Source organism: Quercus suber, unplaced genomic scaffold, assembly GCF_002906115.3.
Source record: "Quercus suber isolate HL8 unplaced genomic scaffold, Cork oak 2.0 scaffold_228, whole genome shotgun sequence".
In the NCBI taxonomy this organism is placed as follows: domain Eukaryota; kingdom Viridiplantae; phylum Streptophyta; class Magnoliopsida; order Fagales; family Fagaceae; genus Quercus; species Quercus suber.
The window spans coordinates 996,577-1,061,317 of record NW_027069686.1 but is presented as its reverse complement, the minus strand read 5'-3'; the positions used below and the strand labels follow the sequence as shown (position 1 = coordinate 1,061,317).

General features: G+C 36.4%; 4 protein-coding genes, 1 long non-coding RNA gene and 1 pseudogene across 9 annotated transcripts; 3 read left to right on the top strand and 3 right to left on the bottom strand.

Moving 5' to 3' along the window:
* Nucleotides 1-8,357: 8,357 nt before the first annotated feature.
* Nucleotides 8,358-11,744, bottom strand: LOC112009973 (uncharacterized). Its single transcript, XR_010631625.1, has 2 exons — nucleotides 11,013-11,744; nucleotides 8,358-8,645 (listed from the first exon to the last, which is right to left on the bottom strand). It is a non-coding gene; the product is annotated as an uncharacterized LOC112009973 (long non-coding RNA).
* Nucleotides 11,745-21,672: 9,928 nt separating this feature from the next.
* LOC112012332 (uncharacterized) lies at nucleotides 21,673-22,485 on the top strand. The gene has a single exon (XM_024044725.1). It carries the CDS (start codon nucleotides 21,673-21,675, stop codon nucleotides 22,483-22,485), a length of 813 nt encoding a protein of 270 aa, XP_023900493.1.
* Nucleotides 22,486-27,145: 4,660 nt separating this feature from the next.
* LOC112012333 (uncharacterized) lies at nucleotides 27,146-27,895 on the top strand. The gene has a single exon (XM_024044726.1). It carries the CDS (start codon nucleotides 27,146-27,148, stop codon nucleotides 27,893-27,895), a length of 750 nt encoding a protein of 249 aa, XP_023900494.1.
* A 14,674-nt stretch (nucleotides 27,896-42,569) lies between these two features.
* LOC136070368 (cytochrome P450 94A1-like) lies at nucleotides 42,570-43,224 on the bottom strand (annotated as a pseudogene).
* Nucleotides 43,225-43,839: 615 nt separating this feature from the next.
* LOC112012299 (probable myosin-binding protein 4) lies at nucleotides 43,840-49,298 on the bottom strand. The gene is made up of 4 exons (XM_024044685.2): nucleotides 49,193-49,298; nucleotides 46,969-48,321; nucleotides 45,353-46,873; nucleotides 43,840-44,489 (listed from the first exon to the last, which is right to left on the bottom strand). Exons 2-3 carry the CDS (start codon nucleotides 48,176-48,178, stop codon nucleotides 45,381-45,383), a joined length of 2,703 nt encoding a protein of 900 aa, XP_023900453.1. The 5' UTR covers nucleotides 48,179-48,321; nucleotides 49,193-49,298; the 3' UTR covers nucleotides 43,840-44,489; nucleotides 45,353-45,380.
* A 5,705-nt stretch (nucleotides 49,299-55,003) lies between these two features.
* LOC112012388 (iron-sulfur protein required for NADH dehydrogenase, mitochondrial) lies at nucleotides 55,004-61,382 on the top strand (the record flags this gene model as incomplete). 5 transcript variants are annotated; one of them, XM_065780232.1, is given in 5 exon segments in its annotated part: nucleotides 55,004-55,246; nucleotides 56,587-56,627; nucleotides 56,718-56,826; nucleotides 58,840-58,962; nucleotides 61,257-61,382. In XM_065780232.1, coding segments are annotated over 4 exon segments (385 nt in total), but the record flags the coding sequence as incomplete, so codon positions are not given.
* Between the last annotated feature and the right edge of the window lie 3,359 nt (nucleotides 61,383-64,741).

The following is a 64,741-nucleotide window of genomic DNA, read 5'->3' as shown; positions in this document are numbered from 1 at the left end:
TGATCCAAATGCTGTGAGACCACTTCCATTAAAACCATATGTGTCTTAACATTCATAAGAACTACTCCTAGCATCCTAACTCACTGTATAAAATTTAATACATAATTTATCATGCATAAACACAGAATCTGTCACAAAGGCAACTTTGAAACATTTTCTTGTAAAATCATAAAATAATTGCAAATAGTCTTATTATCATATGGGAATTTTTATACACTCATTAGACATGTTAGAAAACACTTATATACAGTCATTTAATCATTTAGAGCAAAATTAGATACAACAAAAATCCCAGTAGTAATATAAAAATTACTCATCCTAACTTTTTCTTACTTACTTGATCATGTACAATCATTAATTAGTAAAAACCCTAATCTACCTTCAACAAACCATCAACACAGTTTCAAAGCTTCTTAAAACACTATATATATATATATATGGACTTACAAGTTTCCTAATTTTACAATCCACAAATACCATTATTAAAAATTCCTTGAAGAAATCATGGATTCTAAGATGAGAGTAGCTAAAACCCTTACCAAGTTTCTAGTTCTTGAGGGGAAGATAGAAATAGAATCACTCTTGCATGAAAGGACTTCCCTTTCCTAGTGGCTGAACCTGAAAGTATGAGAGGCAGAGAGCTTGAGAGAGTGTTTGAGTTTCCTAGTTTCTTTGAAAGAGTATGAAGAAGAAATTATGTGGAGCTTTATTTTCCTTTTGAGGTGTTGACCCTTGGGTTTGAGAGAAAAGACTCAAGAGAGCTTCTAGCTCTTTCCTTAAGAGAAAAGAGAGCAAAGTGAGGTGAGAATTCTGATTTATGTGGACCCGTGGGAAATAGAGAGGTAAAAAGCTTCTTGGATGTTCTAGTTGCTTGAGAAAGTCAAAGAAGAGATGAGGTGGAGCTTGTTCATTGCATGTTTGGCCAAGTCTTGGTCTTTGGGTTTGTCAACATGCATGAAACTTTGGCATTATGTGTTGAATTTCCTTTGGTTGCATGTATGGATGGAATTTCCACTATAACAACTCATGCATCACACCTAATTAAAACACCAACTATCTATGTAATAACTTAAACTAATTAATTAGTATATATATTCATAATACAACTAGCCATTCTATTATTTATAATCTTTACAATTCTTATTCAAAGGCATTATAAAATAATTTGTTTATTAAATACTCTTCTATTAATTATAGAAAGAAATTGGCTTAAAATAATAATTAACCACTCAAACACATAGTTTAACTATAAAGTTGGGTCGAGGTGTTACAGTGTCATGAATTGACATGAGCTCCAAAAAGAAAGAATGCTAGTGACATAATTAGCACCCGAAAACAGCAAGTTTACTTCATAAAAAATTTTAAGAAATTTCAAAAAGTTCCTAATCGTTTCCCAATCCACTTCATCCATTCCCCAAGCAACCTCATGTCTATTATTTCCTTCTTCCTTTGCCTCCTCTCTAATTATCCTAAGATAATTTGGATCTTCTTCCTCCAATCTCTCAAAAGCCTTTTGATACTTCTTGGCCTTCTCCAACATAATATAGGTGTAGTTCCACCTAGTGGGCACATCTAAGCACAATTGAATTTTAAAGTCAACTTTCTCCTTCTCCGCACATAACTTAAATGTTCTTTGTCTTTGTGGAGATGATCTCACATATCGCACAGATTTCCTCACCTACACTATTGTCTCATCCATTTCAATTAACCCTTCACGAACAATTAAGTTCAAGATATGAGCACTACACCTCACATGCAATTATTTATGCCCTAAAATTGTTTCCTTCCTCTGCCTAGTCTTTTTTTGAATAAAATAAACCAGCTCACTATTAGAGGCTGCATTATTAACTGTAATAGTTAGAATCTTGTCTATCCCCCAATCAAGTAAACATATCTCAACTGCCTTCCCAAGTGTTTCGCCCTTGTGATTTTCCACTAAACGAAAACTAAGAATCCTCTTGTGTATTTTCCAATCACTATCTATAAAATGGGCAGTGAGACACATGTAGTTCAAATTTTGAACGGAAGTCCATGTATCTATGGTAAGGTAGACCTGTTGCTCTCTTAGGGCTTCTTTCAAATTTTGCTTCTCATCTAAAAACACCCTAAAGCAAGTTTTGGCAATTGTTGTGCGGCAAGGGATTGCATTGAATCTAGGTTGGGTAACAAACATAAACTTCCTAAAACCAAAACCCTCCACAAACCTAAAAGATAGCTCATCTAGAATAATTATCTCTGCCAATGCTTTCTTACATTCCTCAAAATTAAACACCCAAGACACAAGTTTACCACTACTTTCTCCCTCTTCTTTAGGTTTGAATGCTAGTGTTGATTGGTTTTTATTGTCTTCCCTATAAGGATATTTCAAACACTGTGATTGTATGTGAGTTCTCATGGTTGTAGTGCCATTCAACTTAGTATCACAAGCATAGGTTGTGCCACAATAGTTACAAGCTGCCCTAGGTTCCCCCCCTCCCCCCTCGCCCGCCTATTCAATAACAATGAAATGACCCTAAACAATAGATCTTTTTTTACCGGTATTACCAGCATTTGGTGGGAGTGGGGGTTTGCCTTTGTCTTTATGCACATTGGTTGCCCCTTGACCCATTTCATTGTCTTCACCTTCTGGGATTTCTCTTTTCTCATTCATCTACAATATAAAATAAAACAACAATAAACACAATAATTCAGCAACCATAAAAAGTAAAAAATAAAAAATAAAAATTTTACGCCAAAATGAGTCTAGTCTACAATAATAATAAAAAATACAGTAACAATAAAACAATAAGTCAGCAACAACAACAACAACAACAAAAAAGAGATAAGGACTCTTCACTCTTCTCTAGTACACAATAACACAACAAGTCAACAAGAAAGAAACCAAAAAAAAAAAAAAAGGAATGAGAAGGACTCTAGTATACAGCAACAAGTCGACAATAAACACGTAAATAAGATAATAATAAACACATCAATATCAAGGCAATAATAAACAAATACCCCAACATCACAGTTAACTATTAACAAATACACCAATAAGAAAATAACTACTCAACATCACAGTCACAGATTCACAGCATGTCAACAACAATAAACAAAAATATATCAACAATAAATAAATAAAAAAGCAGCTAACTTTATATATTAGAACTCAAAGGCAATTAGCTAACTTTAATTAAGAAACCAACCAGCACAAGCAGCCAAGCACATGGATTATCGATTTTTTCAAAACCCAAACTTTATTTGGATATAAAACTTGAAAAAAAAAAAAATCTTGATCTTATGTTGTTACTACAAAACAAAGATTCAGTATTTTAAAAACCCTAACTTTATTGATTCAGTATTAAACAAAACCCAAAATACAAAACGAGAAAGGGTTATCAAGATTTTCAAAGAGCACATGAGACAAAGGCAATCAACTAACTTTAATAAAGAAACCAACCAGCAAAAGCAGCCAAGCACATGGGTTATTAATTTTTTCAAAACCCTAACTTTATTTGCATGTATAACTTTAAAAAATATACATCTTGATCTTATGTTGTTACTAAAAAATAGAGATTCACTATTTTCAAAACCCTAACTTTATTGATTCAGTATTAAACAAATCCCAAAACACAAAACAAAGAGAGGGTATCGAGATTTTCAAAAGAGACTCACCATGAGATCAGAGATGAGAAGCTGATGATGAAGCTAGCGTGGGGAGGGTGGCGTGTGGAGGTTACGGCAGAGGTAGATTTAGTGTGAGAGGGAGTGTGGAGTGTGGAGTGGAGTGTGAGAGTGAAAAGTGTGAGGTATGTAGGGTAGGGTTTCTAACTTTTGCTTTTATAGTCTAATAAGTTTTAGTTTAATTAGTTTTTTTTTTTTTTTTTTTTTGAGAAAGAAACCATATTCATTTAATTATAATAATAACGAATCCTGATACAAGGCTTCCAAAGTAGGTGGGGGAGAATCCTCTAACCAATACAAGTCAGATTCTAAATTTCTAGCATGCTACGCAAGAACATGCGCGCTACCCTATTACCACCCCTCCTAATCTTGCTAGTTTTAACCCACTGTAAACCAGCCATTAAATGGTGGATATCATCAACCACATTTCCTAGGAATGAATAGTTAGCCACATTTGAAGAATAGCTTGCATTACATTGGTGTTATCTCCCTCAATCATTATGCTAGTGAAACCAGCATCCACAACAAATTCAAGAGATTTTCTACACGCCAAAAGTTTAGCCTCCTCACTTGTTTCAACCCTCGGCCCAATAGCAAACATACCGGCCATAACTTCACCCCTTTCATTTCGAATTATTGCTCCTATACCAAATTTCTCCATTCCTGAAAAAACTGCTACATCAAGGTTTAGCTTATATACCATTGATGGAGGTGGCTGCCATACTTCACCACTTGGTTGCTCCATTGGACTCACTGCTAATTGCACTTGAGCTTGCTTAAATTCCTGCAAAAACTCCTCAACTCTCTTGTTCAGACTGGTTGGGTTTTTCAGCTGTCCCCCAAACAATACACAGTTACGTTGGTTCCATATGAACCAACTTTGCACCCAAACACAGCTCTAATTCTTCAGTTGAGAGCCAATCCATCAGATATTCCACCAGCGGTAGGACATCTCGGAAAATTGAATTTCCTTTCTGCAGTTTCGGTATACTCCCAGCCCACACATCAGCTACAGCAGCACAGCCCCATAACACATGAATAGCTGTCTCCACCTCCCTTGTACAGATAGGACATTTGTCTTCAGTGGTAATCTATTGGGTTTTAAAATGCTATATTTAAAAAGATAAAATGAAAAGGTAGGAAAGCCTTTAAGTTAGGGCTGGATTAATTGGATGACTGATGTTTGATCATATAAACAAAAAAAAGGCCCAATTGTTTTAAAATAAGATGGAGGCCCAAAGTATATATAAACCAAGGGAGGCCCAACGCAAAGCATATATAATAAGTCAAAGGCCCAAAGCTCAAATATTTACAAACTTTCTATTATATATTTAATATAATAATATAATATAATATAATAATATATTTCAGCTCGGTTCTGTCGGTTCGGTGCATTCCAACCTACCATAAAAAACAGAACCGAAATTTTCGGTTTTTTATATAATAAAACCAAAACCGAACCGAAACGAAACTAAACCGAAATTTTTGCAATAGTTCGGTAGGTTTGAAGCGGTTTTTTTTAGTTCCTCGGTTTTTTGCACACCCCTAGAGATGACGGACAAAAAGTCTTGAGCTTTAGATTTAATAGATTAAATATTCTTGCTGAAATCTAAAATATTGAGTTTCAGCAAATGTGGACTTGAGTTCTTATATTTTATATTGTTGATATGTAGTTTTCATCCTTCATATGGTTGGGTCTTTGGCTGATTTCATAAGCTTTTTCATTGCAATTATCACATTACTGGAATGTGTTGAATTTCTGAATTCATCATCTACGCCATTATGCTTCAATTGATTCGTATCTCCGATTATTTTGTTCTCTACTTCTTCCAACCAGTTATTTTTCGGTGCATTTATTACAACTCAAGTACAGATTTTCCATAGATGCAAATGTGTTTACTTTCTAATGATTTTATATAGATGGAATGTTGCTAACATATTTACATGTGTACTGTGTATACACAGTGTTTCTCCATCGGACATTGTGTCTAAATGGATGGGAGAGAGTGAAAAGAGAGTCTCAGATCTTTTCCAAAAGGCTCGTAAAAAAGCTCCGTCCATTATTTTTATTGACGAAATTGATTCCTTATGTGGCCGAAGAGGCGAAATCCATGAAAATGAACCATCTCGACGAATCAAATCAGAATTTCTTGTACATATGCAGGTATTTTGTTTTCCCTGGAAATAGATTTAGAGTGATTTGTTGCCAGCTTCATTTTTATATATTATAATTGATATGCTTCGCCTAACATCGGGGTCAAGTAGTTTGTCAATAACTTTATTTTAGTTTATTACTATCCTGTTCTGAGTTGCACGGTATCTCATTGAACATTTTATACTTTTAAAATGGAATTTAGGGGTTTGATGAAAATTTTGAACCGATTTGTTTAATATGGGTGAGCTAACTTTAAGGTATTTAAACTTAAGTAACTTGAAATCATGTATGTTGTCCAAAGAAGGCTGTATTTTCTTTTGAATTTTAGGTTTCAATTTTTCTTTTTGGTTTTTACTCTTGCATTTGCCTAATGAGTGGAGAAGAATTACTTTAATACCTATTGCAAGAACAACGATAATATTTAAAACTATTCAAATTGCTGTGAAATTAAACTTATGAGTCACACCCTAAAACTTTGGAAAAGAGTGATTGAACATAGGTTAAGACATTAAACAACAATATCAGAGATTTGGTTTTATACTAGGACAGTCTACCATGATAGTTAGTTTCTTACTTAGATGTCTAATGAAAAAATATAGAGGTTGTAAAGATCTTCATACGGTCTTTATTGACCTAGAGAAAACATATAATTAATACTGTCCCTAGATAGGTTATGCAATGGGTTTTGGAAAAAAAAAAAAAAGACTTTCTTCTAAAGTATATTAAGTTGATTAAGTGTTTGATAAAGCTATAACTAGTATGAGAACAAGTGGAAATATCACAAGTGAGATTCTATCGCTACATATTTGCATCAAGGATCAATATTTAGTCCATACCTCTTTGCACTAATGAATGATGAGCTCACTAAATCAATAGCCAACCCTGGCTAATTAATTTACTGAGAATCTATAGTTGACTGCAAAAAGAATTAGGACTAAGGTCTTTTTGTTGTCTTTGTCGTTTTTATATTCCTGTTGTATACATCCCATGTACTAGGGTTGTGCTATTATTTGTGATTTTTTTATTAATTTTTTATTTTATTTTAAAGGGAATCATTAACATACAATAAATGAGAAGATGACCAGCCATTTCCTTGTTGTTCATAAAATGGCAGGCTAGTTTGCAATGCTGATCATAATAACTTTATATTTTATTAAGAATAATGTTAGAGATACAAATTATTTTACAAAAAGTTTTACAAACTTCTGATGTAGTGAGTGATTATTGGTAAATGAAAAAGTAATATTAATGGTGGATCTAGATGAAAACCAATAAGAGATTGGTCACATCAACATTTTGTAAAAATGTTGTAAAATAGTTTGTGCTTGTAGTATTACTCTTTTATTAAATAGTAAATACATGGCATTATCATTAATTGTTTCCTTACACTTATCAACATGTAATCTTGAAATTGAAATTTTCTTCAATACATTTCCGGGTGTATGTGACGGTGTGGAAAATGTTCTGATTCTAGCAGCCACAAATACTCCTTATGCTTTGGTTCAGGTGAGAAAAAAATACCATCCTTTTAACCTATGGCCATGGAAGTAAAGAATCATGTTTATTGGACCAAAAAACATGATTAGAAACTTTTATTAAACACAAAAAATCTTTGAAAATTGGAATCGTGATTTTTGATCCTAAACATGCTAACTTTAAACTTAACTGCCACGTAACAATCTCACTAATGATGCGTAACCTTAAGGGTGACAATCTAAAAAATTTTAATTTTGAAAGATGGAAAATCAAAATTTCCAAAATTTTAAGATGTAGTCTATTAATTTTGAGAATATGTCAGTTGCAAAATGTTAACTAGTCTAACTTGGAGGTTTAGAAACTCGTAAAGTATCCCATGAAGCACCCAATACAAAATTGGGTCCTATTACATAATCATTTTGTTAAATTTTGTTAAACCAATACCGTTAACCCCCCATTATAAGCTAATTTTTCATTTAAAAATTCACAAAAAAAAAAAAAAAACCCAGGCTATCAACCAAATCCCAAATCAAATGATAGACCCAAAAATAATTAGGGCTTAGTTGAGTTCGGTACGTGGTAGTTACCATTGGTTGGCAATCTTGGGTTGCATGCTTAGAAAGAAAGGCGACTTCAAAATAAAGTTGTCCATGTAATTGGTTTTTTATTTTTATTTTTATTTTTTATGTACAATTTCTAATAACTCATAAAAATGAAAAGAAAATTATTAATTTACATTATACTATTAATGTAGAACAATAATTGTTTAAAAGGAAAAGCCAACATTTTATCTAGAAAGAGATAAAAAAAATGTTGATTTTTGCAACAACTTATTCATTTACAACACAAACTAACTTTAATTCCCAAATGCCGAAAAGATATCTCATGCACCGAAAGCATACAAGAGTTTTGCCGATCCTATATTCAATACAATCCATTTTATTCAATGAGAGAGTCACTTTTCAAATATAGCTAAGGATATGGCCAAGCACAACAAACTACCTTGTTAAAAGCATATATTTTTCAGGCAAACAAGCACATTTTACAATGAAATCCAAGCACGAAACAAAAATAATCCCAGAAACGCGAATCATTTGCAAATACTAACCTCCAAACTTCCACAAATACCACTAACCTTATTTAAAAGCCAAAATATTACAATTCCAAATTAAAACAACTATTCCAAACCACACAAGTACATCACATCAAAACCAATGTTCAAAGCTCACAGCAAACCCACGATCAAATATAACATTTGCAATATTCAATTCAAAACTTTGACATCAGTCTTCGTTATTAGATGATGGCTGATTCCACAATATTCGCACATGCGCATCAGTTATCAAGGCCACTGTTAATGTAAAAATAAATTCAAATAGAAAGTCAGTGGTTAAATAGTTATTTGGGGGGAAAAAAGAACAGTACACAGAAGAATAAAATCTTGATGAAAAAGAAAAAAAAAAATTGCTCTACAACTTTGTCAAGAATTTTTCAGTGATGTTTGTGGAGTGGAAGTAGGAAACAAATCTAGAGTTTTGAGAGAAAAAGACCTCTATGGAGAGACTTAAGGTCACTAAAACTAAATACAAACTGATGAGATTGAACTTTTGGATTTCAAATTTATTTCAAGTTTTTGAATCTTGCCTATATATAAATTAAATTTATTTGTTTTTTTCCAATTAATTTTTTTTTTTTTTTAACTAGAGTTAAATTTATGTGGTTTTGTTTCATTTTTTCATTTGGGAAGTTGAATCAGAGTTGTTTTAAATGTGTGGCCTTTTATTATTGGTTGGGACTACTTGAGACCTAGGTCTACAGCATATACAAATTGAATAGAAATTCTTAAGAAAGAACTTACTTAATGACACAAAAGATCATCCAACTTCTACACACCTTATCAAACCCATCTAATGGTTTTGAAATCCAGGCCATTCGAAAAATCGGAGAATGAAGGGGTTTAAAATTTTTAAAGTTGGACTGAGGTTGAATTGTGATGATGTCATAATTAATTTAAAAATTATTTGAAATATAAATAAATATAATAAATAAGTATAAATAGAAAAAATGACTAAAATAGATCAAAAAAAAAAAAAACTCTTTCAAATGTATTTTTATATCAATGGAATATTATTAATTGTTAAAAAAACAATAATAAAAAATTATTAATTTACATTATACTATCAAGATAAGATAGAATTATATTATAGACAAAACAAATGTTTACAACATTATATATTTTTATGCAAATGTGTATAATATTTGCACTTGTTTAATCTATAATATAAATTTTAATTTACAATAACACACAAATTTAACATATGAATCAAGGGAGTCAATTTCGTCTTGGAGGCCATATCAGTTTGGCCAGGTGAACGATATATTTCGATACCGATTAATACTAATGTATCGTTTCAAAATTAACGCTAATTCTAATAATAATAATAATATCAATAAAAAGTATACAATAATTTTTAAAAAGTTAATACTATTTAACTAATGTACCGTATATATAATTTATTATAATATATATATATATATTTTTGATAACCAGTTTATTATGATATAATATATATATATATATAACATGTATTTAAGGAGACAAATAGAATGTTGATGCACATGCTAAAATGGGCTGTAATGTGCAAGATGTTTTTGTATTTTTTTATTATCCCGCTTGATGTAATTGCTGCTTAGTGAGTGCAGACAAAAACAGGAAACATTTTGTAGGCATGTTGCCAACTTAGCCATCTTACTGTTTATATATATATATATATATATATATACCCACACTAGTGTATTTTTTTTTTTTTTTAAGGGTTTAAAGACTAGTACTATAACACAGTTAAAGGAATAAAAAATACACCATATATAGGCCACGTGAGTGACATAACCATTTAGGTGGGTAAAAAGTGAACTTGAAGACTTGTCTTTTTCACTCATATCATTGACACAAGTTTCAAAATTTTGCATTGAGATTCACAGCCGGACAAAATGAAGAAAAAGAAAAGGTGGGGAAGAAGAAACTTGCTAGAAGGAGAAGAAGTTCACGAGGTAGCATCAGAGAAATGAGAAGAAGCAGCAGCTTGATCGATTGCAACGACAGGTGAAGAAATTTTCAAAGATATACAAAAGTCTCAACTGCTTCTTCTATTTTTATTCTTCTTCATTTCTTAGAAATTTACAACAAAACAATGGAGATTTTTATTCCGGCCGGGATTCATTTACCGGCTGAAATCCAGTATTCACTCCGGTATTGTCGGAATGACTCTGGTACGGCTGTATTTAAATTGGAATGAAATACTAGCATTCCTGCACCGGCCAAGGTTTCGGTACGGTACGAAATCAACTCTATTGATTCGTGGGTTTGTAGTACCAGTAAAATGCGATTAGATATTTGACTGTCTTATAAAAAATGCAATTAAATGAAAATGGTTCAAAAAAATCTAAAAGCAAATGAATGGTGGAAACATGGCTACATGTCCAACCTTTTCATGGGGAAGGGGTAGTGTCTGCCATATTGGTAGACAACTTTATTTGAAAAAAAAAAAAAAAAAATCTAAGACTTTTGATTTCTTTTGGTTTTGCCTTTTTGGGTACCAGTGATAGAGGAAGAAAGGAAACCCCCAAAGAAGCAAGAAAAATAATCGCAGGAAGAAAACACAGAAGATCGGGAAAAAAAAAATTATAAAAATCCAAACAAATAGGAAAAAAAAATTACTGTTATCTTTTCCTAGCAATAATTGCACTGGCAGGGCTGGGGGCACTGGCAGCAGGTCTTGGGGCACTGGCAGGGCTGGGGGCACTGGCAGGTCTTGGGGCACTGGCAGGCTGGCGGCCCTGGCGGCCCTGGCTGCCCATCCTTCCCGTCCTTCCCTGGCGGCCCTGGCTTCCCATCCTTCCCATCCTTCCCTGGCGGCCCTTTCTCCCCTTGCGGCCCTTTCTCCCCTTGCCGCCCTCTTTTTATGTAAATCACCACTCCGATTATGGTAAGTAATATTATTAAAGCCAAGACACACCCCAGCACGAACCGCACGGATACTAATTCTGGTTGAGTTGGTGCAGGCCATATGTTGTCATCTGGTAGTGATGGAGTGAAAGGGGGAGATGGGGGAAAACGTTGGATTGGAGTAAACCGAAATGCTGGCGCTGTCGGTGGTGGAGGCGGAATAAGGGAGGGTTGTGGTGCTGGTGGTTGTGAAGAGAGGGTTGGAACTAGTGGTGGTGGTGGTGGTGGTTGTGAAGAGAGGGTTGGAATTAGTGGTGCAATGAGGGTGGTAAACAGCATGAACAACAGGGCAAACATGGTTGAAATATTTGAAGATCCGTCTGCTCTGAAATAGCCACAAAGCCATGCTTTTTATAGTTGCTTGGATCACCATCGCTATCTACAGGCAGTCTCAGACTTCACCATCGTTTGGTTGATAGTCTCAGTCTCAGTCTCAGTTTCAGACTTCACCATCGTTTGCTGCTAAAATACTCCTAAAAACAAGAAATAACCCAAAGAAAAAAAGAGAGAGCTTGGTTTAAGCCCACATGGGCCTTGGGCCCATGCGACATGGACCTTTCTATTTTCATTAATAGCAAAGTGGGTGCATGTACAATAATACATGCACTCGCTTTCCTGTTGAATTTTCTAGACCGTACGTAATGGTTGTTAACTTCTCAGTTGTGGCTAGTTTGGCAGTCCTGATAGTGTGGTGTTTCAGGTAGTTGATTTCCAGTTGGGTTGTATTTTGTGTGCATATGTTATGTAAACTCTTTTCTTTTAATAAAATCCGCTCGCTCATACAAGTTCACTTAGTGTAACTTGAAAAAAATTACACCTTTTTAAGACCATAGTCATAGTAGCAGCTCCATGATATTTTTCTAGGGAGTCAGCAAAAAGATGAATCTCGAGTAAGAGATAAATACTGTAATCTATGAGCTTATTTCAAATTTTGTCCATAGGATGGACTATCATGAAAATAAAAAATGAACTATAAGTTTATTAGACATATTGGGTCCGTTTGGATAGCACTTATTGTTGCTGAAAGTTGATAAAAACTGATTGTTGCTGAAAACACTATAGCAAAATAATTTTTAAATGTGTGAATAGTACTGTGGGACCCACTTTTAATATTAAATATTGCGTGAACAGTACATGAACAGTGTGTGAACAGTGCACGCACAGTACACGCACAGTGATTTTTTCTCTCAAAAGTCAACAAAACCGGCAAAAAAAAAACTTGCGTTTTCAGACCTGCGTTTCCTCTCCAGCTAGTGCGCGTGGGTCCCCCAGTGCAAAACGTGGAACGCTGAATTTATAAGTAACTAACCGTGCTATCCAAACCGGGTCATTGTTTCTTTATATAATGAACATACTAATTATTGTTGTTAAAATTAAATCTTGAAAATCATTTATCGTTTCTAAATACAATGAACATATAACTTATTGTTGTTTTTGAATAAACTTATTGTTGTTAAGTAACTTTAATTAATACTACCTAGAATACTTTTATTTATTAGTTTAGGACAATTATATGTTTATATTGTACCATCAATATAAGATTTATATTGTAGATTAAATACTATCAATGTAAGATTTGCAAAAGTGTATAATATCACTTTTGCATAAAAATGTAAAATGTTCTACATATTTGTTTAGAGACAATGTAATTTTTATACTAAAATTTGTTAAGATCTAAACGAGCATTTTTTGAGGTTTAAGATGAACAAATATTGCTATTATTGTTGGACTTACTATTTTTTATTCCCCCATATTTTAGATAAAATTGTTTTGTTGTTGGGATTTTTTTTTTTTTTTTGTGTATTTTAAAAAGACCAAAATATTGTTAAGAGAATCACATTTAAACTTATTTCAGCTAGGCTTAAAAATAAATTTAAGGTCAAGGTGTTCAAATTTTTATTAAAGGAGTTAAATAAAAAACATTAAAAAATATATTATATATATAAAAAATATGTTAGGTTTTTAGACCCTTTAACACAATACAAGTTTGTTATTCAAGTTTAGGTTAAACAATTATGAGCAAAACAGATATAATGCGAAAAGTAAAGAATACAAAGATCTGATGACCTAGGAAAACTAAATCGGTAAAAAACCTGGGGAGAATTTGACCTAATTATTCTCAAGGTAAAAACTGATCCATTACAAAAGAATTGAAATTTTAGAAAAGGACTAAGATTACTAACATCCTAATGCTACCTTGAGTAAAAAACTTACTATCACGACCACATAACAGTTCCAAGTCCATAGACTACTTCTTTCCTTAAATCTGCACCAAACACAAGTTCTCCAACTTCTGACTTTGAGACTCTACTCAAAGGTTTTGTACTTTGAAGGATCTTTGTGCAGCAACTGAATCACCACCAAAACTTGATTTTAGATCTAGACTTTGGTAGAGCTTTCCTTGTGTTTTAAGTTAAACACTTCTCAATTCTCACACGAGAGAAAACACAAAGCTCTTTAGAGATTTTTTAAAAACGTGGTTAGGGTTTTTTCTTTTATACTAGGAGTAAAACACTAAGCCCTACACGTCATATGGGCTTGGGTTGCGTTTGAAATTTCTAATCTGCGACTCTTGATCGATGAAGTCTTATTTTCAATCGATTGAGCCTTATAGTTTTACACAGTAAATTCCTGCAAAACACTCGATTCAAATTTACACTTAGACAAACTTTGAGCAAGCCTAAACCTAAACTCATTGTTTTGATCATGGTTTGCTAATATATACAAAATGAAGTTCTAATAAATTTAGTTCCTAAAGCCCTCCCACCCCCCCAACTAAACCGACAGATCTTTTTGCTTTCCCATTTGACCCTTATGCTTCGTTCCTTTTCCAGTCAAGTCATAAATTTTTAGTGGTGCTTTTTAAGTTCATAAAAAAATATATACTTTACCTGCATGTCTTCTTCGCCATGCGCACCGGTCTTCATAAAAATCAACGAAACTAATTTAAATTCCATTTCATTGCCATTGGCCAATTGTACAGGCTCACTACTAATTTTAATTAATGGAGCCAGCTTTCAAATATTAAAATATTTCCCATTTATTTTTAAAATTGAGAATAGGTCTATTTTACGGTTAATATATTTTTTTAAATTAAATATATACATGGTATCACGTTTTTATTTTGACATATTTATCTTTAATTTTATGAAAGTTCCCTATAAAATAAAATAAAACCCGTCGATTTAAAAAAAGGGGAAAAAAAATCCTAGTCTAGGTATTTAAATCTTTTATCTCACCTTCCTTCTCTTACATCATACTACACCATTCATCTTATGACACGCATCCCATTTAATTTATTTCTTTTCTTACTGCAACTGACCTTCATTAAATTTATTTACTAACAAACAAATATCATCACTTCTAAAAAGATTCACATGTTCTTAAAAATTCAAAATTGAGATAAAAATAAGCAACTCTACTATGTCCGTGGCAGCTCTACATATAAGTTAGGGTGGTAACAAAATCATCTTAATTTGCAAAAAAAAAATATATATATATATATATATATATATATACTTACTAAAAAAATGTTATATGCTAAACTAACTTATTGTGACTATTTTAATAAAAATTTTAAACACTCTGACTTGAGAAGGATAAAAATTTGGGTTTAAACAAAAATTAGAGTAGTACTACTATATTCATAATATTTTCACAATAATTTCACAACAAACTTAATGTGATAAGCTGTTATTGATTCTAATTTAAGCCAAATATTAATATTATTTTTTTACCCACCAATAACAATTTTTTACATAAAATTAATTGTAAAAATGTTTTAGACGTAACTTTACTTCAAAATTAATTCTGCCTCCAACATAGTTCTTAATCCATTTTTTTTAAAAGCTTAAGTAACAACAATAAATATTAGCTCAAATTAATAACAACAAACATAAATCAAACAAAAACAATACAAGACCAAACAACAAGTGACAAAATTATTCAACAAAAAACCTATTATAAAACAAAAAGATAAAATTTGTAACTCATTCAACCTATTCAATAAAAATAATTTCTAATTTCATTTTTCCTTAAAAAATAATACTAAGAAAAATATTATGATAATTTAAATTTCTTAATAACTACCTTAAATAAAATTTCTAGAGCCACCACGGTACTATATGATCACTAAACTGATGATCCAATTCTTGTAATTGAAAATTCATTGCAATAATAAAAATATATAATCGACAATGATGTTCCGTTGTAAAGTCATCTTGCTAATAAAGACAAAAAACAAAAGAAGACACTTGAATAATCCCTTTAGTGGAGTTCGACGGTATGGAAGCATAAAATCTCGAAGTCGCAAAGTTTTAATTTTTGGTTCCAAATTAATAGATTATATATATATATATATATATATATATGCCATTTATATTTTTTACAGAGCGAAGATTTTATTATAAGGATTTTGCTTTTATTTTGTTAGTAAGAAATGACCTTTATTTTTGTTTTGGAAGGAGCCATGAGTCACATGTACGAATTAGGTGATCATCACTTTAAATTTTTAGGATTTTAATTAGGAGGCTGATTTTCAATTTATCATTTTTTTTTTAATTATCATCATTTTTAAAATTTAACTATATCTATATGGGTCATGCTACCATACCCCCACTTTTTTTGGGGTATGGTACCCACCTATATCTAAACCGTTAAATGAATAAAAATTTGATCCGGACCATTCATTTAATTTAGTGTAACTGAATTCCATTAGAGATGGAAGGTTCAACATCTAAGGATTTGTATTATATATTTTTAATTCTCTAAAACTTCCCGGCCACTACCGATCGAGAAGTTGGATAGAAACTTCCCTTGGAAGTTGGAAGCAACATCTGTAATTTGCAACATAGTATTTTATTTCCTGATATATTCTCCTTCATATACAAAATGTGGAAGCCTACGAGGCTTGAAAAAGTATCACTAGCACACAAATTGTGAAACCTAGAATATTCTTCTGTCCTTTTAACGAATTCTGCAAAACTATGTGATCCAAATCATTTGGTCTTTTTTACTCGAAAATCATTTGGTCTCTTTTTGATACAGCCATTCAGAATTTGCATATGTTAATTAATTAACCTAAGAAGAAAGAACTAGCCACGCGTACTATTGTTTGTTGCTTTATCACATTCCTATACGGTACCAGCATGGTAATTCCTTAGGGATTAAACAGAACTTTCTTGAAATGTAAAAGTAGTTTAATTATTGAATTAATTACACTTCACTCACACGAGATTTGGTCAAATTATAAGTCTCAATATAGGAGAAATATTGTATTAACCTCTTATAAGATTTTCAGTTATTACACATTTTTCTTAAAATACAAACTATTTACACAGACCTCATCTGGATAATTGAAAAAATACTTTAAAAATCCTAAAATCAAAATAATAATAATAACAACAACAACAACAATAAAACTTTACCAAACATTAATATCTCAAACTTCTCACTCAAACCAGCCACTTAATGGAAACTAGACTGACTACTAGGGAGATTGGTGTGTTACTCCATTTAATCTGTTGCTTGCTACTCCCGTATTTACGTCACGCCTAGAATTTAGAAAAGAAAAACATCTGAAAGAGAAAAGATCAAATTCATAATCTTTAAATATTTGATTAAACACACGTTGTAGATTTTGATGGACAACACAAGTCTAGAAAATGTGGAAGAGGAAGAAAAAAACAATTACACCAGTAACGCAAGAACTTGAAGCCCCAAATTATCGTATTTTATATTAGCACATGCACAGACTATTGCATTAAACCATTTCACAAACCGTAATAGAGACACCAATATACACAAGCTAATTAAATCACAGTGTTATTCTTTGAGTTACATAATATATATATATATATATATATATAAAACCACAGACGATGTCGTACCATATTTAGGGACTAGTAATGTTTCCCTGCCTTTTGCACATGATACATGAGCATATATATGCAGCAAATGAAAATTCACGGATGAATCGGGCAATTGTCATGGTGGCCACTCATGGTGTATCCTATGTAAGTGCAAGGAGAAGGACCAGAAGGTGGGACAGGATTTCTTTCAAGTGAAACTTTTGTTTCATTCCTTTCAAACCCCAGCGCTGCCTTCACTTCTTTAAATGGCCTGTATGCTAAGAGAGGTTTAGGTTTGGTCGTCGTGATCATGAGAATTATTAACAAGAAAATTATTTTGCAAATTTTGTAGGTATAGCTATAAACATCTCCTCGACTAACTGCCATCTTTGGAATAAAAAGGGACAGGCTAGGGTGGATAAATGTAAAAAAAGTAAGTTTACTATCTTATATAATGGAGCCTCTCTCTCTGGAACCAATCCTATTGATGGGTTTCACAATGAAGAACTCCCCTATAGCCTATAGGACCCCTTTTATAGACGAAAGTCCTCAAAGGCTGGATATGTACAATAAAATATATTATCATGTGTTTCTATATCCCTGGTCCCTCGATCTCTTTTGTTTTTCCTCTTGAATTAAACTTTCTTCCTTATTATTACTTTTTTAAGCAAAAGAAAATATTACAATGTCTAAACGTACTCCCTTATTGTAGACTTGTTGCTGCCAGTATGGCATCTGTTGCTGTGTAGCTTTTCCTTTTGTTATTAATAATATTCCCTTTAACCCCAAAAAAAAATTAAGGTACTTCAGGGTAAAGACTTAGAAGGCCTTAATTAGTACAATGAAATCTCGTGGTCAGAGAAAGCTCTAAGAGGCTACAACGATGAGAAAAATGTAATTGTCCGGGGTTAATCCACAGCTACTTGTTTCTGAGCAATAATTTTAAACATTTTGTCGAGCACTCGAATTAAAATAATTTCTTAATTAGAGACAATGGTTTCTAGACAAGTGGCTGCCCCTCATCAGGAATGCACTAAAGAGAGCTCAGAAAAATAGTATTAAATCTTTTAAGCTTAAAAAAACCTTTCCCAAGGTTGGCAGTGGAGGATAGTATAGGAATATTTCTCTTTTTTGCTTGATGTATATAACAGGAATATACTAAGTATGAGTAGAAGGTGATCTATGATATATGCAACTAGTTACACGTCTACAAAGGTTCCAAGTTTTTTACAAGAAGAGCCGTGGATTTGGAGAGCGAATTATATAAGATTTGGTTTGGGATGATTGGACATGTCATCGTCACAATTTTGGGTTCAATGCATTGGATTTGGAGTTTTAGGGTCAATTTGTGTCCAATTTTTATATAAATCTCATAGAGTTCAAGGGAGATTTGAAGCCTTGAAGTTCTAATTCATTTACTATTTATCTTATAGTTTGAAAATTATTGCATTCCAAACCCTTAATTACATAGTTATTATTGACTAACACTAATGAAAACCTTCAAATAAAATATGGAAAATGCTAACAAGTGTTCTTAGGGTACTGGTTAATAATCCATTTAAAGAAAGTTTTTATAGGAAATGAAAAAAAAAAAAAAAAGTAATTAATATTTTGACAGCTTTTTTTATTTCCCATAAAAGTGGTATCAAAACATTCCTAAAATTGATTATTAACTAGTGCCCTAAGGGCACTTGTTAGCATTTCCCATAAAATATATTCCAGACTTATCTAGATACGTAAAGATGTTTCATGAGAATGCTAATTAAAAGACTGCCAACAAACGTACAAAACATAAGTGCCTTTATTCTATTTATTTATTTCTTGATATTTTTTTGGTAAATTTAATAGCAAATTGTCTATTACTATGATTCGACAAAAAATTAACTAATCCTTTTATCAAAATCAGTAAAATCAGGTTATCTTACTTTTAAGCTTATTTAATTTATTGACTGAGTAATTAATCTAACCTAGAAATCTCCCAACTTGTCTCCCACTAATTAAATTTATGGTGAGACACACAATTCATATGAGAAGAGAGAGTACGCATTTATGGTACTTCTAGAATATTCAATAATTTTTCTGACTCAAATATGAGAACCTATATATGGTTACCTGCCCATAATCTCAGATGTAATGGAGGTATTAAACCCCTCATTACGGATCCATTATGATCATGAGGACAAAAATGGCTGAAATCAAGAGAAACATTCCTTGAACATGTCTGTATTAGAAAAATATTATGGAGTGAATAAGAAATTAACTCCTAATGTATCACTCAAAATCCATGCTAGACTAATTCCTCTTGTGGAAGATTCCTTTGGGGAATTCTTCCAGTTTGCAGACTCTCCACAGAGCTAGTAAAAAGGTTTTCTCTCTCCTCTGCAGAGTGCCATTTGTGTAAAGATATATGCAGAAGAAACCTCAAAGCATATGTTTCTACTCTGAACTTAGATGACACAGATTTGGCTAATTGCACATTGGCCTTTAAACCTCTCTAGACTATCTAATATTGACATCACAAAGCGGATTAAGATAATCATTGAACCAAAGGCATCCCTAGGCTTAGAGAAAGATGAAACACAAAATTTTCAACTGTACGCGCCTCCAATCTATGTGACCAGATTTGGATGTTGGCTGGGAACAAGACTAGAATGGTGATGAAATTAAAAATGCGGAAGACCTTGCAAGGAAAATCCTCAATGTCTTCTTTGAACACAAGAATGCATGGGAAAGGTTGAGCAAGAATGTTATGAAAGAAATGGGTTGGTCTCCCCCACCGAGAGAGAGAGAGAGAGAGAGAGAGAGAGAGAGAGAGAGAGAGAGAGAGAGAGAGAGAGAGAGAGAGAGAGAGAGAGAGAGAGAGAGAGAGAGAGAGAGAGAGAGAGAGAGAGTGATGATTAATATTCTCAAGAAGTTTAAGGAAGAAGAATCAATTTTATTCCTTAAAATACAGACTGAATTCATCAATATTGCGTTTAATTTAAGAAGATAGACGCTCATTAATTGTGAGGCACTGTCTATCTCTATATTGTTGTGGAATTTAATCAAAATTTCAACCTGTGAGAAACAAAAAATAGAGAAAACACAAGTCAAAGAAAACAATCACATGCACAAGACAATATTTACGTGGTTCGGCAATTTGCCTACGTCCACGGAGTTGCAGGGATTTCACTATTATCAAGAAAGAAATACAAAATGTGGCTACAGTGTTTTTTTTCTTTCTCTCTCTAAAAACACAACAATAGTAGTCACAAACCCTAATTATAAAAGCATCTTTTATATCCTGTTTACAGGGTTAGAATGGGCTACAAAACGGGCCAAAAATAAACTAGGCTCCACAAAGCCCAACAAATCTCCCACTTGGACACTAGTTCAATCATCAACATCAGCCGCTATCCTCCAAAAGCAATCCCTCATCCCTGCAACTCATCCTCCTGTCCTCAAGAAAAAAGACCAATTGAAACTGCACACAGCTTCAACTTCTCAATAGTGACACCCTTAGTCAACATGTCTGCTGGGTTCTTAGATCCACATATCTTCTTAAGTGTTACCAACTTATCTTCAACAATGTACCAGATAAAGTGGTATTTTGTCTGTATATGTTTCGACTTTGAATGAAAAGCCGAATTTTTGGCAAGAAAGATTGCACTCTGACTGTCACTGTGTAGAATGTCCATCTCCTGCTTCTTACCCAATTCATCTATGAAACCATGTAGCCAAATCATCTCTTTTCCAGTTTCAGTTGCTGCAACATACTCAGCTTCTGTAGTAGACAAAGTAACAATCTTTTGTAAATTTGAAGCCCATGATATAGCTGTACCACCCAGAGTAAATACAAACCCAGTAGTACTCTTTCTACTATCAACATCACCAACAAAATCAGCATCTACATAACATTGCAGCTTCAAACTTACACCTGTGAAGCAAAGACATGTATCTGATGAACCCTTCAGATATCTCAGAATCCACTTAACTGCCTCCCAATGTTGCTTTCCAGATTAGCACATTACAACGGGCTGGAGATACTCGTTGGGGTTCTCACTTAAGATCGATTTCTAGCTTGGTAAATATATTTAGTCCAACATGTGAAATTTTACTTAACATCATCAAGGAAGGAAATACTACTTCCCAACGAGAAGCAGCATACTCATGNCCAAAAAAGTTAGTACCCCCCCCCCCCCCCAAAAAAAAAAAGATACTATAATAAATTTTCGTCCGAATAGCCCTTCCTCCCAATTAAAAAAAAAATGAAAATCTGGAAAAAATCATCGACAAACTCTCATTAAAAAAAAAAAAAAAAAAAGAGACAAAATTATGAGTTATCAATTACAAATTAAGATTTTCTTTAATTGGACAAAAAAAATAATGAGTTATTAGCTCATAAAAATCACCGACAAACTCTCATAAAAAAAAAATAACAAAATAAAAATAAATATGCTTCCCAACGAGAAGCAGCATACTCATGTTATCATGCTATGATTTCTTTTGAATTTGTGTTCATTTTGCATCTCATGAAAGAAATTATGAAGATCACTGATGCACTTTGTCAAGCTTTGCAGTGTCAGTCTCAAGACATTTTAAATGCGATGAATTTTGTTTCATCCACTAAAGCACTTATTCAAAAATTCAGAGATGAAGAGTGGGATAATTTACTTACCACTGTGAAATCATTTTGTGAGGCACGTGACATAGATGTCCCAGATATGAATGCTCGTTATGTTGAGAGAGGAGGTCTAGCTCGTTTTCAACAAGATAACTTCACAATTGAGCATCATTATCGGGTAGATATTTTTTATGCCGCAATAGATTCTACATTACAAGAATTAAATCATCGATTTAGTATGCATGCGGTGGAATTGCTTAATCTTAGTTCAGCTCTTGATCCTAAAGAGGCAAGTGAGTCCTTTAGAAGTATAGACATTTTGTTGTTAGTAAACAAGTTTTATCCGAAAAACTTCACAAATCAAGAAATGACACTTTTAAAGGCAGAAGTTGATCATTATGAGCACAATGTAGTTCAGCATCCGGACTTCAAGAAGCTATCAAGTATTTCTGAGTTGTGCCAATGGTTGGTAAAAACCGAAAAATCATTATTTTACCCATATATTTATAGATTGATTACACTTGTGCTTACTCTTCCAGTTTCTACTGCAACTACAGAGCGAGCATTTTCAGCCATGAATATTATCAAGAATAGGCTTCGTAACAAGATGGAAGATGATTTTCTAATGGACTCTATGATTTTGTACATTGAGAAGGAGATTGCTGCAAAATTTGGTACAGAATCAATCATAGATGACTTTCGAGACTTAAAAGAGCGTCGAGTTCCATTTTGATAAATGTGTTGAAATGTTTAAAAAATACTTATTTTGTATGTTATATTTTGTCGATATTTTTATAATATCAAATGTTTAAGAAACACTTATTTTATATGTAGTATTTTGTTAAATATGAAATAGGTGTTAGTTTTTATTTTCATAAAAAAAAAAAATTTTGTTTTAAGCTTTGCCCCCCTCAAGTTCAAATCCTGGTTCCGTCCGTATGGGAAGGTAAGCCAATGTGGGGTGTCTTTTTAGCTTTTTCTTCCAAAATTGGTCTTATATATTAGGGAAACCAATGTGATTGCTATAGGCTATACAAAATACACAAACCTCTCTCTCTCTGTGAGAACATTTTTGCACCAGGGACAAGCATGCACCATCTAAGAGCCAATTCAAGCATTTGAGTCTCAATACCTCTCCGATGACTGGCAACTCTCGATCATTAGACTAAAAATCAAGATCTCAAGACTCGCTGACAATCTAAAGGACATATCCACCACCCCGCCGCAACCAATATATTTCTAATCTTTTATAATTTTTTTTTAATAAAAAAATTGTAATGCTTCAAGCAAGATTAATTAACTATAACATCTTCGTAATAAAAAAGATTCAATCATAAGATTCAAATCACATTCCTTTAATTTTTCTCTTTTTTCGCTTGTTAATTAGCCAAACAAGTTTTGTGTGTGTGTGTTTTTAATCTTATTTTTATTTTAAATTTTTATTAAATTTTAACAAAAATGAATCTTTTATAATATAATCAAGTGTGACCGTGGCCACTTTTCGTCAGTTATAGATGACAAAATTTTAAGAGAATGATCAATTTAGACAAAGAATGTTATGTAACTATTTAGGATAATGACTTTATTCAATGTTCAACAAATTCAAATTCAACAAATTTATGGAAAGCACAAAGGGTTCCCTACTCGAAAGGACATCACTTGTATGGATTTCTTGATAGGTCAACTAGTCATCACCGTTCAGGCAAGTTGTGAAGCTCAAGTCATTCTAAATCCAGAGTTTAATCAAAAACTAACATTTACAATATCAAATAATTCTTAGCGCCATCATCTTCTCTCTTTCTGAAACAATTCTTGCACATGTGGTGAAATGTGAAACCTCTCTTGATGTATGGCTGTCCTTCACTGTTTAAAGTTTGAAACATGCAAATTCACTGCCAACTTTCTACCTTAAAAAACAAGGGCAACTCCTCCATCTCAGATTATTTCACAATTTCACAAGTTTTGGCTGACACTCTTACAACAATCGATCAACAACCCAACGAATTTTATTAATTAGTAGACCTTTGTTCAGAAAACGACTCCTTTGTCAATTCAATCATCATCATCACTTGTATTGATCCTTTCTCACTTCATGACTTACATGGGAATCTATACGCTCATGAATCCCGCCTTTGAACAAAATCAACATGTTGTTGATATTTCTCCCTTGTTGGTGCCAATAAAACTTATACTACTACAAGTGATGGACGCGATGACCACCACACAAATTCATTTCAAGCTGGCTGAGGTTTCTATCACCAAATCAGAAGAACAATTGAGGGAAAGGGCGTGGTCGTGGAAATCCTTCATCCACCAATGGCCTGGTATGCAATAGATCATCGGTGAGGTCACATAGCTAGTTCTCAACTGCTACCACCATTTTGATAACTCCTACCGAAGTGAATTCGCCTGCAACATGCAAGCTCTTCTTGCATCTACCCACGTTCCCACATATTACATATATCATTTTGTATCTTGACTTTGGTGTCACTCATCAACAGACTTCTGATTTAGCAAATTTGAATGTGCGAGCAGAATAATATCAAGGCTCAGAACAAATCCGCATTGGTAATGGTCCTCTCTTACATAATGTTTTACATGCTCCTCATATATTACCAAAAATTAAATTTCAATTCATAAATTTACCGAAGATACCAATACTTACCTTCAATTTTTCTATTAAAATGTGTAAATCATGGTGTCAACACCAAAAAAAGAAAAAAAAAAAAAAGAAAAAAAAAAAAGAAGGGAAAATGTGATATTAAATCTTGATTTTCAAATGCTTATGACATGATCATAGAAAAAGTACAATAAAGATAAGATTTTGATCCGGAGGTAATGTGATTTCAGTTCAATCTTATCTATTTTATAAGGCCGAGTCTATACTATATTTAGTTAATTAATCAATTTAGGAATTCAGGAGAAAAAAAAAAAAAAGCCAAATCAATTTAGGAATGAATAGCCATAAATTTAGGAATTCAGGAGAAAAAAAAAAAAAAAGCCAAATCAATTTAGGAATGAATAGCCATTCCTCTCATTCCCTCTCTAATAAATGAGTTGTTCTTTGTATATGGTATGGGAGAATTAGACATGACAAAACGGGTTAAAATTTACTGACTCAACCCGAATCCGACCAATTTTTGAAAACTGTTTTTGGTAAAAATATATATATATATATAATTAAGATATTATTGGTTTAATTGTTTGTTGTGACTTGTGAGCTTTATAGTACACAAGTCAAATTCAATTAGCAATATATATTGGACATTATTATTATTATTATTATTATTGTAGGGACAAGGCCCAAAATTGTATATTTGGCATTGGGCCTTATCCGAGGACGTTGGCATGTCCGAGGGGAGACAAATAGTTGAGAGATTCCAACTCAGTACCTCATGAGTGAGAAAGGAGTAAAAGGCAGTCCGAGGAGGAATACCTCCTTGGCCATGACAAACATTGCTTCGATACATATTCCAGCGATGAAAATGACCTCAATAGAGGCACCAATGTCGGAAGCATGTCTCATAAACACATGAGAAGGAAGGAAACCCAAAAATATCTAAGGAAAAGATGCTACCTTTGCATTAAATACACTGCAACTACTTTTCTGACCGCATTTATGTGGAGAAGACCCTTAAACAATGTTTCCTTGGCCACCACAACTCATAAAGAGCCAAAAGGGGTGTCTGATGGGACGGGTACTCGAGTAGTGGCTTGGACGGTTGACAAATGGAGGGCTAAGATCACCAGGAATGATATATATAATGTGAGAGACCCCTGAAGGAAAGAGGATCGAAAAATCAAGAAAGAAACACTATAGTAGTCTAGAACCAAACTTGTAATCAAATCTCGGAAGCAATATACTAGAATCAGTCTCCTCGGATTTGGCCAAGGACGTGTTTTCTTTAGTAAACATCTATTATCCTTTTTTATTCATCACTAAAATCTATTAGCTCATTGCCTAATTCACTAAAGCCCAGTTCTTTAACATGCTCTCTACAAATTTATTGTTTTGGGCTATTTAGGCTTAAGTCCATACTCCTTTTGGGCCAGGAGTTCAAATTAGGTCCTTACAATTGGTGCCATCTATAGGAAGAACTTGTGTAATAGTGAGTGCAATGGCTAACGATGGTAGGTTTAGGTCCACAACAGGCAGAATCCATAGGGTCCCAACGTGAAAATCCTTTTGTCAACCTCGAACGTAGAAGGGACCGGGAGGGAAGCGTGCACACTGTCCAATCTCATAAGAGTCACTCACGGGGTAAGAGCCATCTCTCCTATGAGGAAGGTACCAGAGCCCTACAACTGGAAGTTAACCAACTAAAGAGAAAGTTGTGCCATGCATAGCGAAAACAAACCCCCTCTAGCTTCGACGTTTCCTTTGATGATAGAAAGAATGCCAGTTATAGGCGAAGGTCGAGGACCCCACCTAGCGAGTCTTTCTCCTACTAGGAAGAGTGCTACCATAAATGTAGGTGTAGGAGTCCACCTCACAAAGGTCTAGGAAATGACGCTATGAGCAGGGTGTTGAACCAGATTTCCAAATCGCCCTTCATGTGCAAGATTGAAGTAGCGACGCTTCCTCGGTGTTTCCATCGGCCAACATTCACCATCTATAATGGTTGAGCAGGCCCTATGGAGCATGTGAGCCACTTCAACCAAAGGATGACAGTGCACGCCAAAAACGAGGCCCTGATGTGTAAAGTTTTCCCTTCCAGCTTGGGACCTATGGCGATAAGGTGGTTTGACAGCTTAAGGGCAGATTCCACTGATTCCTTCAAGGAGCTCACCCAAGCGTTTGGGGCCCGCTTTATAACATGCAGCAGGGTCCCTTGGCCTCTAGCCTCCCTACTGTCTCTGTCCATGAAGGAAGGAGAAACTCTGAAAACACATTCAGACAGATATTGGGAGATGTTCAATGAGATAGATGGCGACTTTGATGATGTCGCCATCAGCACTTTCAAGCTCGAACTGCCTACCAAACATGGCCTAAGGAAATCATTGACTGGGAAACCTAATACTAGTATACGCTAGCTCATGGATCGAATTGACAAGTATAAAAGGGTCAAGGAAGACCAGCTACAAGGGAAAGGAAAGGAGAAAGTTGTCCCCCAAGAAAGAAGGGATTTCAGGTCAGACCGATACAGTAACAACCGACCACGAAGAGATTTTGCTTGGCAGTCAGTATCTACTAATACTCCGGCAGTCAATGCTGTGTTTCGAGAACCGATACAACAAGTTCTAGAGAAGATTAAGCACAAGCCATTCTTCAAATGGCCAAATAAGATGGCAGGAAATCCCACAAGGCGTAACTAAAACCTTTACTGCTAGTACCACCAAGAGCCCAGACAAACCACCGAAGACTATAGAAACTTATAGACCACTTGGACCAGATGGTCCGAGAAGGGAAATTGAAGAACCTCTTACACCATTCCAATGGCCAAGGGAACCAGACTAGCCAAGAACCATGGAGAGATGCTCCTACGAGACCTCCTTTGGGCACTATAAATGTTATCTTTGCCACTCTAGGGAGGATTGAGTCCTGCCCCTCCAGGATAATGATTGTTGCTCGGCTACCCACCGAGGACTTAAATTCTAAGCCAAATAGGGCTAAAGTAAACGCCCGACCAGGGTTGAGCTTTGTCGAGGAAGATAAGGTTGGAACCATACAGCCCCACAATGATGCTCTAGTGGTCACGCTCAGGATTGAGGGCTATGATGTGAAGAAGGTAATGATGGATCAGGGCAGTGGCACTAAGATCATATACCCCGATTTGTACATGGGGTTGAACCTGAGACCCGAGGACCTAATGACCTATAGTTCTCCTCTAGTAAGTTTTGACGGGAAGGTTGTCATTCCGAGGGGTTATATCAAGCTACCCATACAGACTAGCTCAGGAGTAGTGGAAGTGGACTTCATCGTGGTGGACACATATTCCCCCTACACCGCCATTGTGGGCAGGCCCTGGCTTCATGCTCTAAGGGCTGTCTCCTCTACCTTGCACCAGAATGTGAAATACCCATCAAAGGATCAGATTGAGGAGATTTTTGGGAGTCAATCCATGGCTAGACAATGCCTGGCGGCCGCCATCCGGCATCGGCCCGAGGCCGAGTCCTTGGCCCGTACCAAAGAAGGCTTATAGCAATTAAGAGCTCCGACGTTGCCTATCAATGGGCCAGCTGAGGAGGCAAAATGCGAGGATTTGGTAAAGGTTGTAATAACCCGGAGAAGTTCTTTCAGATCGGGCTCAACTGCCCACTCCAGAGAAGGAAGAGCTATTGGAGTTTCTTAGAAGAAACGTTGACGTGTTCGCCTAGAATCCTTACGAGGCCCTAAGGGTGGACCCAAGCTTCATCTGTCAGCATTTAAACATTAATCCCACTGTCACTCCTAAGAAGCAACCTCATCAGCGCTCGTCCAGGGACCACTCTGAAGCTGTCAGAGATGAGGTGAAGAAGCTCAAGCAGGCAGGGGCTATCAAAGGGGTATTCTACCCTGAATGGTTAGCTAATACTGTGATGGTAAAGAAGAAGAGCGGGAAGTGGCGAGTGTATGTGGACTTCACAGATCTGAACAAGGCTTTCCTAAAGGATCCCTTCCCTATGCCCAAGATAAACCAGCTGGTGGATGCAACTGTAGGCCATCCTTGAATAAGCTTCCTAGACGCCTTTCAAGGATACCACTAAATACCGTTTACCCTAGAAGATCAGGAAAAGACTGCTTTCATCACTCCTACCGAAAACTAACACTGCAAAGTGATGCCATTCGGTTTGAAGAATGCGGAGGCCACTTATCAAAGGATGATGACTAGGATGTTTGAACCGCAGTTGGGCAAGAGCATTGAGATCTATATAGACAACATGGTGGTAAAAAGTAAGGTAGTGTCTGAGCACTTGAGAGACCTCGGGAGCATTTTTGAAGTTCTAAGGAAACACAAGTTGCGCCTCAACGCTTCAAAGTGTTCCTTTGGTGTGGGATCAGGCAAATTCTTGGGCTACATGGTAACCCATAGGGGAATTAAAGTTAACCCCGACTAAATTAAAGCAATCAACAGTTTACAACCACCTCGAAATCCCAAGGAAGTCTAGAAACTGACCGAAATGATTGCTGCCCTAAACCGATTTATCTCTCGGTCAGCGAATAGGTGCCGACCCTATTTCTTACAAATGAATAAGTGGAAGGGGTTTGAGTGGACCAAGGAGTGTGCCTTAGCCTTCCAGCAGCTTAAAGATTATCTCTCACCGCCTTCTATCATGTCTAGCCCAGAGGTTGACGAAGTCCTATTCGCTTATATTGCTGTGGCCTTTCATGCTATAAGCTTGGTCCTGATACAAGTTGATGGCAGCACACAAAGGCCAATTTATTCTGTGAGCAAGTCACTACATGAAGCTGAAATTCATTATCTACCGTTGGAAAAAGCTATTCTGATAGTGGTACATGCCACACGCAAACTCCCCCATTACTTTCAAGCACACACAGTTATTGTCCTAACTCAGCTCCCACTCAGAGCTCTACTCCGAAGCGCTGATTACACGAAGAAAATTGCTAAATAGGCCACGATCCTAGGGGCTTTCAACATAAATACATGCCTCGCACCTCTATCAAAGGACAAGTCCTCACAGATCTGGTAGTCGAGTTTGCTAAATCCCTGTTAGAAGAAGAAACAGAAACACAATTCGTGGATGAAAAATCGGTTGGTATGATCTCCAATAGGGCCCCCTATCCTGGGAAGTGTACGTTGATGGCGCAGCAAATCAGAAAGGTTCCAAAGTGGGATTAGTACTAGTATCCCCTAAAAGGATCACCATTAAGAAATTGTTAAGATTGGGATTCTCGGCCACCAATAATGAAGCGAAGTATAAGGTACTGCTGATGGGAATGGCCATGGTTCGAAGAATCGGTGGAAAAGTAATAAAGATATTCTCAAACTCCAAATTGGTCATTGGCCAAGTGAAAGGGGAGCTTAAAGTAAGGGATGAGAGAATGGAAGGGTACTTAAGCCAGGTTAGACACCTGCAGTCAGGCTTCAAATCCTTCAATCTGTTACATATTCCCAGGAATGGAAATACCCATGCTGATTCCCTAGCCACACTTGCAACCTCCTCGACACAAAGCCTACCCCTTGTCATCCTTGTAGAAGACTTATGCAAGTCTGCAGAGATGTACAAAGAAGCGGTTCATGTCCACCAAGTCAGAATAGGGCCTAGCTAGATAGACCCCATTGTATTGTTCTTAAAAGAGGATATCATGCCCGAAGAAAAGTCTAAGGCTAATAAAGTACGAAGAAAAGCTCCTCGGTTCTGGCTGTCCGAGGATCAGAAATTGTACAAACGGTCCTTTTTCGGGCCATACCTACTATGTATACACCCCGAGACAACAAAATTACTCCTCGAAGAATTACACGAAGGAATTTGTGAAAGCCACACTAGATGTAGATCTTTGGCACACAGAGCCATCATTCAAGGCTATTGGTGGCCGAACATGCAAAAGGAAGCACAGAAATATGTAAAGAAGTGCGACCAATGTCAAAGGCTCGTGCCAAACATACACCAACTAGGAGGAGTCCTTAACCCCCTATCCAGCCCTTGGCCATTCGCGCAATGGGGCTTAGACATTATAGGCTCTTTCCCCAAAGCAGCAAAAAAACAAAGATATCTGCTAATCGGCCCAGACTACTTCACCAAGTAGGTGGAGGCCGAGCCCCTGGCAAATGTCAAGGACGTGGATGCCAAGAAGTCTGTTTGGAAAACCATTGTTACCCAGTTCGGCCTCCCTTATGCTCTCATCTCGAACAACGGCCTTCAATTTGATAGCAAATTTTTCAAGAGATATTTTTGTGAGTTAGGAACTACGAATAGGTATTCTACCCCAACTTATCCCCAAGGGAATGGACAAGCCAAGGCTGTTAACAAGGTTATAGTGAATGGACTCAAGAAGAGGTTGGATGATGCGAAGGAAAAATGGGTGAAAGAGCTGCTGCACGTCCTCTGGACATACCGAACCACGCCTCGTAGATCCATCGAAAAAACCCCCTTCTCGATGACTTATGGAGCTGAGACTGTTATCCCTCTGGAGATTGGCTTCCTAACATTAAGGACCAACTTATTCAATCCGAGCGGTAACAATAGGCTACTAGAGAAGAGCTTAGACTTGATTAAAGAGAAAAGGGAAAATGCAATGGTTCAATTGGCATACTACCAATACAAACTCAAGCAGGGTTGTGATGCCAACGTGAAGCTAAGACCATTAGCACCTAGTGATCTGGTGTTGAGAAAGGTTCTGGGTACTACAAAAAACCCAACGTGGGGAAAGTTAAAACCCAATTGGGAAGGACCATATCACATCACCTCGGTGGCTGGTATAAGAGCATATTTTCTAGAAGATTTAGATGAACATGTAATGCCACGCCCGTGGAATGTAAACAACCTGAAAAAGTATTATTATTAATGAAAGTCTCTTATGTCAATATGTTCATTTATTAAAGGCATTATATTTCTCATTGTTCAATCTTTATAAATGTTTAAACAGAACCATAGTTATGCCTAAAGTCCTTGGACCAGATGCAATGGGAAAATTGACATGCAATGACAACTTTTATAAGTGTTTAAATTGAAACTCAATTATGCCTGAAATCCTCGAACCAGATGATGTAGGGAGGTTAACACATGACAAATTTATAAGTGTTTAAACTGAAACTCAATCATGTCTGAAGTCCTCAGACCAAATGATGTGGGGAGATTAACATAATGACAACTTTTATAAATGTTTAAACTGAAACTCAATCATGCCTGAAGTCCTCGGACCAGATGATGTGGGGAGGTTAACACAATGACAACTTTTATAAGTGTTTAAACTAAAACTCAATCATGCCTGAAGTCTTCGAATCACATACTTTGATAAAATTAACACTGTGTTATCTGTTTGATTCTCATTAAATGTCAACACAGATCTAAAGGTTACAGCCAACTCCTCGGATTGGTAGTCCAAGGTAAGCTAAAATCCATAATTATTCATCCAAGTATAAGTTTATTACTTGTCTTTATTTGGTTCGACCCTCATTACAGAAAAAGCAACTCACAGTGTAAATGTAGAGTAAATAATTAATTATTGATACTTAGTCAAATTACTTACACTAGTGGCAAGGTATTGTTGTTAGTGTTTGTTAAAACTAAAGTGGCAACAGGTCAAATTTATTCATAATAATAATAAGCTCGAAAGTATGAAAAGCAAAGACACAAGAGATGAGAGAAAAGCCCATTCATTAGTCAAAAGTAGTTACATTACATACGGTGGCAGAAACCACAACAAAAAAGTAACAATGCGAACACAATGAAAAAGAAAGATCCTACAACTACTTTTGTGCGGATTGAGAGCCTTTCTTGGGATCAATGTCCTTGAGCTTGGCATCCCCAATATCAAACTTTGACTCAACTATCTTGGCTTGGGAGACCATATCCTTGATGGAAAGGGTATCCTCGGAGGGAATATCTTTGGTCGAGGGTAGGACCTCCTTACCCTTCCCAACTACTCCTAAGGGGATTTCAACATCCACAGCAAGGTATTGGGTGTTGGAGACCGGCTCAGAAGGAAGGAGGGATAAAAAAGTAGTCAGAGGGAGGTCAGCTAGAACTTCTCGGATGTGTTCAGGAAAGAATACACTCTCAGCCTTCCTCAGCTCGGAGTCAGCAAGGACCCCCACACTGTTAAGCGCCTCCATCCAGGACTCAGTGCAATAGTCCCTGCACACTTCGACTACCTCTTCGGCCAGCCTTTTTTCCGTTTCCTCCACCCCACGCTCGTAGGACGTGATCACTGCAACCTCAGTAGCTTCTTTGGCCACCCAAGCTACCTCTTTTGCTGCATCATTGACCATCTGCAACTTGGCCCTAAGGTCAAGAACTAACTGTTTCTGGATGACCAAGTTTATCTTTGTGGTGTAGAGCTGCTTACGCTGATCCTCGGCTTAGGCTTCAGCACGCTTCAGACTGGCCAGGGCACTCTTGTGATCATTTTCCACCTTTTTCAACTTATTACCCAACGCCATGTGCTCCTCCTTCAGGGCTCCGAGGGCCTTCTCCACCTCGCGTCAAGAATGGCTCTCAGCTTCAACTTTATTTTGGGCATTTCGAACCCATTCCTTAACAACATAAACTTGCTGAGTGACCTACATAAAAATGATAAATGAATCAAAAAAAATGAAAATGAGGAAAATGAAAATGAAAATGAAAATGGCGATGATGATGACGAAGGGAAGAGACTCTTAGCATTTGAAGGGGGAAAGATAGTTTACCAGGCGAGATCTCTTTTCACCGACATGAACAGATCAGGCTTCCTTGTGCACCGAAGAGCCTCCATATCCTTGGGAAGGAGAAAGAGTTACTCTAAGGCTTAAGCAAGGTGATTGGCATGCCCTCACTGGGATTCCTAGATGGAAGCATCCCAAGGGATGGGAGCCCCCTCTAGCTCGATCCGAGAAGCCCAGGTGCGTTGCTACCGACGTACCTCAGCCTTGTCCCTACTATCCATCGAGGAAGCCCTCTTGTCCTTAGGGTCCTTGGTTGTCTTCTATTGTTTGGAACCCTTCTGAGGGGCCACCTCACCTTCCTCTAAGTCCTGACTTGGTCTCTTTTTCTTTAAATTGGGATTAGCTGGCAATCCAAGGTTAGTAGAAGGAGGAGGAGGAGGAGGAGGAGAAAGGGGAAGATTGGCAAGAGTCAGGGTCTGGGGTACGTCTTTCAGGGTTACCGTTTTATTCCTGTTGGCTATCAAACCTCTCAGGCTAGGTCTTTTCTTCAAATCCATTCCTTCCTCTTCCTCTGAGCTTGAATCAATCCGGGTGACAACTAACTTTAGTGGGCGAGCAGAGGAAAGTTTGTCAAACTCAATTTCGGAATCCAAGAGCTCCATAGGCTTCTCTGGTACTCCCTCATCCCCTTCAAAACAAAATTGGTCTATCTCTTCTTCCAAAGATAAGCGTGAGGAGGCAATTTCCTCTTCTGCTGCAGCTGTTGCTCTGAGAGGGACTTGTTGTAATGGTATTACGAGCGGATGAAGGATTTGATGAGCTGGTAGTATGACTAGGGGAAAGTCCTCTCGGGCCAGGAAATTTGGCCTTAACACGTCAATACGATTTATCCAAGGATCACCAACTCTGATAGCGTGGCCGACCTCTTGACAAATCTTCGAAATAGGATCAAAATCTAGGATCAAGTGGATAGCCCACAATTGTTAGCCCTCGCTCACAAAAATTTCTGACCTGAGCAGGTAGTTGAAAGCCGCAACGCTGGTAAGGCTGAGCCGAGGAGCAACTTGATTCTTATCAGCAAACATAGCCGAGAAGCAAAACATTGTTAGAAAATCAAATTCTTTCATCAAAAGATAGTAGAATTATAGAGAGATAATGATATGGTTGGGGCTACAGAATCTAAGTCTCATGCTAGGAAACCTAACTCTAAGGTATCCCACCTGGCACTCCCTCTCGGACCGGGCAATGGAGACCTTCATGCCACGCCCCTAAAGGAATGAGGTAATTGTCCTTCATTCCCTTGTTAGATTTGGGGAGGCATGAGATAAGCCTGACGATGGGCAACCTGGACTTGGGGTAATACCCTCCGTCGACTTGTGAGTGGCATTCGTATAGGTGGACCACATCGTGCTAGGTAAGTCCTAATCTGAGATGCTCGTTAAGAGCATCAACACAGCCCAGGATCTTGAACATGTTAAGTGCACATTGATGTGGGCATAACCTATGGTTAAGGAGGTAATCCCGTGTTATCCTACCCATAGGAAGAGTCATCCCTCCCTCTATGAAAGCTATGATGGGGATAATTACCTCCCCTTCCTCTCTGTTTGACACGATTTGTTCTATGGAACAATACCGTAGGCCAACTTCCTAGAATATGTGGTACCTATCTTTAAAAGCTTCCATTTTGGCAGGGGAGTCTACTAGGCTCGCAAATCTACCCATTTGGACAACTCTAGAAAAAGCGACTGGAATTTGCAAGTGAAGAAATAACAACTAAAAGGGCCGAAGAGATTGGCCGAGAAGGGAGAGAGAGTTTAGAGAGACAGAAACTTACAAAAGTAAGTATGCTAATCCTGATCCTATAGAAATGGTCCTTAGAAAATTTCTTAAGGAAAGAGCTATGAAGGCTTAGGAATTGAGAGTATTTTGTGAGTTGGAGCGCTAGGATTCTCTGGAGTATTTGAAAATTTGTGAAGTAAAGAGGAAAATGAGTTCCCTCAAGGCTTTATATAGAGGGAGAAAAGGAGCGGGAATAATCCCGCTCAGAATTCTAAAAGAAATATCCACTGTAGGATGTGCGCCTCACCATTGGATGGGGGAAACAAGGTGCCGCTTGGAGCAATAAATGAAGATTCGCGGACCCCGAAGCATCAGAAGTGACTATAAAGCATGAAAAATGGCACTCCCACACATGTAAGCCAGAGAAATAAATGGTCTTATCTCTTAAAGATCAAAACCCCACTTGTTCTCCTCGAATGAGAGGGAAAAACTGGAATTTTGAGAGCCTATTGTAAGGACAACGCCCAAAATGGTATATTGGGCCTTGAGCCTTATCCGAGGACGTTGGCATGTCCGAGGGGAGACAAATTGTTAAGGGGTTTTAGTTCAGTGCCTCATGAGTAAGAAAGGAGTAGAAGGCAGTCCGAGGAGGAAGACCTCATCGACCATGACAAACATTGCTCCGATACGTATTCCAGCGACGAAAATGACCTTAATAGAGGCACCAATGTTAAAAGCATGTCTCATAAACACACGAGAAGGAAGAAAACCCAAAAATATTTAAGGAAAAGTCGCTACCTCCGCATTAAATGCATTGCAGCTACTTTTCTGACCGCATTTATGTGGAGAAGACCCCTGGACATTGTTTCCTTGGCCACTACAACTCACAAAGAGCCAAAAATGGTGTCTGATGGGACGAGTACTCAAGTAGTGACTTGGACGGTTGACAAATGGAGGGCTAAGATCACCAAGTAGGAGATATATAATGTGAGAGACCCCTGAAGGAAGGGGATCGAAAAATCAAGAGAGAAACACTATAGTAGTCTAGAACCAAACTTGTAATCAAATCTCGAAAGCAATATACTAGAATCAATCTCCTCGAATTTGGCCGAGGACGTGTTTTCTTTAGTAAATGTCTATTATCATTTTTTCTTCATCACTAAAATCTATTAGCTCGTTGCCTAATTCACTAAAGCCTAGTTCTTCAACCCGCTCTCTACAAATTTATTACTTTGGGCTATTTGGGCTTAAGTCCATACTCCTTTTGGGCCAGGAGTTCAAATTGGGTTCTTACAATTATTATTATTAATTTTTATTAAAATATAAAAATTTTAACATATTTTGGATAATGCCATTCAAAAATATATATTTAACATCATTTAAATACAATGGCTTTAAGGAATAAATTGAGACCTTTACATAATTGCATGCAAATAAATTAAAAAATGAATGCTTGAGGCATTTTGTAATGAGTAAAGATTTTTAAATATCAAATAACAAAATATATGCCAAGATAATCTAGTTACACTAGAGTTAAAAACATATATTTAAAACTATAGACATGTATGAGAAACAGTTATAAGTGTGAAAATAGAGAAGCCAAAATATATCAATGGAATTAGCATTAATTATGGATGCTTAGTTCTATTTTTAACTATTCATGTCCAAAATAAACGACTTTTCAAAATAAATTATGTTATTTCCTAAATTGTGTGTTGCTTAATAATAACGTGATATTCATAAAAGAGACCATGTATAAATAAGCAAACAATAAAACTTTAATGTATATTCTCAAATTGACATATAGAGTGACAACCATAATTGATACTAGATTATAAAATTAGTTTTCAAGATTGTAAATTTCTTATATATTTTTATCATTTGTCAAATTAGTTATCTAATAAGGAAATTGTAATTTTATTTTATGTTTTGGGATGTTGATATTGTGTAGAAATGAAACTTGCGTGTTTGTTTTAATTATTTTTGCTGCTATTTTTTTTTGGTTAGTAATGGTGGAATTTGTATAATTTTAAAATTATTAAACAAGTATTAATTTTTTGTTTAGCTAAGCTTATTCTTGATATGAGTAGTGAATTCAAAGTAATATATTTTACTTTAAATAATTTGCTACATTACTTTCCAAATGGCAAATACTTTTTTTCTTAAAAAAGAAATTCAAGTGAAAATATTGGTGGACCCAATCCGTTCTTAACCTGCTTAAAATGTACCCTTTTTATCCAAATCCGTTTTGATGGTTTCAACTTTCAAGTCCCTTTCTATTTACATTAATGAATGAGGATGGAGGAAAAAGAAGTCTGTAGTAGCTAAGTCCCAGTCCATCTTTAAATGCTAACGTTGAACCAACACTGATCAATGCTTACTTTCATTGCAGTGTTTTGTAGTTTGAGCCTAATTTGTCATGGCTCCCAAGAGTTATCCATTTTATTTGTCTATGATTAATACATTTACTTTCCACTCTAAATCAGAGGCTATAGTTTTAGGGCAAGGATTTTATGCAACTTAGGTTGTATAAATTCCTACAAACACTATGAGGGGGCACACTAAAAAATTGGCAATTGTCCTTGGTCATGTTAGAAGCACATGACCAATTAAATGATTTTCCAAACCCAAACAAACCCTTCTCCTCCCACCCTTCTCTCGCTCTCTCTACCGTTTCAACCCCAACCCACTTCTCTCTCCACCGGTTTCCAATCCTATCTTCCTACATGGGCGCCACCATCCCGATCTTACTAGCACCACCATCCTTGATCTCCAATTCCCATAACCCAATTCCAAACACAGAGCCAAACACACCAAAACCCAAATATTTACACAAGAACCATACCCGAAATATATTTTTCCAAATCTAAACCCCAAACCATCAAAAGATTAAACCAATTAAAGGAACTTCCAGCCACATAGAAAATAAAATCAAACAGAAAAAAGAGACTAAAAATTAAAATTAAGGCAGAGAACTTATCAAAAAATAATAATAATTTGGGGGCAAAAAGGATGTCAACCATGTCCCATCAATGGTGGCATCGCTGGCAACCACTTAGTCGGTGGTGGTGCTAACAACTCAAGTCTTGTTGTGGCTGGGCTTAAGACCAAGAAAACCAAGATAGGAGGGAGAGAAGGATAAGTAGATGACTATGGAGGGGTTGTGTGGCAGCTGGGAGGATAGACTAGTGGTGACTGATAATCTCTGCCGTGGAGGTCGGCCATGAGATTCTCTATTGCGAAGGAGGATGATGGTGGCATCGGTGGATGGAGTTTGATTTGGAACCAGTGGAAAGAGAACTGGGTTAAGGTTGAAAGGGTAGAGAGTTCGAGAGAGAGAAAGGTGGGAGGAGAAGGGTTTGTTTGTGTGTGAAAACTCATTTAATTGAGGGCCCTCTCAACAAGATGGAGAATAACATGACCATGGCAGATATGATGCAAGGAAATGAATAGAATTGGGATGGTATTTCCTTTGAGTTTCCAACAGACATTTTGGATAGGATCAAAGCCACTCTCATTCAGATGTTTAGGAGTAAGGAAGACATATTAAGCTGGAAATTTTCAAAATATGGAGAGTTCAACTGGGCATCAGCATATCTTTTAGCAATCTTGGATGATAATCAGAGCAATCCCTTCCCAGGAGAATGGATTTGGAAGATGGATACCTTGCCAAGAATATGCTCATTCCTATGGCTTTGCCATCACAACAGTGTCCCAGTGAGAGAGGTTATTGCTAGTAGTGGAATTGAATGTGAAACTATCTGCTCTCTCTATAGGAACTGCAATAAGTCAATCCTACACCTTCTTAGAGAATGCCCTTATGCCATGCAAATCTAGAGAAAGATTGGAATTCCTGTTCCAATGGAAGACTCATTCAAATTGGATGTGCTTCAATGGTTGAAAGCAAACTGCCAAAGCAATGCAGATATCCTCTCTAACGACATCCCATGGAAAACAGTGTTCACCTTCACTATTTAGGCACTATGGAAGCATAGGAATAGGGTAGCTTTTGAAAACACTACTATAAACACTACTCCTTCTGTACTGGAAAATTGCTTCAAGCCAAAAGTATAAGAACAATGCAAATCCAGTGGATTAAACCCTGTGAGGGTTGGTTTAAGCTAAACACTAATGGTGCTTCACTAGGGAATCTCGAGAAAGCAAGTTGAGGAGGGCTAGTCCGATACCACAAGGGGGGCATGGCTGAAAGGATTCAATCACTGCCTAGGCAACACCACGAATGTCATGGCAGAATTCTAAGCACTAAGGGATGGCTTGCTATTGGTGTCTCAGATGGGGATTTACTACCTAGAAGTTGAACTTGATGCAAAAATTGTTGTGAACCTTTTCCTATCTAACTCAATGCCTAACGGAGCTTATTCATCCCTCTTAATAGATTGCAGGTCCCTACTCAACAGGTTCCAACAAGTCAAGGTGACCCATATATTTTCGGGAAGTGTATAATTGTGTGGATGCAATGGCTAAGAGGGGATGCCTGCAACAGGAAACTTTTGTGATGTTTAACCCCCCTCCCTCACCAGATATTTCTTCTTTTGCAATTTATGATGCCAATGATGTTTACTATGTAAGGCGTTATGCCAATACTATGCCTATAGCTTCGCAGTTTATCAATTAATTGCCTTATAGCCAAAAAAAAAAAAAAAAAAAAAAAAAAAAAAAAAAAAAAAAAAAAAAAAAAAAAAAAAAACAAGAAGAAGAAGAAGAAAGAAAACTCATTTAATTGGTCATGTGCTTCTCACATGACTAAGGACAATTGTCAATTTTTTTTAGTGTGCCACCTAATAGTGTTTGTAGGAATTTATGCAACCCAAGTTGCATAAAATCCCTGTGTCACAACCCAAACCCGATACCCAGATTTGTGACCATGACCAGCATGTTAATATCAAGCTTGAATTTGATATTAACAAGAATCAACTAAACTTTTAAACAAAAGCTTTCCTCTTACTTTTCATTCTTATTTCTTTACTTTCTTGATATAAAATTTTCACTTAATATTCAGAACATCTACACTATACTCAAGGAATAACATAATCCACTAGTCATTTAATTTTCACACTTTCACATAAAACATCACTAATTACACTAAAATATACAATTCCAATCAGAAAATTATAAAATACACAATACTATAGAGCTAAACCTAAAATTGCTAAATTAGGATCTATACTTTTAAAACTAAAACTAAATCCTCCCAAAACTCGACTAAGGCTCCTTTTACTTCAAAATAAAACCTACTGACTGAAAGAGTGGAAGAGGTGAGCTACACAGCGTAGTAAGGGTAAGTTACATGAGAATTTAATAATAATGCATGTAAATCTAACCATTTCATTTTATATATATTCAGATAGGAAAACATCTTTTCATGCATAGTATTCTATACTATTCATAATATTAACTTATATGCTTTTCATAGGAAAATAATTGTTCTCATTTTTCTTATCAGAATAATATTACAAAACCTTTCAAATTGAATTTCTTTCATTTCTTATAAAGTTACCAAATATAATATTGACTATTTAAAATCATGTGTGTGTATATATATATTGTGTGCACCCAAAACGAGAGTAACGGGTTGCCTTTCTTTTGGGCTCACAATCTACTTGTAATGTGGGTTTTGGATTTCCTACTTTGGGTGATCCTGGCTTAAAGACTCAACAATATCTCTCCCACCTTTGTATTTCTTCCCCTCCCCTCTTATGACTCTGTTGCTCTCAACCCTTAGCTTCTTCCGGAACCTCTCAACCACCCCCACCCTTTCTTTAGTTTCTCATATTTATAGCCTAAAATTAGTGAAAGAATCATGATTACTCTTGTGGCTAATGGGAGAGGAGGTCCAATGTTGTTATCGCTAAGTGGGCGTTTAGTTGGAAGTGGGGTGTGGTGAGAGTGGCATCAAAACTAGTTCCCACCTCAGGGGGTGATGTTCAGCAGCGGTACTTCCCAAGACGTCACCGGGTATTCGGGATATGGCCTTTCCAAGCAATTACATTAGTCGGAGACGAGAATTGCCGGGCAACCTCCTGGCCATGAACTAATGAGCATATATTACAATGACCTTCCTAATGGGTTCTGGGCCGGACATGATACATAAGGTCTGTGTCTATGACCCTATTGGCCTTAAGCCCAGTTTCTAACAGGGGTGTCAAGATCACGGGCCATACTGTAGGGCTGAGATTCAAGGCCCAAATGGCCTTGAGCTCCGGTGCCGTACATATATATATATATATATATATATATATATATTTTGACTTAAATCAGATAATTGGTAACTTTGCTTTAAATTAGAAACATCTTAAAGAATAATAGAACTTTTCTTCATAAACTTTTTCTCATAAAATATTATAACTTTCATAATCACAAAACTTAAAGTTTCATAAAGAACGTATATATGATAACTTTTTACCATAAGCTTTCATTAGAAGCCTTATCTTTATAAAACACTAAAACCTTTTCATCAGATACTTTATCTTTAAAGCACAACAGAACTTTAGAAACTTTTATCTTTAAAGAACAAATTTTATTTTCATCAAAAAAAGAGGTTCCCAAAACACAAAATGCATACATCCAATAGCATGAGTCACATAACCAAAGAGAAACCATTACATTCATGTTCGTATTCACTTCATGTCACAAATGGAAATTACTTTCTTAGATTCAAAACCTCACTAAGTTATCACATTCAAGCTTAATGAAAGGGTTTAAGAGTTCATTAGGTTTTATAGCTTGTTAAATAAAATGAAATCTTTGTAAATTACACCGAAAAAGACGATTTGTCAATGCCCAAATGGCTTAGCCCTAATGGGCCTTTTACTTCAAATAACAATGCACATAGTTTGCCTTATTTTATTGATGTAATAATATGGTACAAATAATATAGTCTACTAATTCATGAGAGTTATATTTCATTTGAAGACAAATCTAGATAGATTAGTTAGTAGACATGCAAATATCTTTCTTTTACTTTGTACAATATAACATTATGATATTCCTAAATAACACATCACCAGATTAATACCATACATATAAAGAACCACTAATGAAACATCTCTAACCAAAAAATAAACAGTTTCATATTTAGGCTTGAATTTATTATAACGGAAAGATCAAGGAACTGAGACATGCATTTTCACTCAAAACACTAAATTAACCACCATAGTTTTAATCTTTTCCAACATGGATTCTACTAACATCACAAGAGACAAAAAAGCCACTAAAGTACGTTTCACATACAGATTTTCAAGATATTAATATTTAAAATTCTTTCAGAAATTATTCTAATCCAGAAACAATAATTCAAAATCCCGATAGTTTTCAGTTTTGATGATAAAAATACCCATGGCAAGGAAATCATTTTATTTTCTTACCCTTAAACCTAGAAGCTGGACACTAGTCTTCATAGTGTGTTGATCCATTCTTGAGAGAGATAGAGAGTGATATATATATATATATATATTTGGGTGAGAGAGGGGAGGGATTGTTGCTTCTACTAGAGAGATGTAAGGCTTCGGGTGAGGGAAGTAACAGGGAGGGAATTAAAACATGAGAATGAACTTGGGGTGGGAATGTTCAGGAAGATAGAATAGGATGTGGGTGAGGGGTGAGGTGTCATCCGTGTAGAAAAGGGAAAGTGGTACGTGTAGTTCTATAACTAATACAACAGCTAAGTAACTACCGTACACCCTTAATGCGATGATCACTCTACAAGTACTATAAGTGTTTGTGGGGTGTGGAGTATACTTATGACTCATTCTCATGGGAATGATGATCCCTTTTATCTAGCTCTCTCCACAATCTTCACCAAAAACCCACCTTTCATCTTGGAAGTCAAGTAGGAAACAGACTCTGGTTCCACACCTTCTTTTTCAAATGTTGGCACCACTTTAAACCTCCTTAAAACCCCAGCTACGACCCTCTTCATCTACAAGAAAGCCATCTCCTTTCCCAAACATATTCTAGGACCCAGTTGGAACACTGGGTACATGTACGAGTCCCTCCCCACAAACCTCCATGACTTGGAATTCTCCTCCTTCTGCATCTGCAGCCACCTCTCGGGTTTGAACTCAGCCCAGTCCGATCCCCACAACATATATCTCCAACCTCCCCATAGCGTATGGAAAGTACGTTACTCTTATACCCTTCTTCACCACCGTTCCCCCGGGCAATACGTCCTTGTTCACTGCCTCCTTTGAATCCAACGGGACTGGTGGGTACAGCCTCATGCTTTCAGATAAAGAGGCGTGTGTGTACACCATGTCTTTCACTTCGTCATAAACAGGCTCCTCCGACTTTTCTTTGATTTCCTTAAGAATCTCAGATTCTATTTTCATAGAAACCCTTCTTTTCTTTGCTCTTTTGTTATCTTGTTTCTTGTACCGTGTGCTCAAACTTTAGTGAATATCGGGTCTGTACGTACGTACTTGTTTGTTCCTAATTGTATTAATTTGTGGCTTTCGTTTAATATATCATCCATTTTCGTGCAAGAAAGAAAAAAAAAAAAGAAACTTCTTTGCCAATGAAAAGACCAACCCCTTTACATGCTTTTTTTTACTCTAGGCTCTAGCTAGGGGGCTTCGCAATCTTTCCTCTATCAATTCAAATCACTGGGTGAACTCCTTGGGTTGGGTTTCCTTCTAAGCGCAGACAAATTGGTGGGTTTAACGTTTTGGGTGGATATGCGCGGTAGAGGTTCAAGCATGGGCTTCTGTTTGAAGTATTGTTTGGGATGAGGCTTAAATGTGGATTATTGCTTAGGGTAATAGGACTTTTTTTGTTTAGGGTGGATTATTGAGACCCATGAACTAGGTCTGATTTGAAGCCCTGATGATCTATGACAAGTAGGGCCATTGGTGAGTTCTGCGCCATATCTATGAGTGGGAAAACCTTAGTTCTCTGGGCTTTGGGCTAAACTTCAATGACTTGTCCTACTTTTGACAAGTCATGCTAAGTAATAAGCTACTAGGGAAAATATCTGTAATTGACTTTGGCCTATAATCTCTATAACACTAATTATAACATTCTATTTGAATTTACAACAGAATTGGTTGGCCCATTAGAATCAATTTTTTTTTTTGATACCATTGCAACAAAGATAAAGCAGTTCAACATAAAGGTTCTATTAACAAAATGAGTTGTGGCCTTCTTAACTAAAAGCTAGGGCATTCCTCAAAACAGCCGAGGGAACAACAAAAGTCCTATGTCCTAAATCTGATCCCCCCACCAATTCTAGAATGTCTTCTAATATTTGGATGACTCTCCATGGCCAGCAACTTGTGTTTTGCAGCATATTCTGAGGACCTCTTTGTTTGGGTACCATCAGAACCACCCTTGAGAACAAGAAATTATGCTAAAAGATTAAAACACCCATTTTACAACCTCATCATCATTGATATAACAAAAACTAACCCCGACATCTCTTCCTTAAAACAAGGCCCAATAGGGCACAAAAGGAAATAGAAGACATTACTTCCATACTTGATAACACTGTTTGCTAATATATACCTTTTTCGTTTCTCCAAGAATCTAATGTGGAAGCTGTACATGAAACCTTATCTTAATCTTTCATGTTTGTAGGTGAGCAGAGAATAAACGAGCCATGATATTTTGGTCCATGTACCCCCCCACAACTGGCTGAAAATGTTCCTGTAGTATTGACTTTTCATTTCTTGTTTCCTCATAACAATTTAGTATACACCTGAGAAATATAATTCAGGAAAAAGAAGAAGAGGGCTAGGCTATCAGCAGATAAACACAATAAATTTCATCTTGAAGAGATCAAATTTAAAACGGAAAAGCGAAGAATGCTAACATCTTTAGAAAGAAGAAAAGAATTTCCAGGAATGCAAAACAGATGTTAATTTATAAGCATGACAAACACTACATGCATGACTCATCAAATGTGCCTTGAATTCTCAAATCTGAGCTGCAATGGTTTTTCTTTTAATGTTTCCCTCATCAGGTGTATCTCAAGTTGCTAGTCAAATGAGTTCCATCATCAGCAGGTTCAGAGACTCATTCTTAAATCTGAATGCTACTCCTTTGTGAATGCTACTCAGTGATATCAAATAATGCATAATAGGAACCATTGCTAAAAAGCTGAGATATAGTTCCGTGTCAAAATGCTATTTACCAACACCAGTTCATTGCTATTCCAAAATTTTATAAGGAACTAAAATTTGGAAAATTTGTAAGTCACTCTCATGAAAAGAGCTCAGAACTTCACCAGAGCAATTTGTCTACATTGCCTATTCATTCCAAACAACCCCCAGGTTCAGTTCAGAAGTCAACTCACTAACAACAAAATCAACATTGCCAGCCATAATAGAGGCACAGTCAGTTTTATTGCTTGCTCAAGGATTGATATACATATTTAATTATTAAAAATAAAAATAAAAGCTTCGGCTCTCAGCCACCACTGACATAGAATTGATATTTATATATGTTATGCAGAGATCATCAATGCACCCACCCAAAAAAAAAAAAAAAAAAAAATTGTAAAAATCAGAAATTAAAAGACTTGTGAAAATTAGAACAACTAATATTTTTCAGCATGCTTACCACGTCATGATACGTGTCAAGGAACAGATTAACATATTAATCTTATCCCAATTTTCCGCAATTCTTGCAGTTGATGAGCTATCTCCTGAACAAATTGTAGCCCCTCATCTCCATTTTGAAGAGAGTTCAGACTACGCTCAAGAAAATCGTGATCTGCCTCAAGTGCCTCCAGTCTGTCATTGAGGTCTGAAATTTCATTTTCAAGAGCAACCAAATCAATCTCTCCGTGGTGCATGATATACTTATGCCCATTGGAATTAAAATGATCATTCTCTTTACTAACAAAATGATCATCACCGTCTGAAGCAGCTGACCCATCATAAGAACTATAGCTTCCATTAGATAGACATAAGTCTTTTTTCATATACAAACCATTCTCTTCCATTGGACCATTTGATTGAGTCACCTTATGATTAAGAAACTCTTCCTGGTGATTTCTACCATCTATGAATTTTTCAGAATGTCCACCATTAGGCCTGTTGGATAAAGTCCCATCACGAGAAATTTGATGAAGCTTCCTCTCCAAATTCTCCAGACATTGTGAAATATACAACTTTTCTTCTCCAAATTCTAAGCGAGAAGTTTCAGCAACAAAAGGTTTATCGCTGCCTTTCGGTACCCCAGTCAACATTGACTTACAACAAACATTGAGATTATTTGTTATGGAGGGTACACTCGCACTTTCCAAAGTGACATTTTCTCCCTTTGAATCAGTTCTTCCCTCATGTATAATCTGTATCTTTGATTCATTGGGCAAGGTTGATCGACAAAATTCTATCTCAAATTCTAAATCTTGTATCTCTTTCTCCTTTTCAGCCAGGAGATCGTTAGCTTTCTCCAGTGCCTCTACATCATATTCTGCTTGTTCTTCCATCATTCTCAAGTAATGAAGGGCCTCCATGTGTAGTGCAGCCTTCTCCTCCTGCAACCTCGTTATCATGGCCATTGCCTGACTTGCTGCAACTGCAGAAGCATTTCTTTCTTCCTCTAGTTCCTTATACAAAGCTCTAATGCATTTTCTGTCGTATTCAACCTGTCGTTTTAACCTATCAAGAAGACTTTCGCCTTCAATTTCACTTACACTTCCATCCAAAGATTCAAGACCAGATTCCACTGAGACCGACTTTTGCAGCATATGAATTCCTTTAGGGCTGGAAGTATCAGTTATCTGTTGTTCTTCATCACAACCATGTACTATGGGACTTGTATTATTTATTGATAAATTCATCTGTTGGGCAGAATAATCATGAGATGGAAACAGCTTCAATTCTTCATTAACTCTATCAGATTCCCTCAGGGCAGGTTGTTCTGCAACAATATCAGATGCTTTGCTTTCCTCACTAGTGGTAGCCCACTGACACACATCACTTGAATACTCACGAATCGGCTTTATAACAGAAGGGTCATTTACAACTTGATCGCCTTTAATGAATGCTTCATCTGTTGTACTTATCAACTTTACTACTTCCTCATGCCCAATGATAGATACACGTCCGCTGTCACTTGCTCCAGTAACATCCACTGCTACCAATCATTTCAGATAGGAGTAATCAGTTACAAGTAACAAACACTACACACACACACACACACATAGAAAGAGAGAGAGAGGAGCGTACGCTTCTCGAGTGATGCTCCAACAGATGGCGGGGTGCCATCTAAAGTAATAAGCTCAGCAAGTGCCGAAGGATTGGAACTCTGACAGAGAGGAAGTATGAGAGTACTTTCAGTTGATTCTCCATAAGGAGTTCCCATAACATTGGCCAATGGAGGAATATCATCTAGTGAAATAAGCTCAGGTAATGCGGAAGGTCCAGACTTCTGATTGAATTGATTCCAATTAAGTTCACCTAAGCCATGGTCAAAAGAAACACTAGAAGCCATGAATTGCTTACTGACATTAGGATGCACAGATGAATCTAAAAGTGAAGGACCAAGATCATTATGATGGGTTGGCTGTTTGAGATCCAAACCACTGGAAAGTGTTCTGGGTGGAAATTTGGAAGCACATTGAACTGCAAAATCTTCCTTAGCCTCAATTTTTTTACAAATTACATTGCTACCATCATCATCATCATCAGAAAATGGGACCTCAGACTCAGAATCAGAGGTGATCTTCAGCTCGGAGTATCCTACATGAGACAATGGATCAAAACCACTGTTTCCTAGATGACGAGATATCACTGGACCAGAAAATTTATCCCTTATCTTCTTCAAGCTATTTCGATGGCTCTGGCGGCCACGGCTTGGCAAATAAGGCAAAGGAATATTAGGTTTAGTTCCAGGTGATTTTAGTTGGAGTAGTCTTGGGGCATTTTGTCCTGACCTCCAAGGTTTATTGCAACAAGAACAGAGCTTCGTGCCCAAGGAGCCAGAAATAAAATCCGTGTTTGGTAATGTGCTTTGGAAACCATAACCAACAAGATCCATTCCCAATATACCCACCAACAACCTATGTGTTTCAGGGCTTGATTTGTTCTTCATGGTGAATGATAAGAGACAATCCTCACACATCCCACTGCCATCAGCAAGCTTACCATGTATGTGACAAGAAATCAAAGATGATATCTCCGATACATGGTTGCTGCAAAGTAAATCTCGATAAAACTCAGGTGTCTCATGGCCCAAGAGATGATCTAGCCTGGAACACAAAATACAGGGCGCTTGCAATTTACAATAACTAGCAAATTTTGTCAGCAGATATGATAATACAGCATCAACAAGCAGCAGAAAAATCAAAAACCATTCACAAGCTGCAGACGTCAGAACAGCTGTAAACCCTGGTAGATGCCTCTTTACTTTGACAAATGAAGCTCCCGTTTCAGCCATTTCCACCCAAATTGCTCTAAAAATGCATGAGGTGCCTGATTGAGTAAATCAAGGAAAGGTTGGATTGGTCAAAATGATAGTTTTCCACTCCCGCCGATTCTCAAAGTTAAGATTCCCATTCTGAACTTGATTGTTGCTGTAAGCTTCAACAACCCAAAGAAAACAATGGAACAACTCAGGAACAGCCAAAATGTAGCTGTAAGCTTTTATAACCCAAAGACCAGAAACTAAAATAATAATAAAAACTTGGGAACAGCCAAACTAAAAGATAAAAATCTAACTGGAACAACAAAGAACATGCTTTTCAGAAACCAAAATAGAAGAAAGGAGGAAAACCCACTTCCGAGAAATCATACATGCTATTGCTGACACAGCCCAATGATCAATATCAAATAAAGATTCGAATTCAATGGAAGTTTTGAATAAAATCAAATCAAAAAAGCAATTTGTTAATTTGAGACATAAAATATGGCCAGAAAAGCAGAATGCCAAAAATCTTAAACTGAACAACAAAAAACATCAAACATGTACATGTATGCAGTAGACAGAAGAATTGATTGAAAAAGGGAAATGTATTATTGTATACCCAATGACGCAATTGTCATAATAGAATCAACTAACAATGACAACCGTGAAGAAAAGCAGAAAATAAACTCAAACCAATCCAACTGTTCGACGTAATGCCAGAATCAACTCAACTAACAAGGACACAAACTTAAATAATAATAATAAAAAAAACCCAAATTCAATTCAAGAATGCACATAGAGAAGAGTGATCCACAAACCCCGATTTTTTGGAGGTTATAATTGGGGTGGGTGGCAACAAATTGTAAGATTGAAAAGAAAAGTTGTCCAAAAAAAAATTTATCAAAATTAATTGGGAACGAACAGAGGGACCTACATGCATAAATGAAGATCAAAAGGGCGAGAAAAATGAACACAATGTACATTCAAATACCGAAAAAATAAATTAATAAATTAAATTAAATACCTCAATTCATAGACATGACATACCTCTTCTTGTGTTGTGGAGCTGCTTGATGAAACAACCAAGGAGACACAGGTTTGGTTGAGGCCGCGTAAAGCATAGCATACCATAGGACAGTGCAATTTTAGTAAATTGAAAATTTTAGAATATATATATATATATATATATTAATAAATGGATGTCAAAGAAAAGGAAGTACCTAAATTACAAGGAAGTCCTTCTCTTGGAAAATGACTGACCGTTGAAACCAACTGTTTTTATTTTATTTTTTGGTTTGTTTCTTTGCCTAATAAAGGAAAAGCTCAACCCAAAGCTGTACTGTAAATTCTGTTTATAACCCTCTTTTGTTTTTTTTCTTTTTCTTTTTTTCTCTGTATGGCGCCAAAGAACTTGCAGGCACTTCAACTATGGCTATACCATTTTTTGCTATAACCTATAGGTTTTTATTATATTTCATTCTTCTTTATTTTGGTTTTTTTTTTTTTTAATGCTGAATAAGCTTGAATTCTTATATATTTTATTCTTTACTATTAATTTGAGTCTGAAATATATGGAGTGGAGTATATATGAAGCTGACCAAACCTTGATATGCCAACAACACCTATTAATACATGCATGTGGTACCCTTTCAGTTATAATCAATGTTTTGTTGACATTCAATCTCATTTTTGATTGCCTACCTATCTATCTTTAAATTTTATAGTAGTAATAAATAAACAAATAACTTTCTAACAGCTTTTTAATTTTTAATTATAAGAAGAAATCAAATCATTGATATCTCAACAGTAGTGCTAAGTGCTAAAAACTAACCCCCTTTTATATCTTTGAAACATATAAGCGATGTGCAAACCAATACTATTGATTTCTAAGATGAATTCAAGGTTACTGATATAGTATATTCTAATTTGAAATATATTATTATGATAAAATGCATATCATTTAAAAATAAAAGCTAAGGGGCACGCAGTCACTTGTCAAACCTATGAAACAATTCATGCCACTTTCTTTTTTTTTCTTTTCTTTTCCTTTTTTTTTTTCTTTTTTTTTTTGGTTAAAAGGAAACTTCATTAAACCAGCAAACTAAGGGGGAAGAGGGGGCTCAAAGAGCAGTCTGTTACAATACAAGCCAACAGAGTCTGAGCTTATAAGCTCCTTAAGATCCACAGGCAGATCATTGTACAAAATGAAATCTCTATTTTGAAAGGATCCTATCCTAGCAAAGAAGTCCGCACAAGAGTTGGCTTCACAGTAGCAGTGCCCAATCTGGACTCGGGGAATCTAGGAAATCTACTGTCTACAGTCATCAACAATTGGCATGGCAAAGTTGTTAGAATAAGAAGGATTAGAGAGCAGAACAACAATTGCTTTAACATCAATTTGAATGTCAACAGCATTCAAATTTAAATTGTTGCAGAGGGTAAGCCCATCTCTAAGGGCTCAAAGTTCTACAATAAAACTGGTGGAGAAACCAATATTCCTAGAGAAACCCGCAACCCAGTTCCATTGGTTATCTCTGAGTATGCCGCTGCCTCCATCTCTGCCTAGATTTCCAAGAGTTGAACCATCAATGTTGAGCCGAATCCACCCAGGTTAGGGCTTTTCCCATCGAATTTGTACCACAATCTTGTTGCCCATGCGTTTAGGATTTAGAACACAATGCTGGAATTCCAAAGCTCTGAAAACAATGTCTTGGTGGATGTCTAATTGAGCAAGCCGATCCCAAAAGAAAACTTTGTATCTGTGCTTCTAAGTAGGCCAAATAGCAAAAGGGAATATAATCTTCCACGGGGGCTGATGCCGCAACTTATGGGATTGGTCTTTACAGTTTTTCTCCATCCAAAGCTGAAGGTCACCCTCGTAAAAACTGCTTTTAGAATTTATGCCCAACCGGTGCCAGATATTTTTAGAGAAAGGGCAATCTCTAATTCTATGGATAATCGTTTTAGACTCACTTTCACATAGAGGGTAGACATCAGTTTTGCTGAGACGTCTTTGCACAAGACACACTCCAACTCCAATACTATGGTGCATGCATTGCCATATAAATGTTTTTATCCTAGGCAACGTTTCTATTTTCCAAACCCAGGTACCAGTGAACTTACCATCACCATCCTTGCAATCAATGGCCATGGCATAAGCAAATTTGAAGTCAAAGTCCCCTTTGTTATCTCCTTTCCAAATTAATCTGTCATCCCCATTATTAGAAGTCATTGAATACGAAATGGATCGAATCTCCAACAAGATTGAATCCGGAATTTGGATTGACAAATTAGACCAATCCCATCCATCGAGTCCAAGCACATCTTTTACTTTCAAGTCCTCTTCTTTAGCCACGAAAAGGCTTTGAATGACGGATCTTAAGGGGCCATTGGCTGTCCAATTATCATGCCAAAGACTAAGGTCACTGTTTCTTCCTAGAATCCACCCGATACCTTTCTTGAAAACCTTCATCCCTTTATTTAAGGCCTTCCAAGTTCTGGAACAAGGGAGCTTATCTTTGTTTCTAGCACTTAGTCTATAGTGAGTACAATATTTGCTTTTGAGAACTTTAGTCCATATAGCATCTTTTTCCAGATGAAACCTCTAATTGAGTTTCGCTAATAATGCTTTGTTTTTCCCTTTGGCAGATTGTCTACCCATCCCTCCCTCTGCCTTAGGCTTTGTGACCTTGTGCCACCCGACCCAATGGGTCTTTTTCACATTATCAGAAGACCCCTAAAGGAAATTACGGTTGACTTTGTCAATGTTATTGAGCAAACTTTCAGGAAGAGCCGTGCACTACATTATGTAAGCGGGGATTGTGGAGGTGGAGGCTTGAATGAGTACAGCTCTACCTGCCAAAGACAAGAGGTTTGCTTTCCATCCTGCTAACTTGTGCTTGACCCTATCTAAGACAAAATTAAGGTCTTGGTTGCTGGCTCCACAGTGTTTAATGGGAACCTGAGGTATTTTCCAAGGTTAAGAGTGGACCTAAAACCCAAAATATCACATAATGACTCCCTAGAATCAATATCAACATTTGGAGAGAAGTACACCCGGAACTTACTCTCACTAATGGACTATCTAGACCGAGCACAAAAAGCATCAAGCACATCCCTTATCGCCATGCAATTAACATAATCTGTTTTTGCAAAAGGTACTAAATCATCCGCGAAGAATAGATGAGAGAAAGCAGCCCCGCTCTTAGAGCTTTTCACAGGATTCCAACTATGATCACCACATTTTTCTTTGATGAGGTGTCCAAAGACTTCCATGCAAAGAATGAAAAGATAAGGTGAAAACAGATCACCTTATCTTATTCCTCGCGAAGGAAAGATGGGGTCAACATTTCCTCCATTAAAAAGAATAGAGGTAGACATGGAAGAGACACAACTCATCACAAGACTAACTAGATCATGGGGGAGATTGGCATTCATGAGAACTTCTCTAATGAAACTCCATTCTAATTTGTCGTAAGCTTTCTCGAGGTCCACCTTAATAGCCATATAACCCACCTTCCCCTTTTTGTTGCTAACGGTGTGGATAAGCTCTTGGACCACAGTAGCATTATCAACACTCCTCCTTCCTGGGACAATAGCTAATTGGAGAGAGGAGATGTCAAGATGTGGTCTCAGTCTTGCCACAATAATCTTGGATACAATCTTATAAACAGTATTGCGCAGACTAATGGGTCGATAATTTCCAATAGTTTCTGGTTTAGCAATCTTAGGAATCAAAGCAATATTAGTTTTATTAAAATATTCAGGAACTTTGTTCTCATTGAAAATCTATTTTACCTCTTTTTTGATAGAATCCCCAACTATCATCCAAAACCGTTAAAAGAATCCAACATGCAGTCCATCTGGACCCGGAGCCTTGAATGCCTTAAGAAACTAAAGACCTTCCTTAAATTCTTCATTAGTAACCAGGGTGCTAAGGCTAAGGATTTCATCCTCAAAGAGGGTAGATTGCCATCTTGATGGCTAGGTCAAAGAAAGGAGGGAGTATGTCAAACTAGAAGTAAAAGGTTTTGCAAAGCCCCCTCTTATATATTCCATTGCTTCACCTTCGCTTTGGATCTACTCTCCTATCTTATTCTTTACGTAGGAGATTCGGTTACGTCGTCTCCTAACAATAGTAGTCATATGGTGAAAGGTAGTGTTTCTTTCTCCCTCTACTAGATGAGTAATGCGGGATTTTTGCACCCAAAGCTCTTCTTCCTGATTTAGAATGTTCTCTAACTCCTTTTGTAATTCTTTTTCTAAAACCACTAGGGAGTGAGAAGGACTCTTGGCCATGGCCTTTTGGATGCCATTGAGACGAGCCAGGATTCTCCTTTTCTTTCCAAAAATATTTATGAAGTGAGTCTTATTCCAGTCTGTAGCTCTTTTTGCAAATTTGTCTATGGCTTCTTGCAGGGACAAGGATCGGCTCCAGGCTTCTGAGACTATACCTAGAAAGGACAAATCAGCCAACTAGAAACTGTGAAAGATGAAGGGTTTAGGGAAGTGAACCCCATTGCTTGGATTTGACTCCAATAGCACAAGGTAGTGATCAGAGAAGCAGCGAGTGAGATAGGTCACTTTAGCATTCGGATAGGATGTGCACCAACTAGGATTGGCAAAAATTCGGTCGATTCTTTCTTGGACAAGATCAGAAATTTTCCTCTAGTTCGTCCAAGTAAACCAAGGTCCATTAAACCCCAAATCCACCATATTACAAAAATCAAGACATTCTTTGAAGATAAGCGATTTGTTAGCACTGATCATTCTTCCCCCAAATTTGTCTTCTTTTGTAAGAACCTCATTAAAGTTTCCAACAATAATCCAAGGTATATTATGAAGGTTAGTAGCATTTTTTAAATTATTCCACAATATACATCTCTCATGGAAACTAGGACTAGCATATATGGCAGTGCAAATAAATTCAAAATTTGAAGATGTTACCTTCACCAAGACGTGAATTTCTTGTTCTAACATGGCCAATTGAGTGATATGTACTTTGTCCGAGTTCCATAAAATCCAGAGGCCACCCGCAAACCCAATCGCGTCCGTATGAATTGCTCCATTGAAAGGTAGCCTATTAGTGATATTTCTGGCTCTGTCTCCCTCAATGCGAGTTTCCATAATTATCATAATGGCCGGGTCATGGTTATGAACCAAATCCCTCACACGGTTCTTAGGGTCAAACACTCATCAAATGGAGGGAGATACTTCACTTCCTCCATCAGATTCCATCCAGTCTCCTTTACCATCTCCTTTGTTTGGCCTCTTCCTGGCATCAACCTCACACAATGTTCCAGAACATCCAACATTTTATTTGTGGCAAACAAGTGGATGTTGAACTCTGTTATGGGTTGAAAAACTTGCAGTAACTTGATTGCATGTCGATTGCCCGTAAAGGTTGTCATGATGGCTTGGTCCTCTATCATTCTCCTCGCAGTCAAGCTTTCCTCCGGAAACACTTCACCAAGGAAATGTTGGTCCCACACACTGTGGGGCCCGCCTATGTGTGAGAGATTCGGCATATATGCCGAGTACAACATATAATTTTCGGTGAGAGAGAGTGAGAGCGTTCCATATTGCTTTAGATTTTTTTAATGGACCTAGGCCATGCCACTTTCTATTTTATTAAGGTTGGTGGATTCAGCAAAAAAGCCCGTTGGAAGAGCCTAATGTGGAATGCTCTAATATAAACTCTGGCCCAAAAAAAAAAAAAAAAAAGCTTTGGTTTTTTATCTTTTTGGGTCGTCGAAAGAGGCCCAGTTAGACTATAACAAAAACGCCTGATAGAGCGAAATTCCAGCCATTGGCATTTCTCGGAGTTCCAACATACAAAAAAGAATTCATGAATGGGTCTGTTTGGATGACAAGAATTTGAATTTGGATTTGGATTTGAGAGGCCCAAATCCAAATCTTTGTTTGGATAACTTAAAAGAATTGGATTTGGATTTCAGGGCTCTCCATGGATTTGAAATACCCTCCCATACCCAGGAATTTAGAAATCCCTCGCCCAGCCCTCACGCTCGTGCTCTCTTCATCGGCTACTCTCTGTCACGCTCTCTCTGCCAAGCTTTTCTTCTTGCTCTTTCTCGCAGCAAGGTTTCTCTCTCTCTACACTTTTTCTCCTCTTTATCCTCTCTATTTCTCTCTTTCTACTAAATCTGAATCATAAAGGCTCTGGCGTTTTCTGTGGGGTTTTTTTTTTTTTTTTTTTTTTTTTGTGTGTGTGTGGGTTTGTTTGGTTTTCCTTTGATTTGAGTGTGGATTTTGTTTGGGATTCGTTTGATTTGTTTGTGGGTTTTGTTTCATAGTATTTTCAATGGTTTGTTTTGAGTTTGTCTTTATTTTCTATTTCTATTTTCGTTTGTGGGTTTGTAATGCAAATTATGTGTTTGATGAAATGCTTCTATGAACTGTAGATATACATAAATAGAGCATGTGAATTGTCATAAGCTTTTGGTTCATTTTTTTCAAGACTCATTGTGTGTGTAACGTGAAGTGAAGTGGTAAACTACAACATCTTTATGCATGAGGAGTGTAACACAAATGCTTGAGGGTGTTGTTGCAGTGCTTGTTCCACCTTGCCCGTATCCTTTTAGTAGGACAGTGACTATGTCTTCAAGGTTGTTGTGGGCTTCAATGGCTGCCTCATACCGCAGGATCTCAGCATTCCACAGAGGGTTTGCTTTGATGCGTTGTTCTTTATTTTCCTTTATATGTATATATTAAAATGTGGATCTGGATCACTCATTTATGTGTGTGTTAGTTAAAATGGTTGATCTATGATTCTGTGATCAGAATATTGTTATTGGTATCATATTTAGTTACCAAGTTTTGGTTTTTATTACTGCTGAGATTGATGGGTTCTTGAATTTTGGAAATAGGGTTTGTTTGTTGTTGTGATTGGTATCATATTTTCAAAGTTTTGGACTTGTTACAGCATAGATCAATGGGTTCTTGAATCTGGGCATTCTTATATCAACATACTCTGTGTGTGTGTGTGTGTGTGAAAGCTATACTTTTTTATAGTTTGATCAATATTTTGTTGTTCTGGAATTGTGATTAATGTTAGTCCAATTATTTCTATAATTTTTAATCATCATCTTGTTAAGGATTATTAATATTACCTCATGTATTTAAAATTAAAATGTAGAATCATTAAGAAAAATAATAATTAAAAGATATATTTTATTGATCTTAAATCTAAATCCAAATTTACGTATCCAAACAATGAAATTTTAAATGATGAATTTCAAATTCTTCATTGTTTAAAAAGATCCAAACAAAGAATTTCAGAATCAAGGGATTTTAAATCAAGGCATTTTAAATCAATGGATTTCAAATCCAAATCCAAATTCAAATGTTGCTATCCAAACACAGCCGAAGGGATTAGCTTTAATGTTGTCAGAATTTCCATAATCTTCATTTTGGGTTTGAAGGAAGGAAGGAATTCATGAAGGGATTTTTAAGCTCTCTCACTGTAAGTCATATGAAACTTTTGAAAAGGCTTTTGTTACTGTTGTTTAAAGGAATGGAATGGGAATGGGCATATTCTATTTTGTTTTTGTAGAGAGTTGGTGCTGTTAGAGGTTATTCAAGCTTAAAGAAGGTTGAAGGGATTAAGCATGCTATAGCAGTTGCTTCTGGTAAAGGCGGTGTGGGGAAGTCCACCACTGCAGGTATTTCCTTCTTCTTCTCGAACAAAAACAAAAACAAGATTTTGGGTTTTTGTATAGATGTTAATGTTTAGATTTATTTACATTTCTCAAATTAAAATTGAAATTGAATTTATTTTTGGGGTTTGGGGCAAATTACTGAATTTTTGCCTAATCAAACGGTTTTTGGCTTTTGGGCTTAATCTAAATTTGTAAAGTTTTCAGGCCTTTGCTGAGATTACTACATTAGTTTTGATTCTGAAAGGGTTAAGGTCTGCGGATTTTTCATGATTCGTTAATCATAGTGTTGTAGTAGCTGTCTCTGTAGTAACTTTATATTCACATTTTAGGAAAAGCAGAGACTTCCAGTAGCATACAACAACAAGCCTCATTCAGACCCCAAAAATTTTGGGCCGGCCTTTGATCCTCAATAGATTATTCAGGGAGTCATGGTGGGCACATGTATTTTTCTCCCATTTTATTGTGTCTAAAGTCATACCTTTTGTTACTTCCTTAATTAACATGTCATTTCTTATTACTTCTATTAATGTTATTTTTATTCCACTTGAATTAACTCCATAAAAAAAAAATTAAAAATTAAAAATTAAAATTAAAATTTTGAATTAACTCACTCTTTTTCACTGGTGCATTAATCGCTCTACTCCAAATATGACCAAGCTATCTAAAGCGAATTTCTCTTATCTTTTCATCAATTAGGGTCACCCCTATTTTTAAGCAAATTTCCTCATTCAAAACCTATCATTTCTTATATTTCCACTTATCCATCTTAACATTCTCATTTCAACCACCCTCTATCTATGAATATGATGATTCCTAACATTCCAACATTTGAGTTTATAGGTATTATACAATCAACCAATATTTTTTATGTGCGTCTTAACTTCATCCATCCACCCTGCTCTTGTCTTGTGATTTGCATCCATCCATTTTAATCTCTTTATCTTTATGAATTATTGATCAAAAGCTGTCTCTCTCTTTGGTATCTTTTGACCATCAAATCTTACAACCCATTTATTTTTGTTTTTACTTTTACTAACTTGAATTCCATGTACTTTATTTTAGTTTACTTAACCGAAAGCCTTTAGATTCTAAAATGTCTTGCCAAATTTCTAACTTGGCATTAACCCCATGTTTAGTTTTATCCACTAAAACCATATCATCTGCAAAAAGTGTACAACCATGGAACTTCCTCTTGAATCGACTTATTAAGCTCATCCATCACTAGTATAAAGATATATGGACTCGATGCTTATCCTTGATGCAAACCTATTCCGATAGGAAACTCACTTATGATGTCTCCACTTGTTATCATGCTAATTATATCTCTTGTCATACATATCCTTAATCAACTTAATATGTTTTATAGGAACTCTTTTCCTTTCTAAAACCCACTAAATAACCTCTCTAGGGATCCTACCACATGCTTTGTCTAGGTTAATAAAAAACCATATGAAGATATTTACCAACCTCTCTATATTTTTTCATTAGACATCTAAGTTAAACTTTGTAGTATGCTAGACTAAAATATATGTCAATGATGTGGGTGCCAATTAGACTAATTGGTGAAGTCTCTTGGCATTCTTCTAGAGACATATAATTGAATCCTGCTCACCATAGGGATGGGGGATTTAAGTGAGAGAAAGGGCTACCCTGGTTGTGTAGCCCATCCATTGGACCCCAAAAATATACACACACGCGCGCGCGCACATGCACGCACCAATGGACTTTAGCTTAAATAGCATATCCTCCATTTATAAGAATGGGATTCAGGGTAAAGTTGTGGGTTGAAGATATGGTGCATGTCTAAGTTATGAAAAAAAGAGCGGGGGTGTTTTAGGAAGAACATGGTCAAAGTATCACATGGAATATGTTTTCAATTTGTCATCTTTGAAAATTTATATATGATATAATGGTTTTAATAATGGCCTTGTCTTTGAACTAGATAAGGCACCTACCAATATTTTTTAACTGTTTCTACTTTTATTTTTCGGCTTATGCATGCTGCTGGGATTGCAGTTAACTTGGCTGTTGCACTTGCTACCAAGTGCCAACTGAAAGTTGGTTTGCTTGATGCTGATGTGTATGGACCAAATGTTCCTATCATGATGAAGATCAATAGCAAGCCAGAGGTGACTGAAGGTATTTCTTTAACTTAACATCACCTAAGGTGCCCTAGAATTAGCTTCTTCTTTATTTTTTGGTTGATTTTTGGAATGTGCTATGAGAAGAAACCACATATCAACTAACCAACGCCATTGAAACAGGTTAAGAATAAGTTGTTGGTGGAGTTGCTTCAAAATTTTTAATTGTATGTGATCTATGCATTTTTCTAATTTACAATCTTGTTAGATCATGTTTTTGCTAAATTGGTTATTACAAAGCAGTCTAAAATTTCAGTTTTGTGGAAAGTCCTCAGTTGTTCGTTTACAAAAATGACAAAAATGCCCATGTGCACTTGCACATGGGCTTGTCCAATCCATTGCTCCTTTTTTTTTTTTTTTCCTGGGTCTGGTCTGGTCTGGTCTGGTCTGTACATTGCCTCTCCCTCCTCCTCCTTCTTCTTTTATTTTTTGATTTCCTGGGCAAACTTCGTTGCTCTTTTTTTTTTAGACGTGATTTTTTTTTTCTAGATATGATTTTTATTTCCTAATAAATTTGGGTGATTGCTTTTTTTGTCATTTTTTTGTTTGTTTAATAGGGTATCACTTTTTAATAAGGGTATATGAGTAAATTTATACAAATACATTTTTTTCATCCCTCAACTTTTTCACTCCCAACCAAACAAAAAGGAGGGAAATTAAAAGCTTTTCTATCCCCTCACTTTTCCACTCTCCCACCATTTTCTATCCTCCCACTTTTCCACTCCTCCAACCAAACGGATTCGGAACCTCACCAAGGTAGGGTTCTTTAGAACCATCCCTAGAGAGTAGAGTAAGCCATGGATACACAACCCCAAGTGCCAAGATTGTGTATTTGGTAATCCAAGGGAACACTATTGGGGATGGAAATCAGGATATCTAGGTCTACAGCTCATCTTTTATGCACAATTATAAAATACTAAAAACTTGAAATTTAAACATCTTATAGATAGATAGATAGATAGATATTGATCTCTAATTACCTTGAAATTTTGCAAGTATGGAAGGTGGGTGTGTGCGCATGCGCGCGCATGCATGCTTGTAGATTTATTCTGGTAAGCTCTAGCCTGAATACAAATCGATACCTTCTGATGGCCTTCTTCTTAATTATTAATCTAGAGATATTTCATTATATTTTATCTTTCTCTGGTAGATAAAAAAATGGTTCCAATTGAGAACTACGGAGTCAAGTGTATGTCAATGGGGTTGCTTGTGGAGACAGATGCTGCCTTTGTGTGGAGAGGTCCCATGGTATGTCTGCCTTGTTATCAGTGCTTGCTTGAAGATGCATTTGTTTTAACCCCCTTTTTATCTTTCAAATGTCAATGGTCTTGAATGTATGATATTTACTTTGATGGAGCACCATTGCCAATCAAATAAAAATGAAAAGATCATGTGTATATATATATATACACACACAAGGGGATGTAAAATTTTGGTATGTAACTTAATTGATATTTTATTTTGTTAATCTTCCAAGCATATGCAATTGATTCAATTGTTTTAATCATATTTGCATTTACAATTTGTTGTTTTCCCTCACATGCATGAAATTCTGCTCATTCTTCTATCAAGGAATGGGAAGTTAGGGATTCATTGGTTCAAAATCACTGGATGGCAATGTAACATTTATTGAAATTATTATTATTTGAAATGAATCCCAAGGTTTCTTTAGTTTGTGCCATGTAAAGGACTCTATCACCCCTCCCCCCCACCTCCTGCCTTCCCCTTTCCCAATGCTTGCTTAGGATAAAGGCATTTTTAAATTGGATAAAATGATTCTTTTTACTTGTATGTTTTCTTTCTTTCTGTAATCAATATTCTTCAAGCTCACTGCAAACTTTCTGCTTCAAGACGCATAATGGTTCAAAAATTTATATTGGCTAATCCCTAAGGATATCTATTTAAAAGATGGACTAATAATTTTCACATGATTATGATATTATTGGACTGTAGTTTATGGATGTAATTTAAACCATCCATATGGTTGTCTCAATTGTCACAGAAGTATGTCAGATGTAATTGAAATGTAAGCCAACCAATTTTGATGTGTTGTTATATCTGTTGATTAAAAATATCTTGTGTATTTCATTACAGCAAATTCAATTTTACTTCCACATGATTTGCCCTTAAAACGTGGAATCTTCATACTTCAATTTGTGGCAGTTAACCGCATCGTGGTTGGGTTCAAACATCCCGTTAGTTCTGTAAAGATAGACAGAAAAAGTTCACATGTGATACGCCTGTTCAAACAGATTGCTAATGTTTTAGATGGGTTAACTTGAATTCTTGCAGGTAGGGAATGCTCTTGGAAAAATGGTCAGGGATGTGACCTGGGGAAACTTGATATTCTTGTGGTGGATATGCCCCCTGGCACTGGTGATGCTCAGATAGCTATTTCTCAATTGCTACATTTGTCAGGTAGTTGAAGAATTTACGAACTTAGGCTTTGGGTTCTATTGCTTTAATTTGCCTTTAAGTGAAGCTAAAATTAGATGTCTCAATTGAACATTAGGGCTTGAATTTTATTAGGGTTGTGCATTAAGTTATGAGGGAATCTTGGGTGCATCTTATGTGTGGTGTGTTGTGAACCAAGATAATTGAAAGATAGAATAGTCAATTTGAGGTGACTAGCCTCCTGAACTTGAGAGAAGAAATAGACATTTTTGGATTAATTTTCTGCTTAATTCTCATTAATGCATTTAACATACATAAATAGCCAAGCATAAAATAACCTCATCAACAAATCCTAAAATATAAGAACTAATCCTATCCTAAAACACAGGAATCAATTTGACAACAAGCAAAATAACAATACTAATCTACTACTACCTTATTCAGATATAGATCTATCACTAAGCCTAAATTTTAAATACTTCTAATTCAAATACAATTTATTGGGTCATAGCATTCCCTTCCCCTTGAAATGAATCCTGTCCTCACGATTCCTAGATAGGAAATTGATGCTTCGTCACAGCACGACCTCCTCCCTCGATTGGAGAAAACTCGACCTCGAAGTCGTAAATGTTGAAGGATAAGAACTTTGGTGTCAGGCTTAAGCATGTCCTGCAGGGGCACCAAGGATAGAAAATTCTTGCATTCCTCACCATTAAATTTATCAGGAATTACAAAATCGATGTGCATAGGCATTGGTGCAATCGTGGTTGTCTTTTCTTGAGTCAAAGGAAGCATTGTAGTCTCAATCTTTCTAACTTCAGCAAGCTCTTGTTGGTCATGCACCATGGAGGGCTGAGCATAAAAACATTCATCAAACTCAAACTTTTTAGCATGTGCACCATCTAATGAATCACTTTCTTGTAGAACCTTCTCCTGTTCATGCTCTTTAGTAGGGTCTTGTTGAATGAAGACTGAAGCAACACTTGTTGTTGTCATCAGTACTTCTATCAGAAATTTTGGTTACTCCATAGTATTGGCTTGAATGTGTAAAACATTGCCTTCAAAGTCGTTGGTCGTTCTTTTGATAGATTGCATCAATTCATTTGAAAGCCCAATCGATTTACTGCTGTAGACAAGTTTTGAAAGACATGCCTTAGATCCTTGAAGGCTTGTTCACAAGTGGTGGCTGATTGTGCTAATGAATATGGGTCAAACATGTTGTGGCAATTTTTTATATTTTCTTGGGGTTATGGGTGGTGGCTAGATGAGGAAGGCAGCAGTATTTTGGTTGATGGTGATTTGGAGGATGGATTTTTTGTGGTTTGCTGGAATGAGAAAGGCAGTAAAGATTTAAAAAAAAAAAAAAACCCTAGATGGATTTGTTGGCTCTGATACCAAATGTTGTGAACCCATGGGTAGAACTCACCCTGGAAAACTAGCTTGCAAGGGGAGGGTGCCAAAGAGCTTATAAACACAAGGTTAAGCTTATATTTAATCCATGTGAGACACTAGGATCATAACATGGTGTGTATGAGTTCCTTTTGCACTTTTTTTTTTTTTTTTTGATAGGTAAGAAAGATGTATATTCAAAAAATTGCTAAATGCAAAGTAGCATATCAAAAGTACAAAAATAGATGGAAAAGCCAAAACATAAAAAAGCACTAATTACAAAGAAGAAGAGAGCTAAGGAATAAAGGAAGAGAATCACTAGATGTGAGTCTTCAAGCCCTAGCCCAATAAAAAAGGGAACAAGAAAAGAGAGCAAGCAGTTGGTCATCGGATCTATCCAAATCCTCAAATGTCCGCTGATTGTGTTCGCTCCAAATACACCACATCAAACATAACGAAACTAAATTCCAAATGTGAGATGAATGCTTTTCCAACCAGTTCCACCTACCAAAAGAAAATTTGACACCGTACATGAGGGGAATCATGAAATCCCAAAAATTCTGAAAACAAAGCACCACAGCCGATAAGCCTTTACACAATGTAACAACAAATGATCCACTATCTCCCCTCAATAACGACACAAAATGCACTAGTCAATGAAGTCAAAGCCCCTAAGCCACAAGTTATCTCCGTGAGAATCCTATCACATGCGGCTGTCCAAACAAAGAAAGAGACGCCGGGGTGCCTTAACCTTCCAAATACATTTCCATGGAAAAACGACGGAAGAAAAACCATGTAACTTATGATAATACGAGTGGATAGTAAAATTCCCGTTCTTTGTCAACTTCCATCTCATACGATTACCATCAGTCACTAAAGGTAAATTGGATACCAAGAATCGAAAGAAATCATCCACCACATATGCCTCCCAATCATTAGGACCCCAAATGAAACAAACATCCCAAGTTCTCCTATCCCTTGCTCCTTAACATATCAAAGATGATTCTATGAAAGCCTTTCCCAAACCGCCATTAGCAACAGGCATACACACCTTATCTCAACCCAACAAATGTGTCTTAGAGTCACCCCACAAGAAGTTCCTTTGCAGCTTCTCAATTTTGTTCGCCACATGTGTAGGAATGGTGAAAAGAGATAAAAAATAAGTAGGGAGGCTAGATAGCGTACTTTTAAGCAATGTCAATCTACCACCTTTCGACAATTACAACTTCTTCCACCCTGCTAACTTCCATTCAATTTTTTCCATTATAGGGTTCCAAATGAGGGGGACTTATGGGACGCCCCCAACGGCATACCAAGATAAGTCATTGGCAGGCCCCCAACCCTACATCCCAATATCTTTACCAAAGCATGCACATTATTTACCTCCCCTATAGGAACCATTTCACTCTTAGCTACGTTAACCTTCAAACCGGTCACAGCTTGAAAACAAAGTTGCAACAATCAAACATGTAGGATTTGCTCCACCGCTACATCACAAAACAAGAATCAGAAAAGAATCAGTTCAGGTTCAGTTTTATTCCAGTCTCTCTCTTCTTCTTTTTTCTTCTTTTTTTGGGTTCAATCCTTTCATTTTTTTTATTGCTGGGTTCAATCCATTCATTGGATCAGATAAGTATGTGAACTGGTCATGATCGATTACAATGTGACTAGTACAAACTAGCTTATGAAAGATTAAATAAGAAACATAGGGAAACAAAACCACAGCATTTGTGTGTAAATCAGGTGAACTACCACTAATCCAAGTGATTGGAGCAGAAAGCAGATTTGAGATGATTCAGTAATTCATTACATTAAAATGGGAGTTCTGAAAATGTAGTTTTGGTTTAATGTCCATTTGATATGCCTTTTTAAATGTTTACTCACATTTATTGATTGCTTGTCTTTTTCATAATATTTTGTGGTGTACTGCTCCCCCGTTGTAGGCCCTTTGTACACTTCGATATATTAGAAATTGTAAAGCCCCCCCCCCCCCC

Coding starts and splice junctions, on each gene's coding strand:
- LOC112012332 (XM_024044725.1), top strand. CDS start 21,673: ATGAAGATCACTGATGCACTTTGTCAAGCTTTGCAGTGTCAGTCTCAA.
- LOC112012333 (XM_024044726.1), top strand. CDS start 27,146: ATGGTCCGAGAAGGGAAATTGAAGAACCTCTTACACCATTCCAATGGC.
- LOC112012299 (XM_024044685.2), bottom strand. CDS start 48,178: ATGGCTGAAACGGGAGCTTCATTTGTCAAAGTAAAGAGGCATCTACCA. Junction 46,874..46,968: donor TGGAGCATCACTCGAGAAGC/GTACGCTCCTCT, acceptor GATTGGTAGCAG/TGGATGTTACTGGAGCAAGT.